Source organism: Anolis carolinensis, chromosome 5 (genome assembly GCF_035594765.1).
Source record: "Anolis carolinensis isolate JA03-04 chromosome 5, rAnoCar3.1.pri, whole genome shotgun sequence".
Classification (NCBI taxonomy): Eukaryota; Metazoa; Chordata; class Lepidosauria; order Squamata; family Dactyloidae; genus Anolis; species Anolis carolinensis.
The window spans coordinates 31,663,920-31,736,008 of NC_085845.1; the positions used below are offsets into that span (position 1 = coordinate 31,663,920).

General features: G+C 38.4%; 1 protein-coding gene across 4 annotated transcripts; it reads left to right on the plus strand.

Moving 5' to 3' along the window:
• Window positions 1-1,633: 1,633 nt before the first annotated feature.
• On the plus strand, window positions 1,634-52,803 carry ugt8 (UDP glycosyltransferase 8). Of its 4 annotated transcripts, XM_062983497.1 has the most exons (7): window positions 20,185-20,203; window positions 20,647-20,737; window positions 29,538-30,361; window positions 47,726-47,868; window positions 49,446-49,522; window positions 50,204-50,423; window positions 50,615-52,803. In XM_062983497.1, the coding sequence occupies exons 3-7, from the start codon at window positions 29,540-29,542 to the stop codon at window positions 50,976-50,978; spliced, it is 1,626 nt and encodes a 541-aa protein (XP_062839567.1). In that variant the 5' UTR covers window positions 20,185-20,203; window positions 20,647-20,737; window positions 29,538-29,539; the 3' UTR covers window positions 50,979-52,803. The 4 variants fall into 4 exon arrangements, with proteins under 4 accessions (XP_016849607.1, XP_062839565.1, XP_062839566.1 ...); XM_016994118.2 differs by lacking the exons at window positions 20,185-20,203; window positions 20,647-20,737 and adding an exon at window positions 1,634-2,209; XM_062983495.1 differs by lacking the exons at window positions 20,185-20,203; window positions 20,647-20,737 and adding an exon at window positions 15,001-15,229.
• Window positions 52,804-72,089: the final 19,286 nt, after the last annotated feature.

Here is a 72,089-nt window from a genome sequence, read left to right on the forward strand (position 1 = left end):
GGGCAGATACAATCACAGGCTGAACAGGCCCAACTCAAGGCTCACCTGACAGCTCAGGTGCAGGCTGGGCTATAACACATACACATTTTCACTGTTATTATGTGTATAGATTATTATTGTTTAAACAGGCTTTTGAGGTTGACATTGCAGCACTTTAGTTATGAATTGATGGCAGCTAGTTGTTATCCTTAGATGTTCTGTATTTTTAAATTGTGCCATTTTCATGTTATATGTGTTGATTGTGGTGGTTATTATAATTCTTAAATAATTTCTATAATTTTATATGATACTGTTTAATATTCACATACTCCCATTGTTAGCCTCAGCGTCTGTCAACCTAGCAGTTCAAAAACATGCAAATGTGGGTAGAGCAATAGGTACTACTCCGGCAGGAAGGTGTTTATTTATTTATCGTGTCAGAAGTGAACTGAGGGTACAAGTTGTAATATATTTTAAAACAAAGTATTTTAAAAAAAACACAACAACTTGGCATTTTACTAAATGTCCTTTGACCAGTAACTGGCCACTTGGAGTGCCTCTGGTGTTGCTGTTAAGAAGGTCCTCCGTTGTGCATGTGGCAGGGCTCAGACTGCATTGTAATAGGTGGTCTGTGGTTTGCTCTTCTCCACACTTGCATGTCGTGGACTCCACTTTGTAGCCCCATTTCTTAAGATTGGCTCTGCATCTTGTGGTGCCACACCAAAGTGTTGAGGGCCTTCCATGTCACCTAGTCTTCTGTGTGCCCAGGTGGGAAGGTAATGGCGCTCCATGCAGTCATAACGGCCACATGACCTTCCAGGTGTCTAGGGACAACGCCGGCTCTTCGTCTTAGAAATGGAGATGAGAACCAATCCCCAGAGTTGGACACGACTAGACTTAACATCAGGGGGAAAAACCTTTACCTTTTTATATTGTATGCTGCACCTTGTGCTGCTTTTGCAAGCTGCCCCGAGTCCCTTCAGGGAGATGGTGGTGGGATATAAATAAAGTTAATGATTACTACTATTATTATTGCCTCCGGCTGAGGAGACCCAGAAAATTTTTTCGGGCGGAGGGGATTTTGAAACTTTTTTCGAGGGAATCATGAAGAGTAGTTCCATAACGCAAAATAATTTAGAAATCAGGCTCCATCGATAAACTTCAGTGGTCTCTCAAGACAGATAAACTCATGGGGATTTGATTAGTCAGTTAAAATTAATGAGTAAACCAGTTTTTTTAAAAAAAAAACCTGAAAAAATCGAGGTGGGGGGGGGGGGTTTGAACCCCTACCCCTCCCCCCCCTTTGCCTGGCGGCGAGATTTTGCTGCGCCCAGAAGGATGCAGGAGCCAGGATGGCATCTCTCTGCCTGCTGCTGCTGCGGCACCAAAGATGCTGAGGCGTTCGCCGTCGGGGGCCACGTGTCCTGGGAGCCGACCCCAAGTTGAAGTCGTGCCCCATGAAGCCCCCTTGCTGCCTCTGGTCTGTGCCTCCCCAGCGAGGCCGGGGCATGTGGTGAAGGTCCCGGAGCGCCTTGCCTGCCTGCTCTCCCCTCCTCCTCCTCCTCCTGCTGGTCTTTGCGGCGGAGGGGGGGGGGGGAAGAGAGAGCTGGGTCCCGCCTGCTGAGAGGTGGGGAGAGGGCTCTCCGGGAGGCGGCGAGTGGCAGGGGCCTGGCGGCGAGGGACAGCTCTGCAGGGGGCGAGCAGCGCGGCTGGAACCAGGGCGCGTCTCCAAGCAGCAGCAGGACTCGCACGCTGCAGCCACCGACCTTCCCGCGTCTCTCTCTTCCTCTCCATCTCTCCAACCCAGGGACCTTCGGGTGGCTTTGGCGAGCCTCGGGGACCTCAATGTCAGCAGCGGCCCATGTGCTTGGCTGATGTCGAGAGAGAAGAGGAAGAGGAGGGGGAGGCAGGCGCGGAAAGTGATGCGAAGTTGAGCCAGCTTCGAGTTTTGCTGTCTCGGCCACCGCTCATCACCAAACAAAAGAGAGGGCGGGGATAAGGAGCCTCAACGCCCCAAAGCGACCCTCCAGGGGCTTGGCTGCCTTCCTCGGGACGCGTCCGCCTCTGCAGCGAATTTTGAAGGGGAAAGGAACGCGCCGCTTTCATTCCGAGAGAAGGAGGGGCGAGGGCAGGGAAGGAGGAAGGAACTACCGTCGCGGGAAAGAGCGAGAGGGACAACAAGTCCCATTCCAGCCAGCCAGCCAACTAGAGGAACCTTTCCTGAGCCGAGGTAAGGGAGGGAGAAAGGAAGGAAGGAAGGAAGGAAGGAAGGAAGGAAGGAAGGCAGGCAGGCAGGCAGGCAGGCAGGCAGGCAGGCGGCGGGGAGCACACGGCGTGCTGAAGGTGAAACGCGGAGGAGGCGCAGGTGGGAAAGTTCGCGCTTGGGTGCGCGCAGGCGCCGGAGGGAGAAGCGGAGGGCGCGCGGAGAAGAGAGAGTGGGAGAGAAACTCCCGGGGGAGGGAAAAGCACAAGGGCCCCTCCACACAGTCCTATATCCCAGAATATCCGACCAGAAATTCCCCCAATATCTGCTTTGAACTGGGTTATCTGATAATGTGGGGTTTTCTGCCTTGATATTCCGGGATATAGGGCTGTATGGAAAAGGCCCCCAAAGGGAGCAGGACGTTTCTCTCTCCAGAAGAGAACAAGTGCGTTCACATTGAAACAGGGCGGGGGAAGCGGTGTGTGGCGTTTCAAGGGGGGAAGGAAGGTGAGGCTGCTAAGGCCAGCCATGGACTGCTTTCGCGGCCGTGGGCAGGCCTTTTCCCTTGGCTCCCATGAGGGGGAAAGTTTCCCCCTCCTTTGCCCCCCTCTTGGGGTAAAGTTGGAGCAAGAGGCAGGGGCTGTCGAGGGAGAGGCTGAGGGCACCTCTGAGGCTGCTTCCCTCACTATTTCCCAAACTCTGCGCTTCCAGGTGGGTTGGTTAGACTTCAGCTTCCAGAATCCCTGGTCATAGGCCAAGGCCACCGAGGCTCCTGGGAGCTGAAGTCCCAAACACCTGGAGGACTGGCATTTGGGAATCACTGCCTTCAACAGCATCCTCTCCTCCAACCCGGACTTCCCTGGTTTGGTGGCTGGTGTGAGGCCTGTAGGGGGCGGCCGAGGAGCCAAATTGGCAGAACTTCAGCAATGGCAGGTGAGGATCGTTGGGGAGGATTCCTAGCCTTGGAGAAGTAGGGTCTCACCCAGGCATGGGGAAAATTTGGCCTTCCAGGTGTTTTGGACTTCAGCTCCCCCAATTCCTAACAGCCAGTAAGCTAATTGGGATTTCCTGGAGTTGAAGTCCAAAACGCCTGGAAAGTCTTGTCAGGAGCAACTTGAGAAACTGCAAGTTGCTTCTGGTGTGAGATAATTGGCCATTTTCTAGGACCTTGCCCAGGGGATGCCCAGATGTTTGATGTTTTATCATCCTTTTAGGGAGGCTTCTCTTGTGTCCCTGTATGGGAAGCTGCAGTAGACAGAGGGAGCTCACCGATTCTCCCCAGATTCAAACTGCTGATCTGTCAGTTAGCAATCCTGCCAGCACAAGGGTTAACCATTGTGCCACCGGGGGCTGCCTGGGCTAACCTTTTATCAGCAAGGGATGCTGGGCCTGGAAGTCTGGGAAAGCAGGGCCCAGAAAAGGAAAAAGTGGCAACTCAGCAAGGGCACAAGGGTATGCTTGTTGTGCTGTTTTCTGTATCTTGGTGGAGGCTGCATTATCCTTATAAGCAGTGCCCCTTACTTATCCAGAGGTCATAAGGCTTGTTTTTTTAACAGGGTTGTTGGATGCCTCTTATGATACAGAATGAAAAACATTTATTTTTATATAGATGAAACAAACATCCAACCCCCATATTTTGTGATATGTTATTGTTGTATGTCTTCAAGTTATTTCTGACCTAAGATTACTCTTATCACTGGGGTTTCTGGGCAGAATTTGCTCAGGGAGGGTTTGCATGTGCCTTTTCCTGAGGCTGAGGGGGTGTGACTTTTCTTGGTCAATGAATGGATTTCCACAGCTGAAACGGGATTCAAACCCTCATCTCCCAAAATCCTAGGGCCCTTCCACACAGCTATATAACCCAGAATATCAAGGCAGAAAATCCCACAATATCTGCTTTGGACTGGGTTATCTGAGTCCACACTGCCATATATTCCAGTTCAAAGCAGATAATGTGGGATTTTATTCAGCTGTGTGGAAGGGGCCCTAGTCCAACACTCAGATCATTATTTCATACTGCTTCTTGGGTTTACGCTACTTAGGATAGCAATAGGATTCAGACCTTAGGTTTCAATGAGTTGTGCTGTCACTGCAATGCTAGCAGCAATAATGCCCCAGCTATTATAAATATGACAATGACGTGTCCCCTCAACCCTTGAACCACTTCACCACACTGGCTTTGGGGTGTGAGTCGACCATGAAGATAAAGGTGTGTGCATAATACAATTTATAACTGTGGACAAGATTTTACAGAAAAACACATGGTGTGGTCTGTACATTTCGTATCGAGTTAGAGCTTGGATTTGTTAATTACTACTTGGTGATTGTCAAGTATGAATTTGGTTGTCTTTATTGCTATTTTTAACACTAAAAGCATCTAATATTGGGTGTGTTTGAGGAAGATGTAGAGAAGGGATGCTAAAATGCTATTTAAGAAAATTAGTAATTAGTTTCTAAAACTGGTTAAGAAACTTGTCTGGGTTGTAGATGAAACTGTTTTTATCTTGCCCAGGTGTGGGGAAGAGTCTGAGGTGGGGCCTTACTCTGATAGGCCTATGACTGAAAAAGAAGAGTTTATGTTGAATGCTACTTCTAATAGTACATGTAGCAACAGTGTGTAGAACTACTAGAGTAAGAGCAAAAATGGGAGGAGGTCTGTAGTAGTTAAACAAGGAGTATTGAGATATTTTTGACACAAGAAGTGATTGGGTAAGAGTTTTATCTGAATTGTGAAAAGAGAGGCAGTATTGCAGACAGATTCTTGGTTTTATTATAGGCCAGTGTCATTGGAGGGGACATTTATCCAAAAAGGCATCAAAATCTAACTGATGATGAGTTAAATTCCTATTTTCCTGAAGAGATTGAATGATATAGGATGATTCAGAAATATGCTACAAATCCAAATATATGTTGGTAGGCAATAGACAATAAGTTTGGAGAACAGAGTATTCATGAAACTGTATACTGTATTAACAAAATGGTCAGACTGAAGCAATATTAATGCCACCTAATCTATTCTGAAGAAGAAAGTACCATGATCATTTGGCTTTTGGGACAATAAACTCTAGGTACAATTTGACTTTGCTGTTCCTCTTCTCTGCACCACTGCAGTAAGAGCCTCCTCTCCATCTGTTTCCTTCTACAGTTATTGTTTCTTTGCATTCTTTGTCCTTTCCAGAATTGTAGTGCCATAGTCCTTGACTAGTATTGTAAGACATTCATTATTATTGTATAGGAAATGCGACAGTGAAGTATCTTTACAACAAATGTCTTCACTATGTCTCTTGCTTTTCATCACACTTTAATACTAATCTATGTTGCCAGAAAGATTAATTCTGCTTGTGACACTGAAAGTGAAATACTGAACAAGGTTGAATATAAATGGTAAAAAGTTATATAATGTGAAAATGAATAAAGAAATAGCCAAACAGATAATTAAATTGTGTGCAAACATTCAGTGTTTAATAACCTGTGCAATCAATCCTTTAGCCTTCCAGAACCATTTTTCTGCCTCAAAGGGCAAGGCGAAGTGTCCTGCTTTTTCTGGCTTCACCGAGAAAAGAGAGAAACCGTGGGGCAAATCTGTGAGACTGCACCCAGCTCCCTCTCGTCAATGCTTTTCCCATCACATGGGGAAAGTGTTGCCCTCCCGGTGAGGTCCCATGCTGGCTCCATAGGAGCCTTGCCAGGATGGTGACATTTTCCCCATGTGGGGAAAGTGTCCTGCGACGCTTCCACTCTGGTTGGGGGCAGTGCCTCTGTCGGAAGTCACATGACGTTGTGTGATGTCCGGCGTGGGGCTCTGTCCATTAGATATGGTGAAAGCATCCTAGGATGCTAAATTCCCCTCATCTGATGAGGTCCTAAATATCAAATCGAATTCAGCCAAAAGTCACACAAATAAAGAGGATTATGTAAATGTCTTCACACATCTATCTCACTAATTATATTGCTAAATGTTCTTGGGCTGTAATTTAAAAGGTGATTTGGTGAATTTTATTTTTTTAAATAAATCTTATTTTTCCACACCCTATTTCTACATACCTTTTAAGACCAAGAATGTGGCTTTCTACATTTCCATCTTGTCTTTCTAACAGCCCTATGCAATAGGCTAGGCCAAAGGAAGAGTGAATGACCTGTGAGTGTGTGGCTCAATACAGACTTGCAACTGGGTCCTTCCAGTCCTAGTCCAACACTGTTTCTACTAGACCAGGCACAGGCAAACTAAGGCCCGAGGGCCAAATGCGGCCCCCTGGGGCTTACCTTAAGCACTCTTCATTTTCCTTGTCCTTTCGGCATAAGGACCCAGTGGCCCGCCACATTCTTATGTAGAAAGGATGGGGGAGGAAGGCATGCAGTAGATGAGAGCCCTCTGGAGCATTCTCAGCCACTGTGCGTCTTGCCCTCCTTCCAGCATAAGTATGATATGAGCAGTCCTGTCCTTACGTCGGGAGGACAACACAAGGAAAATATGCAGCGGTTGGTTGAGAGCCCATCAGAGCACTCTCAGACATTGTCTGTCTTGCCCTCCTCCTGGGATAATGCCAAGAGGGGACAGCCTGAAGATTGAGGGAAGAGGATTGGGGAGGAGAATTGGGGCAGTCACCATATGTCTCATTTTCCTCCCAGCATAAGGATGGAATGAGCAGCCCTGTCCTTATGCTAGGAGGACAACCTGAGGATAACTCAAGCCCTCCCCCACCCTCTCCTGGCCCTGTCTTCTCTCAGGCCCTCTCTCTCCTGGGCCCGTCCCATCCAGTGTGTGCCTGGCTGCACACCCTCCTGACCCAGCCCTCTCTGCTGAACCCACAATGCAGCCCCAAGGCAAAAAAGTTTGCCCATGCCTGTACTAGACCATGCTACCGTAATTATATTGTATTGTTTATTTTCATTCACAGTCATGATTGTGTAACCACTTTGGCCAAATCTCAAATATCAAAGGATATTGGGTTACTTTGTACCAGTTTGAAAGCATGTTGGGATGGCCCAATTTAGTTCTAAATTAGGAAGGCACATTCTGACATTTTTCAGACTTACCTGAAGAACTGGATATCAGAAGTGAGTGGAGAAAAAACTACAGTTGCTCTCCAACATAAACATATAAAGACGTTTTTGAGGTAGCATGATGTGAGGAGGGGAGAAATTCTGTGATGTGCTTATTGACGATTCTAATTGCACCAACTCTGTTGAGTCACAGTGCTAATAGATTATGTGAGACCAGTGAAATTCAACTACCCATGGCATATTTTTTTCTGTTTTAGGAACAGATTATGAAGAACTATAGAGGGGATCGGTGGTTGTTGGTTGTTTTTCTATTGATAAATGATCTAGATTGCTTTTTTGTCTTGGCTGTTTCTTTACCTGTTTAAACTATTTAAACTAACCCAGTGTGTTTTAGGTAGAAAAACTTACATTACTTAGCATTCACTCATAATCCATTCATTCCACATCCATACTCACTATCCCACTCTATTAAGTTGATCAGGCTGTTAGGAGGAAGGAGGCAGATGGATAGACAATGCATTCCTCACAGATCTGCCACACTTTTCGAAAAGAAAAGGGTCTCCTTATGTAGAACTTTTTGGTTATCCATTGATTATTTAGACAACTTGTCATTCAGCTAAGATTTGCTGAAGCTCCATCAATTCCAGAACAGATGTTGTTTAACTTCCTTAACATAAGGAGTCATTGTTTCTGATTTTCTTAACTTAAAAAGGTATTGTCTCTGACTATGTACATATATGTTGTTTACACCACAAGTTATCAGGTCAGTTATCATCAGCAGTTTCCTTTATCAGTACTTTTCATGCCAATGTGAATAAAATCTTTACCTCCTTTGTTTCTCCATAATGCCATCTTCAGGTTTCAATTATAGGATGGAGTTTTCAGTCTTGCCAAGCCTTAATAGGCCCTTAGCCAGACGCCAATCATACAGTTTCATTCAATCCACTCACCACACAGTTAACCCCGTAGTCTACTGAGTTTTCAGTAGACTACTGAAAGAAGTTGCGGCTTTTTGATTCCTAATGAAAATTGATGAGCGGTGGTGGAGGACCAGTGATTTGGATTTCTGAGTGTTGCAGTGGATGGGCTCCAGATCAGTCTGATCCAAATCAAGCCCAGGTTCTAATTGCCATGCTAAGGAGGATGTGTACACACCTCTATTCATACTTCTCATCATCTAAAGATCTATGTATAAGAAACAGGCCTTAATGCTTGTATTGTGTGTGCTGGATTGGAAACTGTGGATGTGCATCAAATGCACGGTTAAATGCATGCCAGAGCATACAGAGCCCACCCCTCCCCCAATTCCTAGATTTTCTCCTCCCAGAAGTAGGACTTCTTGGTGGCTGCTCCCAAACTTTGAAAATCCCTTCCTAAAAAGATTACAGTGGCACATCCTTCCTCTACTTCCATTGGCAGGTCATTATGTCACAGAGTTGGTGCCAATATACATTTAAGTATAGGTGAGATGATATAACAGGGCTGCACAACCTTTCACCCTCCAGGTGTATATATTAATGTGTTCTTGGATTTTGAATCCAAGGAACAGACCTTTCAGTCTCAATATCTTCCCATCCACTGTACCCACCTTCCAATTAAAGCAATCAGAAAAATTAAAGAAAAATGGATTGGCTTATGTAATAAAATGGAGCAAGAGGACATGTGGGTTTGGGAAAATGGTTTGAAACAGGCTGCTTGCATGTTCAAAGTGGAGGAAAACTATGTCCAGTGTAGAGAATCCAGAAAGGATAGATGTCTCAGAGGCTTTTTAAAAACCCTGATTTATCCATCAACGTTATTAAGAATGTACTACTGTACAGGAGAAGAAAAAGTTATGGTGTTAGAGTTAAGGGCCTGAAACCTGTTTAAAATGTTTACTGAAGATAAGTGTTCAAGGCACTACTCAGCTAGAATTGATGCAGATAAAGGACAAAGGCAGTAAAAATCAGGTAATAAAATGTCTGTCTCCATTATGAGCATGAACTTCTTTAAAAATAAATGAGGAGTTTCAGTTTACTGTTAAGAGTGAAGAGCCAATCATCATATTACTTTGTTTCTTTTCTGAACTGTAGCACTGAAGAACATAGGTATAGGTGTAATTATCAAAGTTGTGTAATATCCTAAGACATGCCTCTAGATTTAAGGGGAAAACGCCAACCAAAAGCTACTTCATTAAAATTTAACTCAAGATCTTTATAGATTTATCCTCTTGTCTTTGTCTTACAAATGTTGCCTCAAATTTCACTTTCTGAAAAGATTTATGATTGATAACTAAAAATGCTGTGGTACCTTCATAAAATTCTTATAGGTTTCCTTGAAATCCCAAAATGTTATGGTTTATCGTCTCTTTGAAGAATCTTCATGAAATAACCATGTCACTTGACATGAGCAAGGCATATCAATTAACTTGAATTGTTATTTTGTGAAGCTTCTTTATAGAGATGGTAAATCTCTGAACATTTTTATTAGAAAATCCAATCTGTAATAGCCAATTGGTCATCATCCCCCAATAAAATGACAATTTTTTTGAATTTTGTTTCCAAATTATTAGAATTGTGTTAACTTGAATTTACTTTTAAAGAACATAGGCAAGTCAAAGGATAGCACGTCACTAATCAAGATTGTGTGCTGATAATTTTTTTAAAAGCATATGAAGATAGTTTCCTAATCCCGGGGTGGAAATGATATTGTCGTCTTGGTCTTCAAGTTCAGCTCCTAGCAGCCCTACTAGTACAGCCAGCCCAGAGGAACTATTTTTCAACATTTGGAAGGCTGTACTATTCTGACCTCAATTTTAATCAGTTATTTGCAAATTTAAGTGTACTTCTGTTAGGTGTGTTTTGATGTTTTTAAGCACTCTTATGAATATGGGATTGAGAGTGCTGTAAACTGATTTCCCTTCATCTGGGCCATGCCGAAGACATTGGGAATAAAATAGTCTATATTACATAACTGATGATGTTGATGCATTGGTGGTCTTAGAAGACTACTTCACAGGATTTATCTTTTCCCAGATCTATACTTATGATTCTATGTGAGAAAATAAATATATCTATTGCTACATATGCTACCTATTTTGTAAATCCATTTGTGAAACTTGTTAAGGAACATCTTTTTGAGAGGACTAATTTTTTGCTTCATTAAAGTACATTCTATCTTGAAATGTGGTGAACTGGCCTATCTAGGTCAATGATTTTTCACATCCTATGTGCTGAATGCCTAATTTAAATATCACACTGACCACTGCACACAATTTCCATGGTACATGCTTTAAAATGGAATTGAAAATATTGTACTGATTATGGAATTGCAGAGGATGTTGTACTCCAGTTCACAGCATTTATCTCTGTTATATTATTTATCTTCTGGGACTTGCAATCCCAAAAACACCTTGAGAGCCATATAATCCCAACTATGATTCCAACTGTGCGTACCCTCTTGCACACCCACGGAATTGACCTTTCTAAACTGAAAAATAATAGTACATTTTGGATTCGTCATTGGCTTACAGAAAATGCAAATAAAGAAATGTTGGGACAGAAGAGAAACTTTTATGAAAGCAAGCTTTTAGGGGAAAGCCAGCTTGGAAGAGATTCTGAAGGGGCAAAAGTATTGCACTGTGGAAATGACATGACACTTTTAAATGCCAGTTAACAATTTATTTGAATGTTAGATGGATGAGTTTTTTCCCTGATCATTTTCACATCTAATAAGGAATTCAGAGGAGAAATAGTATTATACTGTTCTACCTTTTTACTTATAATGTGTCTGTAGCACATTTTAATTGCCACATTCAAATCAAAATTGTTTATAGAGATTCCATTTAGCTTATGTTGAGCAAACCTAACATGGTACCAAATGTAATGTAGACTTTGGGTGTGACTGACATACTACATGCAGTCATTGCCTCTCTTTGGAGTTTGTTTACATTGGTGCCATTATCATTGGTTGGGATGGAATGTATCAGTTGCTAGTGTACCAACCTGATTTCCATGTAATGTTTGTTGCATGCCCAGCCTGGTATCTCTTGCTTTACTTAATCCTTTGACTTCACTTCTTGGATAAAAAGAGATAGCAGTCCTCTCTTCTCTTTGTATACATACCTACTCCCTAGGTTGCCTATTTAATGTGTATGAAGAAGTGAGTCCAGTCACAATATATGTACATGTTGGTCTGTAATGTATCCTAATAGTGGAAGAGTAAAATCACTAAGCTGGTATCTTTTTATGGATTTCCTGGTTCCCTGATATATATTTTTACAACTGCAAAGATGTAAAAATGAAACTTGTTTAGTGCATATTTTTCTACGTTTAGGATTCTATTCTCTTTAGATGTATAACTTTATTAAAATCCATTGGATCAGGAGATTTTTAGACACTTTCAGGACACTAATGCCAGTCGGCTGTGATGTGTTTATTTTAACATTTTCCTTTAGTATTTAAAAGCCATTTTAAATTTCTTTTAAGCAAGAATGAAAACAGGTGAAATTTTACATCTAAATCTACAATTGCATTTAAAACTCATTGGTTGACTTTGACACAAGTCATTTCTTTCATTGAAAACTACATTGTGGAACTTTTGTTTCAATAATATCAGATAATCCCCTCTATATATGTCATCCTGATGTTGGAAAAAAGATGTAGTGTACTTTGTGATGAAAGCTGAAATATTGATTCAAGCCATTTGTAGTAAATAAGGCTTGACCTTTAATATGAGGCCAGTATTATTAATCTGGATTTTTATGGCACTTTTATTAAGGAAATGCGACTTGGAACATGTGCAATTGCATATAAAGCAGAAGTGGTTTTAAGATTGTGATTTTTTCAGTTCAGATTTTGATTTTAAGATTGCAAACTACCTTGAATCTCATCTTGTAAGAAAGTCAGGACATAAATCCAATAAATAAATAATTACCAGGATGTATTGGTTGTAGCTGGATAACTATTGTTATTGTTTATGAAAAGAAAAAAAAAAGCAAAGATGCAGCTAAATTACCAAAAATATGGTTAAGGAAGGTGAAATTCATGGAATCGTAAAAGGTACATTTGTTTATGGCTGGTGTATAAGGAAGTATGATATGTAAGTCCCCACCTCCCAAACTAGGCCAAGCTTTCTAAAAATAAAAGCAGAAAAACAGAATAAGTTTGGCTTTTCCTTTCAAAGTTATATAGCAATTCCCTCTGAGAACTGTGCTTGACTATTTTAAAAATGGTTAACCATAGATCACCAGCACAGCAATTGGCATTGTAATACCTACTGTTGTATTTCCAACACAGAGATTTTTTTTTCTGTTTTACAGTGATATTGCTGGACTGTTAGAAACTTGTCCCCATCCACTTTGCAGTTCTGGTTAAATATGTAGATCAGCGATTTTGTAAGCTGCCCCGTTTCCCTATTGGAGATGGTGGCAGGGTATAAATAAACTATTATGGTGATGATGATTAATTATTATCTTCAGATCATGTCATAAGGAACAGTTGCAGAAGACCTTTTACTTGTTATGCTGAAGAATGTTGTTAATTCACAAAATGCACATGTTTAAACTGTCTCCTTATAAAATAGTTATATTGAGTGGGGAATCTGTCCATGTGGATATAGCTGAGTTGCAGCATCCCTTGTTTTGGACCGTTGGCTAAGCTGGTTAGAGTTCATGGAGTTGCAATCTGACATTTGGAGGGTTGCATATACTGCATTAAAGGGTGAATTTTTATCTTTGCATCCTGTCACCCTGAGCAATTTCGTAGAATGAAAAATATGTTATTGATTATCAATTTATGACATACTCTGAAATGAAGAAAGGCACATAACTGGCCTTGATGGATTTTATGCATTTAATTTACCTGTTGTTATAACCATAGTTGATAATGAGCCTTTTGAATATTGTGACCTTTTTTTAGAGTAAACATGCACAGCACTGCATAGTAATTTCAGTTTAGATGTAGAACAAATTTAATATTTGTAGATCAGAAGTGAGAATGATAGTACCATATAGATGAGTTTGTTTACTACAAATCCGAGTAGCCTCAATATAGTCAATGGGGAGAAATATTATATTGCAAATCACAATCCAGGATCAACCAGGGTTCTGCGTGATTCCTCTGATTAAGATGCTAGGCATTAATCTGCGAAAATACTGCTTAAAACCTAATAATAATTTTAAGGCGGAAATTCATGTATTCTTTTTCTTGGTGTCATATGGTTACTCTCCAGAAGCTGTGTTGAGCACACACAGCACATTTATTTGAGAACACAGAAATGCTGGACCAACCACTCCAACAACCACCATGTCGGACTACACACAAAAGCTATTGAAATCCACAGACATGTGGACAATTTTAACAGAAAGGAGAAAACCATGAAAATCAACAAATTCTGTCAACCAGTATTTCAAAAATTCTAAAATCAGGACAGTAAATAAAGAACAGCACTCAAAAACAGAAGTCCAGACAAGAAACAATTAGGGCCAGCTAACATCTCCCAACAAAGGATTCCCCCAGGCAAGAAGCAGCCAGGCTTCGAAGCTGAAAGGCAATTCAATGCTTATCAAGGTGGCCAGTTGCAACATTCACACTTGCTTCAAGCAGACAAGAGTTCTTTCTCCCATCCTAGACCTTCCACAGATAGATAGATAGATAGATAGACAGACAGACAGACAGACAGACAGACAGACACATATACATACATACAGTAGAGTCTCACTTATCCAACACTCGCTTATCCAACGTTCAGGATTATCCAACGCATTTTTGTAGTCAATGTTTTCAATACATCGTGATATTTTTGTGCCAAATTCGTAAATACAGTAATTATTACCATCACTGCGTATTGAACCACTTTTTCTATCAAATTTGTTGTATAACATGATGTTTTGGTGCTTAATTTGTAAAATCATAACCTAATTTTATGTTTAATAGGCTTTTCCTTAATCTCTCCTTATTATCCAACATATTCGCTTATCCAGCGTTCAACCGGCCTGTTTACTCTGTGAGACTCTACTGTATGTATGTATATTTTATATATATATATATACACACACACACACACACACACAGACACACACACACACACACACATATATATATACATACAGATATATACACACACATATACACACATACATACATACATATATATACATAAATACATACCCCACTTGCCTAGTTTCCAACAGAGCCCACAACCTCTGAGGATGCCTCCCATAGATGTGGGTGAAATGTCAGGAGAGAATGCTTCTGGAACGTGGCCATACAGCCCGGAAAACTCACAGCAACCCAATAATAATAATAATAATAATAATAATAATTTCCCTTTTATAAACTTGTAGTTTAAAAATATGAAAGTCATTAGTTCATCAATATTTCTGCTTGTATGTAATTGCATGGAAACAGTCTGAAGAGCTGCTTGCTTGTCTTACATTTTTAAAGACTGGAACAGAAATCGCCCATAAGGTTCTTATCCATCACCTGTCCTATGATTCATTGGAAATAACCCAGGAGAAATGGCTATTACGGTATAGCAATTGCATTAAATCAGGCATCATAAGCAAATTTGGGCCCTCCGGGTGTTTTGGACTTCAACTCCCACAATTCCTAACAGCCTACCGGCTGTTAGGAATTGTGGGAGTTGAAGTCCAAAACACCCGGAGGGCCCAAGTTTGCCCATGCCTGACTTAAATCATCAGTATAACATTGCAGAGTTATTAACTACTTGTTACCTTTTGTAATCCTCCGGGCCATGTCCCCTCCAGTCCTCTAGGGGGTGGCAAAGCAAGCCTGCCTTCATCGGCTTTGCTTCTTTTCATGGGAACTAGTCAGATTTCTCTAATGGGTAAGGCCTTAGATGGGCCTTGATCTGCCTATGGATGTCTCTGTTCCTGTGGAGACCTCAGCAAAAGCTATTTTTAATTACTGGTTGTGCATTTGGGGACAGGTTGGTTGTTAGATGGTTCCTTGGCCACCACCCAGTATTTTCTCAGAGGGATTTTGGGTTAAGTGTCGCTTCCTCAGGCCGTGATGTGTTCTAGCATACTGCAGGCCTCAGCAGGTAAAAGATGACTGTGCGCATATCTTTTGTCTCTTCCTCCTTAGAAAATGTGTGTCTTTCTCTTAATGAATATCTACTCTTAAACTGGCGTTTATTGTGAGTTTAATATATATATATATATATATATATATATATATATATATATATATATATACACACACACACACACACACACACACACCCCAGATAAAAATGGATAACCACATAAAGGATATATGACCATGTTATACCTTATGGGTCACATCAGGGTTATGGTTTCTATGAGGCCGTTGGCAATTTATATAGGGCCTTTTTAACAGTATCTCCCCAAAACCACATTTAAAATGGTTTGATTTCAGTGCCATCCTGTGTGAATATACATTGTCACGTTAATGCGGTTTGACACCACTTTAACTCCCATTCCTCAATGCTATAGGCTCCTGGCAATTGTAGTTTTACAAGGTTTTTAGCCTTCTCAAACTGTAACTCCCATGATTCCATAGAATTAAGACAAAGCACTTAAAATGTCTTAATTCTACAGTGTAGATGCACTCAGGTCCTTTTGACAGTTGGTTGCTGTGAGTTTTCCGGGCTGTATGGCCATGTTCCAGAAGCATTCTCTCCTGACATTTCACTCACATGTATGGCAGCCATCCTCAGAGGTTGTGATAACCTCTGAAGGTGCCTGCCATAGATGTGGTTGAATGTCAGGAGAGAATGCTTCTGGAATATGACCATACAGCCCCAAAAAACTCATAGAAACCCAGTGATTCTGGCCATGAAAGCCTTCAACAACTTTTTGACATTGTGTGTTAGAAGCTGTATGTAAGATTAAACTATTTGATTTTCGTGGCATGTCCTCTCTAGTACTGCTGATCTTGCAAGCTGTTATTATTTACCGTTATTTTAATCACATTTATCTTGTTCGTATTCAGACTTAATCTTATCAAGGCTTCCAGAGCAGTTTGCCCATGGCCAATGAGAAAGGCAATATATCATGGAAATTAAACTCACTTTAAATGACTACAATGATAACCATTTCTTTTTTCTTGCTCATTGAACAATTGGTTGCATTGACCTCTGTGAGGCACGACCAGACCAGTTGCAGTCTGGAGAAGCATAAGTTGCAGGCCTTTCTTGTTTCTATGATTTTTGCCTGTTTATTTTTTTTTGCTTTTCTCCACTATTTGGAAATAGAGCCCAAAACCAAAAGTATGTATGTAGCATATTTTATATGCCAACCATCAATCAGGCAAAATGTATTTGATTTTGTCCTTAATATCAAAAGGAATACCAGGAATGAAACCAAGAATTTGAGATACATAATAATATTTTACTTGTCCTTATTCTCTTAAGACATTTCTTTGTATTGCAGTTAGTTCAGGAGGCAGGTTGGTAGAAATGTTTGAAAGCAAGTTGTGTTGTATTCAAATAGAATTTAATAGCCCCAAGCTATTAAATATTTTGAGTTGCATTTCTTATTGGTTCTTTAGGTATTCTGGCTTTGATACTGGAAATGATATTATTTTTCATAGGAAGAGTGGCATAAATTAGTGTGGGAGGTTAATTTTATGTTACCTGCTCAAATTCACTAGCTTTCCATATTTTTGACACTTCATTAAGTAGAATATACAAGATTAAAACATTTATAAAATGCATGGCATGGGCATGATGTATTTTCTCTTTATCATAAAGGCTCTCCTGATTAACTATGTCATCCTAGTTGATAGCTGTAGTTTAATATGAATTTTATTGGATTTAAAACTTAAGCTGTGTGCATATACAGTTATTTATTCAGTCATTTATGGAACATGCATTTTTTCTTAATTGAAAATTTTGTTGTAATGTGTTACATAGCTTCACATGTAAATATTTGAAGATGGATGTTCTGTATAATTATCAAAAGGCTTGCTAACAGTTGAAATTGTGTTGTTTGGGATAATCGCAAAGAGTGACTTTCAGTGTCAGTAACTAATTTGCCATTGACTTTGTACTTGGATAAAACAGACTGGTTTACACTTCGCAGTAGTGTGTTTATTCTAGTCCTAGGATTGTGTTGCAGAAACAAGTTAACAGAAAGTGTAATGTTGTGGTTTGATTGTCGAAATGCCATGCAACTGCTAATGCTTTATCAATGTTTCTTAAATTTATAAATTGCTCTGGTCATCATGAAGTAATACGTATGACTTCCACAGTGATTTTTTTAACTGAATCAGAAAACTGTTTAGCCTATTGTTATCCACCTGGATACAGTTCAAGCTCACAGAATCGCCTTTGTGTCCTTTCTTTATCATTCTCTCTCTTTTTTAAAAATGGGACAGCTAATACAGGCAGTCTCCGAGTTACGAACAATTGACTCATAGTTAAGAATGGGAGTGAGACAACAGCAAGTGAGAGACATCTATTCCTCAGAAGGGAAATTCATTCCTGGAAGAGTTATCTTGGGGGAAAGGTGTTTCATTGTTATCATCAATCCTTGTTTCCACATTAGGCCAGACTTTTCAAAATCCAGTTATCACAGGGACAGAAAGTGAGGGGGCACGGGCAGCAAAACAAACACCATAGGGGGTGTTAACCCTTCCCTATGCTATCCAAAGCATGCATATATAATACATGAACACATATGGAGTTACACTTTAAAAAGTACCTGTTCCATCTTACAAACAAATTCAACTTAAGAACAAACCTAGAAAACATGGGGGCTGCTGTATATGTATATTTTTAATTTTTTATATTTAACTCCTTTTTTGATTAAACAGCTTGGAGTAAAAATTTGTTTCCTCTATCAGTGATGTGGGAAGTCTTTCTTAGATCTTTAAAAGGAGTGTTTTCTATCTGATGTTGGAGGAATTTGAAGCTGAGGCCCATTGTGTGCAAATTGTGTGTATTGTTGTAAATTGGAATTAAATTTTCTAGTGTAGCAAATACTGTGAGGAGCCCCAGTGGCGAAGTATGTTAAAGCACTGAGCTGCTGAACTTGCAGACCGAAAGGTCGCAGGTTCAAATCCCGGGAGCGGAGTGAGCGCCCGCTGTTGCTCCAGCTTCTGCCAACCTAGCAGTTCGAAAACATTCCAATGTGAGTAGATCAATAGGTACCGTTCCGGCGGGAAGGTATCTGCGCTCTATGCAGTCATGCTGGCCACATGACCTTGGAGGTGTCTACGGACAACGCCGGCTCTTTGGCTTAGAAATGGAGATGAGCACCAGCCCCCAGAGTCAGACATGACTGGACTTAACGTCAGGGGAAACCTTTACCTTTTTAAATACTGTGAATATTTATTTCACATGGAAATATTTTGTGTATATATATATGTGTGTGTGTGTGTGTATGAGAATGACCAGGAACTGCATGAAAACTTTTATTTGGGAAGTCCTGATTAAAATTCTGTCCAGGCGGTCTTCTCAATCACAGCCATATAGACCCTAGAGCATCCTACAAATATAAATATTTTTGTCTGTATCACAAATTCCCTATTCAAAATAACATTGAATGCATTGAATGGGGATTGGGATTATATCTGGTGTTCTCTACCTGTACAGTACATGTGTGGTAAAAGCTATGTATGTCTAGGTTATAGAGAGATGAATGTATGTGAGTGGAATGGATAGAGTCACCAGGTAGGATCTTACCTCTTCCATGTGCTATTTTGGATAATAATATATGCTATAGACATACATCTTCATTCCTTCTCTATCCTTTCTCTTTTAGTCAAAACAGAAGCCTACATAATATTTTTTGATGAACTGTCAAAGTTCACTTCTGCTGAAAACAAAGAACAGTCTCTTAATATTTACTGTTGAACTATTACATCTGGAGTCATAAATCTGCTAGTAGAAACTTGGTGTCCTGGGATATAAAGTGAGCAGTAATCTCCTGATGTGAATAACATGTTACGATGCCATCATAAAATGCCCTCTTTTTTCCATTTAAGACATTTATATTGGCCTTAGTGGTCAATGTATATGTGCCCTATGTTTCTGCTTCTTGTTACACTAAAGCCACAAAGGCTCATTCCCAAACTAGAACCCAGTATCTAATTATAATTTAGATGCATCTTTACTTATTTATGCTCTTGAACAATGACAATACCCATCCACATGCAACCACTATATCCTGATATTTCCTGTATTTCTTCAATTCAAATTCACATTTTCCCCATTATCAACCTTTTAAAAAATGTGATGTGTCTTAGAATAGAGGGTGCTTCTATATATAGTTTTTTTGTAGGTTGTACTGAAATCACTATTCATCTTATGATCTCTTAGAATTGATGAAATGCGGTATTTATTTATGGGATTTATATCTTCACTTTCTCCCAAGATGAGATTCAAGGTAGCTTACAATCTGAAAATCACTTCGTAAAATCACAGTCTGAAACCTAAAGAAAGGTATATTTAATTGATATAAATGTAAAAGTTAGTGTGAAATATATAATTAAAAACTAACTCTTTAAAATACTTCTAAAACTAAAGTCAATTAAAAAGCAGTTGCTTCATTGTACATTTATCTATAGATGTATTGGTCTATATAATATATAGTGCATCTTATAACTTCAATTCTGTTCAGCCAAGAATAAGTGGTTGGTTTTCATCACAACAATTTTTATGTATTTCAAAATAGTTTTAGTAACTTCAATTCTGTTCAGCCAGGAATAAGTGAACCTAGTGGTTTTCATCACAATTTCTATGTACGCATTTCAAAATAGTTTTAGTAATTTAAGTTGATGGTTTTATGCCTATTGACCTACCATTTTTAACCCTCTTGAAGGCAATCATGGAGGAGTGGTATGTTTTCCTGTGTAGGACCATATGAAGTTCTCCTTGAGATCATAAAGGTCTTCAAGCATCATAAGTGACATGTTTAGCTCATCACCTTCCTTTTTCTCTGACCTAATTGCATAACTGAAGCCTATTGGCTGGAACTATTCAGAAAAGGTTTTCCTGATTTCAAACCATCATGTTCTAACTGAAATTTCAACACATGCACATGCAGGGGTTAGTCAGCTGATGGAAAGAAATTCAGAGTTTAGCTAACTGCCAGGTCAAACAGGTGTCTTTCTGGACACCAGGTGTCTTTTATTTAGAAAGTCAGCCAAAAGTAATAGGAGTATAATTGAGGGGGAAATTACTGTTGGGGGAGGGTAAGGCCTGTAAGATAATGAGTCTACCTGCGTCTCAGTTTCAGTAGTACAGGATTTGTACATTTGACTATGATGCAGAGTCTATAGGCTGTAAGATGACTAATTAGGATGTGAATGTACATGTGAAAGTCATATTAATTAAACAGATACAGTGCGGAGATTTCTTCTCTGCTTTGCTGTCTCTTATGGTGTAACAACTTTGTAACTGAAAGCCTCCTGGTAACATGAGGAGAGACCTGAGGCAGTAAAAGTTTACTGAGATGATGGCACTAAAGTGCTGCTAATTTATTTTAAAAGTCTCTCTTTAGCCATGGCTTGTTTTCGTACTGAAGAGACTTGAATGGCTCAGGAAAGAGAGACGTGAATTAAAGAAATGAAAAGATATGAGGTAATTCCATTACGTTTTACAGTGTTTCCCTTATTTCTGTGTTTTGTTATGTTATGTTTGAGAAATTTGAATATCAGCCCTTATATGTTCTAATTTGATTAATATTTCTAGTGCCAATAAGAATTGTTTATTTATATATTTTATATTTATATAATTTTAAAATATGAATTTAAATTTGGTCCCCATGTGAACCACTCCGAGTCCCCTCAAGGAGATGGAAGTGGGTTATAAATAAAGTTTTTATTATTATTATTATTATTATTATTATTATTATTATTATTATTATTATTATTGGTATAAATGTTGATGTTAGGTTTTGATCTTTTAATATTTGTGTTTTAGTAGTCTTATTTTTGTCAATGTATTTTAATTATATTGTCCCCCGTCTTGAGGAAGGGTGGGTAACAGTTAATATTATATCATCCTGCTTTTCTCCCACTCTGGGATCCAGTGTGATATACAATTTAAAAGCAGTCTCAGAATATCTCAAAGAAAGATGGTAAATTATATACTTAGTTTCTCAACTTTGGTTCTCATGAGAATTATACTTAGGGATGTAAAATAACCCTGTGTTTATAAACAATGAATTACAGTAACCATTCCATTTTTACACAAATGCTTTTTTTAAAAATCATAATCCATATACAAAACAAGTTAATCTTTAAAGCAAAGAGCAGCATGGGAAAGGTATTCCTTTATGTCCATTGCATTTCCATTATTCTGAACAGTTTTTCTTACTAGAAGCATTTAGTCTTCTCAGCTAAACTTTGTTGCTGGAAATTGCACTACCAGGGATATATACTACCACAGTATAAGGGATTGTGCAGAAATTGAGGCATGTTTGCAATTCAGTATATATCTTGTTTCTTTTAAAATAGTGTTGTAGTAGAAATACCAACTGCAGTTATAATCAAGACACCTTTGGTTGATTATTGTGACCCATGGTATTATGAAGGATGTCTTCATAGAATCATAGAGTGGGAAGAGACCCCACGGGCCATCCAGTCCAACTCCCGGCATGTTGGAACATACATTCAAGGAATTCCCAACAGATGGCCATTCAGCCTCTTAAAATTTTTCACAGAACAAGACTCTACCACATTTCGAGACACTGTACAGTATTCCACTGTCGACAGCTCCTACCATCAGGAAGTACTTCCCAGTGTTTAGGTGAAATCTCTTTTCCTGCAATTTGAATCCACTGTTCTGTGTTCTAGTGTCTAGACCAGTAGAAAACAAGCTTGCCCTATCCTCTATGTGATATCCTTTCAAATATTTAAACATGGCTATCGTTTCACCTTTCACTTTTCTCTTGCTCAAGCTAAACATACCTAGCTGTCTTAGCCCCTCCTCATAGGGCTTGGCTTCCAGACTTTTGACCATTTGGTCACCCGTCTCTGAACACATCCCAGCTTGTCAACAACCTTCTTAATTATGGTACCCAAACCTGGACACAGAATTCCAGGTGGGGTCTGACCAATAGAGTGAGATTATGACTCCCCTTGATCTCTCGATGACACTATGCTCCTATTGATGCAGCCTAGAATTGCATTGGCTTTTTTAGCTGACACATCACACTCTGTTAATTTATGTTCAGCTTGCAGTCTACCAAGACTCCGAATTCATTTCCATACGTACTATTTTCAAGGCAGGTGTCGCCCATCCTTTAAATTTTTTATTATTATTATTTTAGGAAATATAACAGACAATCATGAAAGCGAAAAACAAGAAGTAAAATAAAATAGACACATGCAAAAAAAGAAAGAAAAAAGATACAGAAAGATATAAAGGTTTACGCTGTAGTGTACAGCCAGCGCTTGTTAAACTAATGGATATTCACAGAGTGGCTGTACCGTTATTGTACCTTAACTTATCCTTGTCCCCCTAACCCCTCACCCGTGAGCCCAACCCCCTAGACCTCCGATACCATCCTATATCTGTGCATTTCATTTATATTGCCAAAACATAGCATCATACATCTGGCTGAAATTTGTTTTGTTAATTTTAGCCCAGCTCTAATCTGTTCAATTAATTTTGGATTGTGGTCCTGCCCTCTGGGGTACTAGTTATCCCTCTCGTCTACTCATGTTGAAAGATAATGACAGGAAGAGAGTGGGATTTTTTTATTTTGTTTTTTTTTTAGGATTATAATTGTAGATATAATTTACAAATTCAGTGAGTTTTGATGCAGATATAGTTCCCATATCTATGGAAATGGCATGGTTGTGAATTATGTGTGGTAATATAAATTACACCCTAAAATACCTACATAACAGAGTACAACACTGCTGTCTTCATGTCTCGTTCACCACCTGCTATCAATAGTAGTCATAAAATCTAGAAATTTGGAGTGAAATGAAAGGTTTTCACTGGACTCTCAACTCTATGAGTTTACCATAGATGGGTGTTGAGCTGGTGGTGTTTTAATATTATATATTTATATACCACTCTTCTCCCCCAGGAAGAAGTTTGAGAACCCCTGATCTAAATGTTTAGTGGTTTCAGTGCCAGCTGCTTTTATTAATACTATCTTTTCTTTTTAATATAAGGTTATTTTAGGCAGCTAATCACTCTGCATATGCGTTTATGTTGAAGACTGGGCTACAGATACATGCAAGAAAAATAAACATTGTTTTAAAAAATGAAAAGTAAAGCAAATGGATAATGGAATTGTCCAAAAGCTAACCAAAACACTGCCATTCAAGAAAGCAGGGAAAGTCGAACTGAGGATGAAGTATGAGATCAGCTCAGATAACTAATGTAATAGTGTCAGTAAGAGGTAGAGTCTGGGCTGATTTGAACAAGAAAATACATGAATGCTTGTATTTGATATTTTTCCGTGAACTTTGTTCCTGTAAATACACTGTGCAAGGGCATCTCTACCAATGTACATGTATTTTCAATGTAAACTCTGTAGTTATGCTTTTACAACTACTAAGCCCTTTTTGAAGCAAAAGTTTCTAGTGGAGCCTCAATAAATGATTATATACTGTCCTGTCCTGTCCCATCTATCTGTTTGTCTATCTATCTATCTATCTATCTATCTATCTATCTATCTATCTATCTATCTATCTATCTATCTATAAAATGTATATATATCAGGCATGGGCAAACTTTTGAAGAACAATTTTAACCAACATTGCTTAACAGTATTTCACTGGAAGACTTCAGGGGCGATCCAGTCCAACCCCCTTCTGCCATGCAGTAAAAGCACAATCAAAGCAACCCCTGACCAGTGGGAGGGATATAGGGTTTTGGAAGGGGGAAAGGATCTGGGCAGCAAGGAAGGTGAGGGGGAAAGACTTGGCGATGAGGGAGGGGGGAGGTGGAGAAGCAGGAAAGAGGAGGGAAAGCTTGGAGGAGGAGGAGGAGGAACTGCTTCGCAGGATCCCAAGGGCCGAGGACCGCTGATTTAGATAAAATCCTTGTCTCTAAACCTTAACCAAGGTTGCAGTAGAACCTTGTAAATCTTAGAGTCTTTGCACATTTAGATTACTTGATGAGAAAGGAGGCATACATCTCAAAGTAATAAATATATTTTAAAATCTTTTCAACATGAGGAGACATACCTTCTTTTTCTTCTATATATTCATTTGGATTCTCTACAATTTCTGATTAGATGGGATTAAACGGCAAGATGCTGGATGTATGTGAATATTTCCCTGTCTTTTATTTTGCGAAATTACACAGTTTATCAAGGAATTCGATATTAATAACTAAAATCCTATATCTACAGGACAGGGCTGTATTTGCCACCAAGAAAACAAGGAAATAGCCATGTTGACACAGAGTAGATTAGAGCTTCTGTAATTTTGTCTTAGGTTATGTACAGTACTTACAAAAAGAGAATCTTGGTACCAAATAGTGCATATTGCATCTGTTTATGTTAGATTGTCATAGAATGTTGCCTTGCACTGTATTTCTGTATCTGGAAATGCCAAAAGTTAAAGCTATCTTTGTGATTAGAATAGCTACATCTTGACTGATTATATCAAATAATTATATTCCAGATATAAGATTTCTCTGTGTATGTTTTGAGATATTCCCCCTTTTTCAATGTTTCAGCAAAACCAGTTTTTAATCTCTAAACTTGTGACCTATTTGGTTTATTGAGTTTTAAAGTCTAACAATCATTCTCTGCTAATGATAGTTGTTTTCTTTTATCTGAGCTGTTCGGATGAAGTTAATGTTTAACAACTTTATATTTACATTATTTCATTTTTCTTTCATACCACCTTATGAAAACAGCCTTGAAATATTATCCATTGTGTGAGTTTAGGAGTATAAAGCCAAGGTTTCCTTTAGTTAGGTTGTTCTTTCTGTGTTTTTTTTAAAATTGACTTATATTTGTGTTTTTGTCACAGATCAGAATGTGTTAACTTATGAAGGTTTATTAATCTCCTTCCATATATGAAAGATAATGTATTTATTTTATTGTAGAAAGCACTGCAGAAGAATATTCTAACACTATCTAAAAAGCATAATTCATTTGGTATAAGGATTTGTAAACTGCAATTTACTTTATCAGATGCTTCTGTAATCCCAAAGTCTAAACTATATAAGACTTTCTAGACTTAATGGTGTTGCTTTTCCTGCAATAGATTAGGACATCTTTTCCCCATAATTCTTGTAATAGTTGCTAACAATAAAAATACTTGATATTTCACAGTAATAAAGCATTTCTTCTTTATATGATTTTGACTACTTTGCCAGCTCTGCTAATAAAAATGAGTAAGAAATCAATTCCATATATTTTTGGTTATGATCATATGTGTTCTGGATATCTACCATACTTACACTATGTAAAATAAAGGCATAGAGATTTGGCTCCATCTTTTCTTGAGGAACACAATAAATGGGCCCCTGTGTGTTACTACATGCAAAAGGGTGTACCAATGGTTCCTTTTCTCTAAATGGGTGTAGAAAACAGAGAGAATATAACCACCAGACAGAGAATGTAAAACCCTTAGACTAGATAACATAGATTTTTTATATTTTGTAGTTACTGTTTTTTCAGTGTTTAGGCTGTAGTACTATTTATCTTTTGTTGTTATCTGCAAACTAGAAGGCACAATCATCAAGTTTGCAGATGACACCAAACTGGGAGGGATAGCTAACACTCCACAAGACAGGAGCAGAATTCAAAACAATCTTAACAAACTAGAGAGATGGGCCGAAACTAACAAAATGAAGTTCAACAGGGACAAATGCAAGATACTTCACTTCGGCAGAAAAAACGGAATGCAAAGATACAGAATGGGGGACACCTGGCTCGACAGCAGTACGTGTGAAAAAAATCTTGGAGTCCTTGTGGACTACAAGTTAAACATGAGCCAACAATGTGATGCGGCTGCTAAAAAAAGCCAATGGGATTCTGGCCTGCATAAATAGGGGTATAGCATCTAGATCCAGGGAAGTCATGCTACCCCTCTATTCTGCCTTGGTCAGACCACACCTGGAATACTGTGTCCAATTCTGGGCACCGCAATTGAAGGGAGATGTTGACAAGCTGGAAAGCGTCCAGAGGAGGGCAACTAAAATGATTAAGGGTCTGGAGAACAAGCCCTATGAGGAGCGGCTTAAAGAACTGGGCATGTTTAGCTTGCAGAACAGAAGGCTGAGGGGAGACATGATAGCCATGGACAAATACGTGAAGGGAAGTCATAGGGAGGAGGGAGTAAGCTTGTTTTCTGCTGCCCTGCAGACTAGGACGCAGAACAACGGCTTCAAACTACAGGAAAGGAGATTTCACCTTAACATCAGGAAGAACTTCTTGACTGTGAGAGCTGTTCGGCAGTGGAACTCTCTCCCCCGGACTGTGGTGGAATAAGTTATGTTGATTGCCTCAGGCTAAAATAAGTCTCAAGGTCACATACTAACTTTAAAATTAGTAGACTAATTTCCTACTGTAAGTTCAGTAAAACAATATTAACAAGAAAACACTGCAAGGAAAATTAATTAATATATACTGAAATATGATATATTGAAGAATATGTTCCAGTAGGACAATTCTAACTATGACTGTCTGAATTATTAACTGCATCTAAGTTCTTGATTTTCCCATCCAATAATGATCATAGAGCTTGAACCAATTATATGTACATTGTTTTGCTAATTTAAGTCACCATACTGCTGTGAAATAAATTGCTTCAAACATAACAAAAACACTACTGCTTTGAACTGGGATATATGGCAGTGTGGACTCAGATATTCCAGTACAAAGCAGATATTGTGGGTTATTCTTCCTTGATAGTCTGGGTTATATGGCTGTGCAGAAGGACCCTAAGAAGCTTTGATCCAGATTAGATCTTTAACATTGCTACTAATGTATGGAACTTATAGTGTAATGTAGGAGGTCCCAGCTGCTTTATCACTCAACTCCCAAAGATTTGCTTGATAATGGCTAAAATGTTTCAGCCTTTTTATATGAAATAAAGAAAACAAATCATTTGACACAGGGTAACTGATATGGTTCTATATCTTACAACTGTTTTATAGATGTGTATCAGTTATGGATTAATAGCAGTAATGATGTTGAGTTTGCTTATCAAGTTCCCAACCCACTTTTATGGATGGCATAGTCCACTTGCAGCTTGTGATGCACAGACAAGGAGGTAGATGAGATCAAAGAAAAGGTATTATTATAGTGCTCTTTCTTAGGGCCTTTCCACACAGCCATATAACCCAGAATATCAAGGCAGAAAATCCCACAATATCTGCTTTGAACTGAGTCCATACTGCCATATATTCCAGTTCAAAGCAGAAAATGTGGGATTTTATTCAGCTGTGTGGAAGGGGACAAAGTTTCATTTTAGCTCCAAAGTTGCCTGAAGTTCAGGATTTGGGGATCTGAAGTACAACATTATTGCACATTCCATTTAATGAATTAACTCCTTAATAGTTCAGTTAAAATGTATATTTTTCTCCTCTTTTCTTGAAGTGTGGGGACATAAAGTGATTATTGTCATTTCCATTCCTTGGAAATTAATCAAGAGAAGTTGCTATCGTGTAGCATAACAGTAGACATTCCTCTGAATAGGAAATGTAAAAAATACATTGTGATCCTTGGAGATTTTTTCACATATATAATGCCTTTCAATGTAGAATAATAGTATTGATATATCTTTAATAGTATTGATATATTGAATGTGTAAGCTTTGTAAACAGTAGAACATTGAAATTGCAATCAGATATTGAATATCTAAATTGAAAATTAATGTGTAATCTTTGAACGGCACTATTATGGACTTCACTAGCTTGAAGCAAAAAAGGGTAGTTTGGCATCCTTTTTTATATGTTTTGATCATGGTCAGAATTAGCAGTGCATGATATGTTCTTTTAGCTGAATACAGTTGCATAATTTTATATAATGTCTATGCAGAGTCTTTCATTTTTTTATTTCAGGGCTGAGACAATCTGATCACCTTTTATTAAATCATATCCATGTATGCACATGGCATGATGTGTGATACAATAATTGCTCTATTAGAAGTGCAGTGCATTGTGGTTTTAAGTGTAAAAGAATATCTAAAAGATCTAATGTGGTGTGGAATGAATCAATTATGTTCAACCAAAACTCCAGAGAAAAAGGCATTCAGGATTTATTCATGCTCCAGTTTTGGCAGTGGTAATAGACCACCTTTGAACAGACTTTGGACCAGAAAAAAGCCGCGCTGTGATGTGGAAATTGATTTATTTATCTATTGTGTCGGAAGCAAATTAAGGATACAGTTATAATGTACAGGGTGTTTGAAAAAGAACTTCCTAGTTTTAAGTTAAAACACATTAAAACTAGGGAATTCTTTTTTAAACACCTGTATAAGAAACCACAAACATAGTTTTAAAAACCCACAGAATTTTAAAAGAAAAAAAATGCTTGGCATGATGCTAAATTTCCTTTGACTAGAAGCTGGCCACTTGGAGTACCTCTGGTTTAGCTGTAAGAAGGTCCTCCATTGTTCATGTGGCGGGTCTCAGGCTGCATTGTAGAAAGTGTAGAAACTGATGGACATGATATAATAGAAAGAAAGCCCAGGAATCAAAGGCAGTTTGAGAAAGTGTCAGGAAGGTCATTGTCTCACCTTATCATCCCTTCTTAGCTTTTACCAATTAAAACAAGCAGCCAGTGAGGTTTTTGCCATGGAAGACGGATGGAAGGCAAATAGATTTTTTTTTAAATAATGCCTCTGCAACCTACCAGAAGACAGCAACTTTTAGACTTCTTAGAGTGGATTTTCTCCAATTCACCAGAGCCTATTGATCCCAGAATTCTGTACCATCTTGTTATCTGCAGACAGAAAATAATTTCTGTTTTGATAAAGAGGTGGTACTTGACTGCAGAGAAGGGCATCTGAAGAAATGAGTAATACGCTAAAGTTGGATGTATAATTACCTAAGCATATTCTTTTTTCTAATATTGCTACTAAAACACTTCAGATACTGTCTTTATAGAGTTTAATATGTTAGATTCTTTACGTTGTTATTGGGAAGCATTTTTAAGAGAGGCAGTGTGGGGCAGTGGTTTGACTGTTAGACTCCAGTTTTGGAGATAAGAGTTCAAAACACAATGGATGATCTTGGACAGGTCACATAATCTCACAGGAAAAGCCCCTCTGAACAAATATTGTGAAAAAAACTCCATGATAGGTTCACTTTAAGTTTACTCTAACCTGGGCATAACTTGAAGGCATGCAACAAGAACAAAGTTTTTTTTTTAAAAAAACCCCCAAAAAAACCCACCCTGCTCTCTGAAAAACATTTTGGTTGTGTTGAAATAATTGTTGTTTGTTTGTCATTTCAGCTATGAAGTCTTTCATTCCATTTTTCATTCTTCTGTGGAGTGCTTTTGGAATTTCAAGGGCTGCCAAAATTGTTATTGTGCCGCCAATTATGTTTGAAAGCCATCTGTATATTTTCAAGACCTTGGCCTCAGCCTTGCACGAACAAGGCCACCAGACAGTTTTTCTCCTGTCTGAGGGTAGAGAGATCCCTCCATCTAATCAATACAGACTACAGCGTTATCCAGGGATCTTTAATACTACCACATCAGATGAGTTTCTTCAGTCCAAAATGAGGAGTATCTTTTCTGGGAGGCTAACAGCTCTGGAACTGTTTGACATTCTGGATCACTATTCCAAAAACTGTGACATGATTGTGGGCAATAAGAAGCTGCTGCAGGCCCTGAAGCAAGAAAAGTTTGACCTGCTGCTAGTGGATCCTAATGAGATGTGTGGATTTGTGATTGCTCATCTTTTAGGGATTAAGTATGCTGTGTTTTCCACTGGTCTTTGGTATCCAGCAGAAGTAGGAGCTCCAGCACCTTTAGCGTATGTTCCAGAATTTAATTCACTTCTCACAGATCACATGAACTTGCTAGAGAGGCTTAAAAACACTATTGTTTATCTGGTTTCAAGATTTGGAGTCAGCTTTTTGGTTCTGCCAAAATATGAAAGGATAATGCAGAAATACAATGTACAACCAGCAAAATCCATGTATGAATTGGTTCATGATTCCAGCCTCTGGATGCTGTGTACTGATGTAGCATTAGAGTTTCCAAGACCTACGTTACCAAATGTTGTTTATGTGGGAGGAATTCTTACCAAACCAGCCAGTCCTCTACCAGAAGTAAGGTTTGCTGAATTTTACTTTTATGTTTGGTTTTTCTATTCTTTATATTCAAGTGTTTTTAAATATTAGTGATCTTACTGATGCACTTTTGTGATTTTGCTAATACACTTGCCATTGTTCATTGGACTAGAGACATGTTTCAGTTGTTACAAAGGAATGAATTTGAATCTATCCAAAATGCTTATAATCAAATAAAAGTATTAATTAGGGGGCTGAAATATGATGCATTGTACTTTATATCCTGAGCCCTTAAACATAGCTTTTTATCCCCCAAATAATTACGGTTTCTTTAATTTATTTATTAGTGTAGTCTATGAAGAATGGCAGTTTCTTTTTTCAATATTCCAAAATGTAGTTCCAGTAATATCATGGGGCAGTTTCACATTCTCCAATGTGGATTTTTAGTGAATACAGCTACATTAGACAGTTATGAGGAATATTGTATCATTTGACATTTTTTACTTTAACTTGAGTTTTGTGGATTACAATCTACTTGAATATTGTTCTCCATTCTTCTGACAAACTGGATTGTAATCCACAAATGTGCATGCTAAAATAGCTCACTTAAAGTGCCATATGCTTCTTTTTTGTTGTGGAAACAGATTAGGGTATTGACTTCTGAAAATAATATATTCATAGTTCTTATGTTTTCAATGTAAAGTTAGATTAAATCACTGTTAACTGATTTTTGTGCAGAGATTTCCATTATCCCTTCTGCAAAGCTGTTGGTAAAGTCAGAGGATCTTTTGGAACAACGTGATACATGGGACAAATGAAAGGAGAAATCACTGAAAATGGTTTCAGCACCTTTTGTTGGAACTTCCCATAAAACCTCACTTCCAACATGTTTATTGTTTTATGACATACTGTATATTTAAAGAGTAAAACATTCATCCCATTCTGATATTTCCTCACCATTGTTTTGGGTAAAGATCTGTGCTGAAATGATACAAAGTTGTATTAATTCTATAGTTATTTTAGTTAGATGGTTATTTATTTTAAACTTCTAATAATTATGTTTATTACTCACCTATTTAGAGCATTAAGTATGGCTTGCTTTGTTTTCTGGAAGCAGTTTTACTTGGCAACCAGTGTAATACTGAAGCCGTTTAATGAATTTCAGTCCTTTTTATTCAGTATAGCTATTCTGAGCTTTCAGACTTCCTTGTAATGTTACAGATACAGTGCTTTACAATTATAGCTTTAAAAGGAAGGAAAAGAGGCATCAGGAAAAGAGGCATCAGGAAAAGTGTATGTAAGTGTATCTATTGTGTAATCATACATGCAGTGATATATGACCATAATAGTGAAAATGTAACACGGCTGTAGTTGTAAGTGCAGGGAGCTGGTGGTTTGAGAGTTTCTGGAGATAACTAAAAAGCAAATGGGGTTTCTTTGAATTGCTTTGCAATCCTCTGCAAAATGAATAGCCACAAACTGCATTCATCTTCTAGACTTGCTTTTTAAGTTGGTTCCTACAGAGAAACAGATCGACTACAGGAGAGAACTAGGCAGAAGTAGAAACTTGAATTCTTTTGGATGATGGAAGGAAAATTTCTGTTTTCTTTAGGTCTTGTTCCTCTGGTGGCTTTCACATATAGAGGAACATGGGGCTGAATTCTACAAGTTCCTATGCTATCTTCCATTTGATACAATTGTTTGTGTACCCCCCCCCCAGCCCCGTTTCCTACAGCTTACTTACAGGGTAGTAAGAGCTTTATATTTAAGCATCCTGGCATTTTTTCGTCTTACCCCTTTTCTACCACTTTATTGTGATCTCAATGAGTTTTCAATAATTGAATTTGGCACTTGGACTGGGAAAGGTTTGTCATGGGGTAATATCCTGTTGCTTTTCTTCTTTAAAGTGAATTCATTAAATTGTCTATAGGGGACATTGCCATGGAATGTTATGATTGAATAAGAGATTTATTTTGTATGTGCACAAGATACTTTTTTGTTGCTTTTTTAGTATGTAAAACATTTTCAGCTACACAGTAACAACATTAACAGACCTTTGCACATAGTAATTAAAATCATTGTTTTGATTTACTTCTTCCGAGAGACCTATTTTCATTATTAATCACTTTAATTAAATCTATGAAGTGTTTAGGAGGTTGGCTATTTTATATCTCTTCAGTACAATTGTACTTAAGTAATATGGAAATAGTGAGGAGACATCTCTTCATATATTTTTAAATTGTGTAATATAGATTTCAGTTTGAAATACAGTAGAGTCTCACTAATCCAAGCCTCGCTTATCCAAGCCTCTGGATAATCCAAGCAATTTTTGTAGTCAATGTTTTCAATATATCGTGATATTTTGGTGCAAAATTCGTAAATACAGTAATTACAACATAACATTACTGCATTTTAACAACTTTTTCTGTCAAATTTGTTGTATAACATGAAGTTTTGGTGCTTAATTTGTAAAATCATAACCTAATTTGATGTTTAATAGGCTTTTCCTTAATTCCTCCTTATTATCCAAGATATTCACTTATACAAGCTTCTGCCGGCCCGTTTAGCTTGGATAAGTGAGACTCTACTGTAATTGTGTTCTTTCTGCATGCAGGGAGTCCAGTGTAATATCCCATGTCCTTTCTTACCATTTTGGTGTCAGTGGCTCTACCATGATGCTATATGTGTTGTAGTATGATTTAGTCATTACTGTAATATATGGACTTAAATTTTTGTTAGTGAAATCTGTTGCATGTGTTTGCATTATAGGAGGCTACAATCATTTGGAGGAAACTCTTGATTTCTTAAAAAGAAGTTTGATCTTATGAATATGAATACATTTTAGATTATATAGTGAACTCTTCATATTTACTGGAGGTTTGGTTTTGGTGTCTTGTGTAGATACGAAAAAGTGTGAGTGATCATATCACATATTATTAAAAGTTGATGACATGAACATGCACTCTTCAGCATATCCATGCTCATATCACCACCATTTAATAATAGGGGGCATAATTATCCACAGTCAGTTGATTATGTGGATCCAAAACTGGGCCCACTGTATATGCCATTGAGTATACCATGGGTCGGCCACATGCACTTCTCAGCGCTGTTTTGTGCCTGTTGGTTATATCTTCTTGAATCAAAAGCCTTTCCTGTAATCAGCTCAGACAGAGATGAAAATACGGCAAAATTTCCTCATTGTCCTATAAGGTCTATATGAGAAAATTTGGCTGAAAAAAAGGTTCAGACGTGAGAAGATTGACCAGCTAGAATGTGATCACAAATTTGGAAACCAAGTATTTAAAAGAATCTCACATTGAGGAGAGGGCAAGTTTATTTTCAGCTGCCCTTGAGATTAGAACACAGAGCAATGGATTCAAATTGAGGAGAAAAAGATTTCACCTAAACATTAGGAAGAATGTTTTCATGGTAAGATCTGTTTGGCAGTGGAATATGATTTCTCATGCTTTCTCAGAGCATGGTGGAGTTTCCACTGGAGGTTTTTAAGCAGAGGCTGGATGGCCACCTGTTGGGGGCATTTAGACTGTATTTTCCTGCATGGCAGGCGATTGGACTGGTGGCCCGTAGTTGAAACAAAGAACACTTTTAGTTCAAGTGTAAGAACCGTTCAAATTTCATTTCAAAAGAAAGCAAATGTTTCCAATTTCGTTTTCGTGGACACAATGAAAGAAAACAGGAGCAGAAGTGCATTAAACCAAAGCTTGTTCATTTAGAATTGGACCATAATTTACTCTTTTGTCCAAACATTATTGAATATGCATTCTAGCTTAAGAAAGTAAAAACTTACTTTAAAAAGTAAGTAAAAACTTTCTTTAAAACTTACTGGAGTACACAAAGTAGCACTTATCCAATGTTCTTTGGAGAAAAAAAGCTGAGCAATTCATAAAAAGATGGGGCTATCCACTGGAAATGGTCCATTTGCCCATAGGTGGCTCATAACCAGAGCTGCTTTGGAGTCAGGGCCCTTCCACACAGCCATATAACCCAGAATATCAAGGCAGAATAGCACACAATATCTGCTTTGAACTGGAATATCTGAGTCCATACTGCCATATTACTTACTTACTTACTTACTTAGGCGATCCCTCGTAGGCCGAGGATGATGGTCCTCTAGTTGTGGGGTCTTGGGGGTGAGTCTAAGTGGCTGAAGAGACCTATTCTTGATCCGCATGTTCTTCTGCAATGAGGACATCGGTTTCCAGGTGGAAGGCGGTCCCGGTCAGGGTTGGCTTGATGCTCCTTCCTCTTGGCACATTTCTCCCTTAAGCCCTCCATTCGTGCCTCTTTGAACTCCGCAGTACTGCTGTTCATAGCTGACCTCCAATTAGAGTGCTCAAGGGCCAGGGCTTCCCAGTTCTCAGTGTCTATGCCACAGTTTTTAAAGTTGGCTTTAAGCCCATCTTTAAATCTCTTTTCCTGCCCACCAACATTCCATTTTCCATTCTTGAGTTGGGAGTAGACTAACTCCTTTGGGAGACGGTGATCGGGCATTCGGACAACATGGCCAGTCCAGCAGAGTTGATGGCGTAGGAGCATTGCTTCAATGCTAGTGGTCTTTGCTTCTTCAGGCACGCTGGCATTTGTCTGCCTGTCTTCCCAAGAGATTTGCAGGAGTTTTCTGAGGCAACGCTGATGGAAATGCTCCAGGAGTTAAGTGTGATGTCTGTAGACCGTCCACGTTTCGCAGGTGTAGAGCAGGGTTGGGAGGACAATGGCTTTATAAATAAGCACCTTGGTATCTCTACGGATGTCCCGATCATCAAACACTCTCTATTTCATTTGGAAAAATGCTGCACTCGCAGAACTCAAGCGGTGTTGTATTTCAGTGTCGATGTTGACTTTTGTGGAGAGGTGGCTGCCAAGGTAGTGGAAATGGTCAACGTTATCTAATGTTACACCATTAAGCTGTATTCCTGGCATTGCAGAGGGATTAGCTGGTGCCTGTTGGAAGAACACTTTGGTTTTCTTGGTGTTCAATGAGAGCTTCTCGTATGCTTCTGCGAAGGTGTTTAGAGTGGCTTGTAGGTCTTCTTCTGAATGCGTGCAGACTATGTTGTCATCGGCATATTGGAGTTCTATAATAGATGTTGTGGTGACCTTGGTTTTGGCTTTCAGTCTGCTGAGGTTAAATACCTTGCCATCTGCCCGATACATGATTTCCATTCTGGTGGGAAGCTTCCCATCAACAAGGTGAAGTATCATAGTGTTGAAGATGGAAAATAAGTTAGGGGCAATAACACATCCCTGCTTGACACCTGATTCCACCTTAAATGGGTCACTTTGGGAGCCGTTGCTGTCCAAGACTGTTGCCGTCATGTCATCATGGAGGAGCCAAAAAATGTTCACAAATTTGTCAGGGCACCTGATTTTTTGGAGGATGGTCCAGAGAGCACTGTGATTCACTGTGTCAAATGCCTTTGCAAGGTCAATGAATGCCATGTTGAGAGGTTGATTTTGTTCCCTGCATTTTTCTTGGAGCTGTCGTGCAGTGAAGATCATGTCCACTGTTCCTCTGGAGGGGCAGAAGCCATTCTGAGAGGGTGTCTTCTGAAACAGGGAGAAGGTGGTTTGCAAGGATTCTTGTGAGGATTTTCCCAGCGGAGGTTAGAAGTGAGATACTGCAGTCTGTTCTATCCCCTTTCTTGAAAAGGGTGATGATGGTGGCATCCTTGAAGTCTGCTGGGATTTTCTCAATGAGCTGGTGGAGTTGTTGTATCAGCTCAGGTCCACCCTCTTTGAAGATTTCAGCAGGGATCCCATCAGGTCCGCTGGCTTTGTTATTTTTTTGTTGGCTTATGGCATTGCTGACTGCTTCTAAATTAGGCAATGCTGCAAGCTCATCCCTGGTTTGTTGTTGTGGGATTTGTGAGAGGGCGTCTTCAGCCACATTGGAGCTGCGATTCAGAAGGTTCTGGTAGTGCTCTTTCCAATGTAGTGCAATTGATGTTTTGTTCTTCAGAAGTTTGGTTCCATCTGATGAGCGTAGGGGCTGTATGCCATGGTTTCTTGGTCCGTAGATTATCTTTGTGGCTTTGAAAAATCCCTGAGCATCATGGGTGTCTGCAAAGTGTTGGATTTCTTCAGCCTTCTTTGTCCACCAGATGTTCTTGAGTTCTCTGGTCCTTCTTTGGACCTCAGCTTTTGTACTAACATAGGTCTTTTTTCTTAGCAGCACAGCTGGTGTCTCTGCCATGTTTGGAAGGCTTTCCTTTTGTTATCAATTAACTGTTGGATCTCTTTGTCATTATCATAAAACCAGTCTTGATGTCTCTTAGTTTGATATCCAATGGTGTCTTCACAGGCTGTGATGATGGAGGTCTTAAGTTTGTTCCAGTGTTCCTCAATGTTTTTGGGGTGTTCTATGATCCTTGAGTGTTGTTTGGAGAAGGGCTCGTTTGGAGGGCTCCTGAAGGGCTTGGGTGTTCATTTTATGCCTTATTTTTCTTCCTTGGAGTCTGCGTTTGGTGGCGATCTTGATAGCCATCGTGGATCGGATTAACCTGTCCAGCAGTCATCAGCACCTGTCATGGCTGTTGTGAGAAGCACATCGCAGCAGTCTCTGGCATGTGTAATTACATAGTCCAAGAGGTGCCAATGCTTTGACCGGGGGTGCTTCCATGATGTCTTGAGCTTGTTTTTCTGGCGGAAGAGCATGTTGGTGATGACAAGGTTGTGCTCTCCGCATTTGGTGAGAAGCAAGATGCTATTTGAGTTGCTGTTTCCGACCCCATCTTTTCCTATGATCCCTGGCCACAGGTCGAGTCTTGCATTAAAATCTCCCAGGAGGATGATTTTGTCCTCCTTAGGTAGCTCTGATAGAAAGGTGTCCAGCTGACAATAAAAATTTTCCTTGATGTCTTCGTCAGCATCTAGTGTTGGTGCATAGGCACCTATGATGGTTGCCTGTTGGGTTTTGGCCAGGTTAGGAGGGTTGAGAGTCATTCATTAGTGCCAATGAGTGCCTCAGTCAGGTGCTTCACCAGTTCATTTCTGATAGCAAAGCCAACTCCATGTATTCTTCGCTCTTCTTCAGGCAGTCCCTTCCAGAAGAAGGTATAGCCTCCTTTTTCTTCCTTCAGCTGTCCCTCTCCTGCTCTCCGGATCTCCTGAAGGGCTGCTATGTCGATGTTAAAGTGTCCCAGCTCCCTTGCAATGATAGCAGTCCTGCGTTTGGGGCGTTCACTGTCAGTGTTATCCAACAGTGTCCATACGTTCCATGTTCCAAAGTTCATTTTAATTTTTTGGCCGCAGAGTGGTGACCCCTCTGGATGCAGCAGTCCAGTCAGGGATAAAAGAGGCAGACTATATTTAGGGTACCTTTTCTAGCCCCTTTCCCGTGTGGGGTGAGCAGAGCGGATCCTAAAAAGGGCTGCTCAGACATGGATACAGCGGCCGGACTACTCAACTGCCTCGGACCTTGAGGTAGAGCGACTGAGTCCGTATCCACCACCCATGTGCCAGTCTGTGACTAGGGACTTCCAGATTTCACAGTCCTGCCCCCGTCACCACTTGCTGATCGCCATTGGACTTTTGTTGGTTAGTTTTTATTGCTCTTGGAAGACACCTGTACGTGATTATTTTTAATGTGTTGAAGACAGTGCACGGCCGGTTAACACACAGTCTTCACAGAATGAAGTCATGATTAACACAACAACGATGGCTTCTCAGTCTGTTGCAGCCTTCTTCCGTCTTCACAGCCGTTGTAACATGTCCCATGTTATCCTCCGCCTGCTCCGCTGTTGAGTTCTTAGGGTCTTCGGATTGTTCTTGGTCTGAATCCTCCCCTGTGGTTCCTCTTGGGAGTGCATGACTCCAGTGGTTGTGCCCGCAGGTTCATTGGAACATGCAAGCCCCCTCACCACGGCAAGGTGACAATCCATCGATTCCAGTTCAAAGCAGATAATGCAAGATTTTATTCAGCTGTGTGGAAAGGGCCTAAGGTCACTAGTCTAGCATAGGTTTATATACTGTATGCTGATTGCCAGTGCCTCTTCGGTCTTCTCAAATGGTCATTTGCTGTCTTATGTGGAAGAGCCAGGCCTGCCAAGCGTGTTCAGCCAATGAGCTAAAGTTATCCTACTAAACCTTACACAAAACATTTCGTTAGACACACTGCACATTAAAGCTGAGTAATATTGTTGTGAAGTTCAACTTCATTTTATTTATATTTTGACAATGCAATTATAATGGCTTATTGACTGTATCATGAACCATAGTTTAGCAACATACAATTCATTGTTCCTTTGTCCTGAATAACCTCTGTCAATTTTGTGAAAGCATATAATAGAATCATAGAATCATAGAATAGTAGAGTTGGAAGAGACCACATGGGCCATCCAGTCCAACCCCCTGCCAAGAAGCAGGAAATCGCATTCAAAGCACCCCCGACAGATGGCCATCCAGCCTCTGCTTAAAAGCCTCCAAAGAAGGAGCCTCCACCATGGCCCCGGGGAGAGAGTTCCACTGTCGAACAGCTCTCACAGTAAGGAAGTTCTTCCTGATGTTCAGGTGGAATCTCCTTTCCTGTAGTTTGACGCCATTGTTCCGTGTCCTAGTCTGCAGGGCAGCAGAAAACAAGCTTGCTCCCTCCTCCCTATGACTTCCCTTCACGTATTTGTACATGGCTATCATGTCTCCTCTCAGCCTTCTCTTCTGCAGGCTAACCATGCCCAGCTCTTTAAGCCGCTCCTCATAGGGCTTGTTCATTAATCATTTTATCATTTTAGTCGCCCTCCTCTGGACACATTCCAGCTTGTCAACATCTCCCTTCAACTGTGGTGCCCAAAATTGGACACAGTATTCCAGGTGTGGTCTGACCAAGGCAGAATAGAGGGGGAGGATAACTTCCCTGGATCTAGACGCTATTCCCCTATTGATGCAGGCCAGAATCCCATTGGCTTTTTTAGCAGCCGCATCACATTGTTGGCTCATGTTTAACTTGTTGTCCACAAGGACTCCAAGGTCTTTTTCGCACACACTGCTGTCAAGCCAGGCGTCCCCCATTCTGTGTCTTTGATTTCCATTTTTTCTGCCGAAGTGAAGCATCTTGCATTTGTCCCTGTTGAACTTCATTTTGTTAGTTTCGGCCCATCTCTCTAGTCTGTCAAGATCGTTTTGAATTCTGCTCCTGTCTTCTGGAGTGTTAGCTATCCCTCCGAGTTTGGTGTCATCTGCAAACTTGATGATCGTGCCTTCTAACCCTTCGTCATGTAGAATATGAAATTCTACTAAACAAGATATTACTTAAGAGATGAAATTATCAAGTATACATAGGGGAAATTGAAATGAAACTCCCCATGAAAGGAAACTAGAGATTAGGGAGAGTTTAGTACTCGATGTGCTATTATTCTACAGAGAATTATTTTAAAAACCTCACAACGGACCAGGATTTGGTACTAATTGATACAAATTCCTCATTTTGTCATTTGTGGCTATGAAAAGAAATGTTGAAATATATTTAATGTCTGCTTTGTGAACTCTCTGGGTAATACCAGATGTTTGTGAATAATTAGTTGATTTCAATTAAGTTAAATACTGGTTTCTAGGATTTGGGTGTTCAGGCACTACTTTCTGGTAGTTTGTTTTTGTATTGGCTACAGTGAGTGGAGCTTTGGAACACTGTGCTGACAGAATAGTAAGAGGAAAGCCCAATATGTATCTCCTTATTTCCTCCAGCAAGTGTAGTTGTGACCATAATGGCTACTCTGATATATGAGCCACTGCCACCGAGTGGTAGCAATGAGAGACAATAGTTCGCTCATTTTATTCTAATGATGCTTCTGGCAAATATAATTCATACATTGCATGGGATTGGATCTGGTTATACTCACTGTGGGCCTTTGTTGGTTTGCCATAGAATTTTTTGCTGTATTATTGAAACTTCCACCTGTTGCTCTCTTTATTCCTTATGAACTAGGCTTTGAGCAGGTTAATGGATAAAGGAAAGCTCTAATGGGATATTTGAAATGAATTCTGTGGTACGTACCAGAGTAATGAGATTTTTTGCTCGCCTTCTCAAGTGTAATGGCTTAAAGGAGGCATATCCTTATAGTTTTGTCTATGGGACCAACATCTGAATACCATGCTGGAATATTAAGCAAATTATATATTTGCATTGGTCATGATATGGATACATTGATATGGACAGAAATTAGATTTGATGTTTGTCTTCATCAAATTTGGCAGTTCACTTTGATTAATTTTTAAACACAAATCAGAAATAGCTGCAAAGAAAAAAACATATGTTAAATATATTATAATCTTGTGATCTCAATTACTGTAATTTTTTACTCAATCTAGATTGCTGTATACTAACAAGATATTTAAATATCTGTTGATACCTTTTTAAATATTTTCCAATAAAACGATCAGTATCCTTTTCTATGAATGATGGCCCAAAAATATTGGGAAATGGTAATTGATGCTTCGACATATTTAATTCAAATAGCTGAACAAGGGGAGCTTGAAACATTGAAACCCAGTTGTGTTTGTATTTGTGAGCTTTGTTTATCTGAAACAAAGCCTAGTATTAGGCACCACTGGTTACTGCCAGCTGGGTCTTTGCACTATATAGTCACAGCTGTGCATTTAACATTTCAGCCTGTGAAGAATAGCTAATTAGAAAAACCAGGGAGAACAAAGATAACATAGTAATATAAGTACAATGCCATATCTGTCTGGCAATCATGTTTTTAAAAAATAAATATCAGAATGGCTAAAGCAGTAATTTTGACTTACAGACAACTTCAGTAAAACCCATTCACCCACTTGGTATTTTCTCTTCTGCTTTGTCACACAGTATAATTTTAATTCTAATGTTTTCATTTTAGATCTCTTTTAGAAACTGTCAGAACACTTGTAGTAGTGTTGCTGTTATGCTTACTTTTACAAAACGTAGCAGACATTGAGATTTAAAATATTGTTAATTTGATTGTCGCTCTAACATTAAAACATATTCTGATGGAAGAAGATGTTTATACACATCCTTGTAGCCTTAGTTTCTTTTTTAATGAGCACGGTGTTCTGGTGAATTTTGTAAGTTTTAATGAAGGTAAAATTGTATTTCTGTCAATCTTTTATTCAGCTTTCTTACTGACGAAAGCATCTCAGTTAGTTTGGTATGAGTCATTTCAAAATGATGATATGGACTTTAATTCAAATATCTTTGGTGGAAATGTTCCCTATAACAACAAATGTATATCCATATTTGCTTTGGAGTGTTGTGTGGTTTCCGGACTGTATGGCCATGTTCTAGCAGCATTTTCTCCTGACATTTGCCTACATCTATGGCCGGCATCTTCAGAGGATCTGAGGATCTTATTTGCTTTGATTTCTTTTTAAAGCCGGTTTTGGGTTCCTAAGGGGGCCAATTATGATGGATTGTAAAAAAAAGAAAGAAAAAAGATTTATATCAGTGTCATCCTTCCGGCCCACTAAAGGAGGATAGTAACAAGAACAATGAAAAGTGTAAACGTAAGAATTGTTATTATTAGTTAAAATCATAATTGCAGATTAGCGGTATATAAAAATTGAAAGCCCAGTTAAACCACTGCAAACATTGAAAATATGCAGCGGTACAACTGCTGCACACAAGGCTTGTTTCTCCTGAAAAATATGTGCTCAAAGCCCTAGCAAAACAATTGTTAACCAGCTCTGGCAGAAAGAGCGCAAGGAGAGTGAGTGCCAGTTTCTTTGGGAAGAGAGTCCCAGTGCCTTGAAATAGCCTTTAAGGGTCACAGAACAGAGAACAATGCTTTGCTGAACCCATACAAGAGACCTGCTACAGCATTCTGTTTCTGATTGTGGTGTTTAGTTGTTTTTGAAAGTACGTAGTAGTCGTAGTACCGCATTTCCCTGAAAATAAGACAGTGTCTTATATTAATTTTTGCTCCCAAAGATCCTCTAGGTCTTATTTTCAGGGGATGTCTTATTTTCCCATGAAGAAGAATTCACATTTATTGTTGAACCAAAAAAATGAGCATTTATTATATACTGTACAGTAGTTGTCATCACAAACCAGCATAACCAGACAAACTGTGAATCCTATCAAGAATTTCTTGTTACTACCATTATTTCCATGTACAACACTCTATGGTACGTACATTTACCGATCCTGCATTCTCTGGTGTTCTGTTTGGTGGGCCTGCTTCCAAACAAAACCTTTGCTAGGTCTTACTTTCGGGGGAGGCCTTATATTTAGTAATTCAGCAAAACTTTTACTAGGTCTTATTTTCTGGGGATGTCTTATTTTAGGGGAAACAGGGTAGTAGTAGTAGTGCTTTATTTATAGCCAGCCCTATTTCCCTGAAGGGACTCAGGGTGGCTTTCAGCAATATAAAACACAGTGACAAACATTCAATGCCAAAAATAACATATAACAAGTAAAAACAAACTCAGTAAAAATTACAAAAATAACAGCTTAAATAAATATGACATAATACATTCCACACATTTACAACATATTAGATTCTTTAAACCTCTTTAAAATTCAACTAAAATTATTAGAGCTAAGATGGTATACAGCTAACTGGTTGCCATCCTTCATTATTTATCTCTGCCAGAAGTATCTGATAGTGAGAATAGTACAGTCAGCCTTCCACATTCTCTGGAATGAGGGACATAGAACCCCTGTGAGATTGAAAGAAACACAAATAAAGAAATTGCTTAAAAATTGAGAGCACATCTTTTTAAGAATTTCTAGGTCTTCCAGCATGACACTGTGGTCAATGTCTTCTGGAACCTGACCACAGAATTTCACTGGAGGCCTATGACTCTTAACACCATCACATTTCTTTTCCTATATGCTTTTAACCCCATTGCCTGATGAAGAAGTCAGTGAAACTTTAAGATAGCATGCATGATGTATTTTCAGCACATTGGTTCCATCCAGGGAGAGAGGGCTGGTTAAAAATAAAGTTTATTATTGTTATTATTGGTTGACCAATATAAGTATCACTGTTATGGATTTTTATCTTCCTCTTCCCATTTGTTGTGTCTTTGTAGTTTTAGAAGGATGATTAATAAAACAGTATTACTTTATACAGATGGAGTCTAATGATATATTTATTTAAGAAGGGGACAAAGTGGCTTAACATAAACACATCAGCATAACCATTTAAAATATACAAATATACAAATATTAAAACAGGATTATATATAAACAGTATTTAAAAATTCCCAGTTAAAAACCATTAAAGCAAATTCAAAGTTAAAAACCACAGCACCCCCTGAATTGATCTTAAATACCTTCATCTTTAAAAACCTGCCTGAATAAAAAGGTTTTTGCCTGCCACCATAAGGACAGCATGGAGGGGGCTATTCTGGCTTCCCTGGGCAGGGAGTTCCAGAGTTGAGGGGCAGCCACTGAGAAGGCCCTCTCTCTCATTCCCACCAACCGAGCTTGAGACGGAGGTGAATATGAACCAAGAGAAGAGCCTCTTCTAACGATCTCAGGGCCTGGGCAGGTTATGTTTCTGTGGCTACATTTTTTTCATAGTCATACATCTTTTATGTTTGATTGTGGATAGATTGCTGGTTTTGTGAGTTGCCTTGACTAAAGCATTCTTTCTCTGCCTACTTTCTCTGCAGAATTACTGTCAAGGCAAAGTGAGAATTTAAATTTGTACTGTCTAGCTTCAACTTGGAAGCTACATTTTTGGTTCAAAGCCTCTGATCTTTTGTTGATAAAACCCACACTACATTTTAACTATGTTTGAAAGAGGACCACTTTCAGGTACATCATCTATGTCATAGGACTAAAATCTAAATGTAACTATTCTCAAATTTCCTTCATATGTTTATTCCAGTACAAAATTTCTCTTATCCCATGCAATATGATTTTTTTTCATTCTATCCTGTTACTCCTGTGTTGGCAGATAATCAGATTGGAAGCATTGTTTCATAGCTAAAATATTCTCTGCTTGTATTCAGAACTCTAGGGTAGGTACAGACATACTTTAAGAAATATAATTTTATTATATGATGTAAATATATACAACAGTCAACTCCAAAATTAATTTCTATAGCTGAAAAGTATTCAGGAACTTCGTTGTTTATGAATTGCTGCTCATCACTTTTCAGTGACCTTTTATTTTGCATAGAAATGCTAGAAGCATTTCCAATGTCTTCTGTTCTTTTGCTTTGGCCATCTCTTCTTGTCAGTCTCTTCACTTCTTTGCTCAAATGACTATGATTCATTGGCAATACATTGGCATTTAGAATCATAGAATCGTAGAGTTGGAAGAGACCTCATGGGCCATCCAGTCCAACCCTCTGCCAAGAAGCAGGAAATCACATTCAAAGCACCCCTGACAGATGGCTATCCAGCCTCTGCTTAAAAGCCTCCAAAGAAGGAGCCTCCACCACATTCCGGGGCAGAGAGTACCACTGCCGAACAGCTCTCACAGTTAGGAAGTTCTTCCTGATGTTCAGGTGGAATCTCCTTTCCTGTAGTTTAAAGCCATTGTTCTGCGTCATAGTCTCCAGGGCAGCAGAAAACAAGTTTGCTCCCTCCTCCCTATGACTTCCCCTCACATATTTATACATGGCTATCATGTCTCCTCTCAGCCTTCTGTTCTGCAGGCTAAACATGTCCAGGTCTTTCAGCCGCTCCTCTTAGGGCTTGTTCTCCAGACCCTTGATCATTTTAGTCGCTCTCCTCTGGACACCTTCCAGCTTCTCAACATCTCCTTTCAATTGCAGTGCCCAGAACTGGACACAGTATTCCAGGTGTGGTCTGACCAAGGCAGAATAGAGTGGTAGCATGACTTTCCTGGATCTAGACACTATACTCCTATTTATGCAGGCCAACATCCCATTGGCTTTCTTAGCTGCTCATATTTAACTTGTTGTCCATGAGGACTCCAAGATCTTTTTCACATGTACTGCTGTCGAGCCAGGCATCCCCCATTCTGTATCTTTGATTTCATTTTTTCTGCCTAAGTGGAGTATCTTGCATTTGTCCCTGTTGAACTTTATTTTGTTAGTTTCGGCCCATCTCTCTAATCTGTTAAGATAGTTTTGAATTCTGCCCCTGTCCTTTGTTTATTCCAGAACATTCCCTATTAGCTAGTGGTGTGATGATTGACCCCAGGTTTATTCGTTTGAACCTAGTATAAAATCAGATGGAACAAGAACAAAATCTGGAACTTTTCAGTCAGTTGGGGTGCATCCTATACTGAATTGAACTCAATTGCATCTGTAGGACATTGTACTTGTGCAGCTGAAATTTTATAACCCAAAAATATGTATGGCTATGGTTGTTGCTGTTTAAGATGTGCATGTCTTTCAAGTGTGCAGTTTGCTCCAAGAAGCATGGAATTGAAATGAGTCCTTCAATTCAATCTAGTGCTTCAGAGCCTTTTCCTCTGGCCAAAACAGTTTCAATCATGTAATGGTCCATCCTCTAATTTAGCGAAGCAAAGAGATAGCGGTAAGGTCTACTCTAAAACATAAATATATTGATGGGCAAGATGTGGATAGCAGTGCACAAAGTGAAATGTATAGCAGTGAAATTTTTCAAAGATTTCTATTACATGTGTTTATATTTTTGTAATAATCTTACCTTGTGCCCCCTCCCCCAACAAATCCTGCTAGCATTGTTCTGAGTATTTAAAAAAAGGTTAATATGTTCTAGAACAGTTTCCTAAAATCAGTTGGTATTAATCCTGTATTACAGACTGCAGATGAATGAGAGAAAGTGCCTTGCTGAAAGCTACCCAGTGAATTCATACAGTGCTAACAAACATTAAACCAAGGCTTTCCAGGTCATAGTTGGTTGATGAGTCTAATTAGTGTGCTATATCAGCTTACAAGGAAAGCTAACATTACAAAACTGAAGAGGTGCACATCATCATGCATATAGTAAAGAAGGGTGATTTCCACTATAGCTGCATCTTCTTTCAGACTTCTTTAGCATCCGCTTTATTTCCAAATTCTGGTTGCAGTTTCTGAAGCAAAATTGTTGGTTCTTTCATTAATGGAAAAGATGGTGTAAGTGAAAGGAAATATTATCTATTCTGAACTGTTAGAACCTTCTTGGTCTCTGTTTCGCTTCTCCCACAAAGCTGACAGATTTTTATTTTATGTTAGGTTTTCTTTATAAAAACTAATAATAACTACAGATTTGAAAAAAATAAACTTTTTTTTATTTGCTGTTGATTTTGTTTGTATTTTAAGTAAATACAATAATTAAAAGATACTAAATACCAAATGTTAAATATGAATCTTATCAACCTAATTTACATGCTCTTTCAAAATGCAGCTGTGACCACCTGAAACGGTACATGATCATTTTTAATTCTAGCACTTGAAAGCAGATTGTGAACACCTGTGTTTAGGAATTGAGATTACCAGCTAAACAAGTCTGTTCCTTGTGCTATTCGTTTTGCTTCCAGTGATTTTTAAAGATTAAACAATCTCAAGCAGTCATTTCTTGGCAGTTGTTCAATAGTAAGCAAGCTTCAGATTAGTTTGATATATTAAAACTCTGAAGGTAGATTAAAACTCTTGCTGAGAAGTATTAATATAGAGGAAACAAATAAATCAACCTATATGTAATTCATTAAGTTCAGTCTGCTCTGGGATGGGAATCATGTGGCTTTCCAGTTATTGGACTACAAATCCTAGGAATCCTAGCTAGCCTACCTAAGAAAGAGGTATGCTGGGTCCCATGATTCTTACCCAAGATATGTATATGTATTCCATAAAAGGTAGATAGGTATGGAGTTGTTAGTGTACCAATTCAGGTATCCATTCAGGATTCCTAGAGACCAGATATATTCAGTGTATCAGTGTCCAGATAGAACAGCTCACGTACATACAGAAAAGATGTGCTGCTTTTGGCATCAGTGCACTAAACCATATTGAGGAATACATTCTCAACAGGATTTATAATTTCCTAGTATGATTGCCAAGGCAACCTACTTTTGGGACTGGCAAGGAAGAGGAAAATAAACTTTGTTCATTACTCCTTTATCTCTCTTTCAACACCTTAAGTATAGGATGCCCTGTAGTGGCTTGTGAACAGCTATTAATTAAAAGTCCTCAGATTATATATAGACTTGCTGGGATAAAGACTGATACTGCATTTTTAATTCAACCTATACTAGATAGATGTGGAAATTATTGATCTCTCCAGATGTTGATGAACTGTAATTCCCAGTATTACTCAACATTCCCTATGCTGAATGCAGGTTGTTGGAAGCTACAGTTCAACAAAACATGGAGATGCTTCATTGTAATGTGTATAAGCATTTAACTGCCCTTTGATCACCAAATGGTTTATGACTACATAGTTTTTTTCCCCAGTTTGCTAATAGAACAGTCCCTGGAAAGATGCTATGTTTCCTGGCTTTGACAGCAAGCTTTTTGTTTCCTTAGGATCTTCAAAAATGGGTGGATGGTGCTAATGAAAATGGCTTTGTACTTGTTTCCTTTGGAGCAGGTGTGAAATACTTGTCAGATGATATAGCCAAAACATTGGCACATGCTCTGGCAAGGCTTCCTCAGAGAGTTATTTGGAGGTAAGTCTAATAGCAAAAGAGTAAATTGCAATACAATGAAGGCAGAATAGGGGACTTTTATTTTCTATGCAGCCCACTAAGCTAAGGGAAAATATCAGTTTTAGTCTGGAAAAAAGTTAGATGTAGCCAAATGCAAATGTGGGCTGAGGGAGCCTTCCTTATTTCTCTGCCATCTGTTTTACTTATTTCTGTCATTAGTTTCTGATATTGTACTGAATCTTTTAAATGCAGCATAAAATTGTAGGCAAAAGGGAGCATTTCAAGCTTTCTCCACTAGCTGAGATATACTGCCCCTCCCCTCATTTTGACCTTTTGCCTGGAGGAGAATGGCGAAGGCTCAGGATGCCTAAATCTTCAACTCCTCTGCAGTTATGTGTGAAGGAAAGATATGTGAATTAGCAGTGGCATCCAGTGTTGTTTATACACTTTTTTTTTTGACAGAGCACACACTTTGATTGTCACTGACCAAAACTGGTAAGCTGCCAATTCAGCTTACTTGTCCGAACGTGTCTCCCACTATTACCCACCACATAATTTAAGATCCTCAGGGGTGCCCTGCTTTTGGTCCCGCCATCCTCACAGGTGCGGCTGGCAGGGACGAAAGACAGGGCCTTTTCAGTGGTGGCCCCCCGCCTATGGAATGCCCTCCCAAGTGAAATCAGGCAGGCCCCCCCTCTCTTTTCCTTCTGTAAAAGAGTTAAGACTTGGCTGTGGGACTAGGCTTTCGGAACAATAGAGGCAGCATCAACTACAACATATGTTCTAGTATATAAGTGGCAGACCCGGTTTAAACTTGAAATGCGCCTAAATGTATATTTATATGTGTATTTATTAATGTTTTAATATAATCTAATTTTTAAATTGAATTGTAATGTTCTTGTAGTTGTTTATATATGCGTTTTATATTGTAAGCTGCCCTGAGTCCCCTTATTGGGTGAGAAGGGCGGGTTAGAAATACTGTAATAAATAAATAAATATTAATTCATATCAATGCCAAAGGTAAGTTAAAATATAGCCCTGGGTTGAATAAAGGCCAAAAGATACCTACTCCTGATTTAAAGCGTGTAACACCTTCTGAATCTTGGCCTGAATTGTGATAAGAGAGACACCATAGTCAGAAAAAAATGCAATTAGCTTTCTGGGAGTACTTTGACCCAGCTTGGCTATCACCTGCCTTAGTCAAGATAACTTTAATTTCTGTTCAAAATATGTCAATGAGGAGTATATCAAAATAGGATTTTTAAGTAAAAGTTATAGAATCCTTTCACTTGAATCCCAACATTTTGTGTCAGTATTAGAGAAGACATGTCAGTTTTCTTCTTAAGAAATTATTTAATGTATTCTACATTATGTATTGGCTGTGTAGAATTTAACTGCTTTATTTCCATAATTATTTTTCATACCTTTTCCTAACACATGTATGTATTTGATATATTTATATTTTCATTGATTATTTTTGCATTGCATTTTTTATTCTGCATTTCATTGGACAGTAGAAAAGCAACTCGCAAATTATTAGATAAAGAAATTTCCCAATCATCATATATTTTGAAATTGTTTTATCTTGTGTATTTTAGGTTTTCAGGAAACAAGCCTAGGAATTTAGGTAACAATACAAAACTCATAGAATGGTTACCACAAAATGACTTATTAGGTGAGTAGTATTGGAGATAGTTTTTAATTTTATATGGTATTAAATATGACAATTACCCATCCTGTTACCACCAGATTTTTGCAACTAGATTGGTAACTAGGAACTTCTGCCAATCTTGGGCAAACATGAATTAATTGCAAGAACATCAGTAGTGTTGCTTTGTTAAGGAAGTGTATCTCCTTTTTTGCTATAAAATGTAATGCTGAATAAATGACTTCATTACCAATATTATTTTCTATTCATACCAATCATAATCTATTAATATATAGGTTATATGATTGCTCATTAGGTAGCTGTTAAGCAGATTATATGTGGTACATTTATCCAACCTCTTTTTGGCATCAACAGAGAAACTGAAGTAGTTGATGTTTGGCTTGTTATATCCAACATTTAGTACCAAAGAGCCAGGTCTTTAATCTTATCTGTAGTTTGATTGCAATAGGATAAAGAGTTTGGCAAGCAATTGCTTGCATTCCCTGTTGCCTATCAACAGTGATAGGTTTTGTGGATCATCTGCAAGAGGAAGGCAGAAAAAGGCCAATGGGAGATGGAAAAATCACTGTTCTAATGCTAAATTTTATGGATGTGTCTGTTTCTGATAACCAATACTTCTTTCTATTTTATGATAGTTAAGTTACATTAAAACCTTTGTTTTATGTACTTCACTTCTTGCCTTCTCAGGTCATTCCAATATAAAGGCATTCCTTAGCCACGGTGGCCTAAACAGCATTTTTGAAACTATGTACCATGGTGTACCTGTGGTGGGAATTCCTCTTTTTGGAGACCATTATGACACTATGACACGAGTTCAGGCCAAAGGCATGGGCATATTACTAAACTGGAAGACACTTACTGAGGATGAATTATATAAGGCACTGGTGAAAGTTATTAATGATCCCAGGTAAGATATCTTTTCTTTTCCAGACTTCCACTGAGATAGAAACAAAATTTTATACGCTCTTTGCAAGTAACTCAATGTATTTTATTACTTAACCTACATAAAGTAATATTTATTAAGGATGATAAATTATTTGTTGGAATGGAGTGTTATAATAGGCATATTATTTTTTATCTTGTTCTACTCTTCCACAGCTATAGACGGCAGGCCCAGAAGTTGTCTGAAATTCATAAAGACCAACCAGGTCATCCTGTTAATCGAACAGTCTACTGGATTAATTACATCCTTCGTCATAATGGAGCACAGCATCTACGTGCTGCTGTTTACACAGTCTCTTCTTATCAGTATTTCTTATTGGATGTTGCTATTGTTGTACTGCTTGGTACTGCCTTATTCTGCTACATTTTGGCCAGGATAGCAAAATTTGTCTGCAAGCAAAGCAAACATCTTTGGTCCACTAATGAACATACTACCATTAATGGACATTACCAAAATGGGATTCCAAACGGCAAGTATAGAAGAAATGGCCACATTAAACATGAAAAAAAAGTGAAATGAGCCAACTACCCAATGTACATTAGCAATGAATCAATTCTATAATTGAATTTTATAGCTGTAACGTAGTCTAACACCTACTTAAAGTAAAACAATAAACAGTTCTAATGCTCCCCTACAGTATGTAATCTTATGCAATTAAATTCTGCAGAACTAAGGAAAATCTTTAGAAAAATGAAGCACAACCTAAAATGCAAAATGTATTGTATTCTTAATACTGATGCAGAAAGGTTATACTGGCACTGAAGTTTTTTTTAAGAAGCCTTAATTTTCTGAAGTAATTCAATAAGTATATTTATGACTTTTTCATTTCTGAATCTAAATGTGTGGGTCCCAGATAAAGGCAAAGTTCCTTTTATTTGCAAAAGCTCTTTTTTCATATTCCTTTTTCATTGGTACTTCAGCAAAGAGATTTTTGTTTTATTTGCCCAAGGTTCAATGTTATTTGACAATGATGTTAATTGAAGTCAGTTTTGTGAAATTGGGTATGGAGCAGTAAACAAGTTATAAATGCAGCCATAAAGATCATATTCTTACGAGACACTGAAGAATATGATTTTGATATTCTACTTAATTCTGCCTTTCTTTTCCATTTCTTTAGAGAAAAGGAAATTGCACAAGAGTACCGTAAGCTGTAATTTTATATTTATGTATGTTTTAGTTTCATTCTTTATCTTTCCCCACATCCATAATTTATGCCATTTGTAAGGATGTTTTATTCCAAAAATTAAAAGGGCTGTGTGGATAGAATAGATAGGTGTATTTAAAAATTAAGCAGAAGGAAAGGGATCTGCCCTGGGCTCTTCGGAAAAGGTTTGCTTTGTCCCTTGAGCAATGCAGAATCAAACCACTTTGGAGGTTTGTTATAAAGTTGAATGTCGTTAATATTATATTATTATAATTAAGTCCTCCCCCCCCCCCCCCAAAACCAGAGTGGTTCAAAGAGTCAGTTCTGTCTGTGTTCCCTATGGAAGTCTGGGCCACACAATCCATGTTACATAGTTGCCAACATCAATCCTTTGAATCAAATGGAGGCTATCCTTTTGGTCAGTTACTGCTGTCTTTGTAGAGGTTTGATATCATGCATGACATGAAACCTAGAAAACTAGTCAGAAAGTTTGCCTCTGCCCACACTCCCTTTATGCACAACACTCTTTCAATCACTGTGACCAATACAGGACTTTTCTGGTTTTAAACAGAAATGGGATTACAGGGCATTGAAAAAAGATCGGGACTGTCCTGATAAACCAGTGTTGGCAACTATGTGTTCATTATTTTCTGTGTCATTCTGTTTACTTGGAATTTGCACTGCACATGTTGTAAGTGTAGACTTTTATTTATTTGCAGTTTGAAATCCCATGTCTGACAGCAGTAAGGGGAAAAAATATAGCAAGTCTTGTTCACTAACATGGGAAAAGTTCTGAAAAACAACAGAATACTAAAATCATCTTCGTACACAGTGACATGATATTTCATAATTATCCCATCAGGAGCCTCTGTCTTATAGCAATAAAGTAGCATTGCAAATATGTTTCTAATATTCGGTACAGGCAATTGTACTGCTTTCCAGATACTTGAAAAAAACTTGTATTATCAATAAGCCTGTTAGCTTTATCTTTTTACAATCTATCAGTATGTAGTAACTATAAAGGAACACAAAGAGGCAATGAGTGGTGGGAGAGTGACAGGACCTAGAGTGTATGAATGCATTGGTTTTAATGTTTTTCGTATTGAAGAAGGTACACAAGCACTGACCGGATGATTAAGTAAAATTTAATCTCCACTGTGATACATTTTAAGCAATAAACATGGATTTAATATAGAAACATGTCCTTGGAATCACATCTTTATTTGAACACATATGTGTGTTTATGCATATGCCTACATCCTATTTATGCAAAAATATATCTCTTTAATGTTTTGTCTTTCTATTTTTGTGTATGATCTCTACTATGATGCTTTCCTACTTACTTCTCTTTGGGGAGGGGTATTTATTGTGTTATTGAACAGACTTTGGCCTATATCACATTCATAAAAGTGAGAAACGATGGCTTTATACTAAGTTGTACCATTGTAATTCACATAACAGGGTGCTAGTCAAAATTAAAGTATTTTTCTATTTCTGTACAACGTATTCTAAAACAATCACCAATAACTAGGTATGTCATTAACCATAGTTAAGATCCAGATTTACTTATATTGAGAGTAGATCCATCGAAATTAGTAGTATTGATCATCAGTAGGAATCTTGTTGATTGCAGTGGTTATTTTTTACTATAACGAAACACGAAACCTTCCTCCTTCCCTTATAGGTTTGTAAGATCACTAAGAAAATACCAAATGCACTTTTTATTTGATATGGTAGACCAATATTTAAATTGTACTGACATTAGCAAATATAAGACTGATTTGTGTAACATTTTTTAAAAAATGGTTTGTGTGAGGAGGGGTTTTTTATCAAGACTCCAGAGTAAGAAGGGTTTGAGTTTTTACACACTCAGACTGCTGCAGTTCCCATCTTGAACACTTCATTGAAAAGGTTGGTATTTTAAAGTTATTTTTTTATTACTATTTTAATAATACTTGAAATGACATATTTATTAGTGCAGGCTTACTGACCCATCACTATTACTACTGAATGTCTTAAAATGTATGGGGAATTGTCCAGTGGTACAATGCTGTTATTATATTCGCATATTTGTGCATTGTTGGTGCCTTTTTATTTCAAAATGAACATCTTTAGTGCTGGAAGGATTATAGTAAGGAGAGTTCTCTCTCATTTTTTTCAGATGTTAAATGCTGGTTTTAACCATATACCATCTGGTCATTTGGAAGCCTTTGTGCAAAAAATAACAACTTATATCCTTCTTTCCCCCCAAGATTGGGACTCAAAACAATTCACAATTTAAAACCAATACAATTAAAAACAAGCAAAGTATCATTCTAAGAGCAGAATACAACAAGTTAAAATACTGAAACAATTGAGCTAAAATGCAATTGAAAAGATAAGAAACCCACTAAAAACTAAAATATTACAGCACCTCATAATCTGTTACCTAAAAGCTTTCTGCTATAAAAACCTTTGTGAATAAATGAAAAGGAGGGGCCATCCAGGCATCCCAAGAACAGGAATTTCAGAATCAAGGGACAGTCACCAAGAAGGCCCACTCTCATGTCCTCAGCAATCATGCGTGTGATGTTGAGACTGGGAAAAAGGCCTCTCCTGGTGATCTCAGAAACAAGATTGATTCATACAGGGAGGTATGATCTGCCAAATAGATTGGATCCGAGCCATATAAAACAAAATAGATCACAACGAGCACTTGGCATTGTGCTAGGAAACAAATTAACAGCAGAGTGTTGCAACAAAGGTATTATGTGAACAACCTCTGAGGATGCCTGCCATAGATGTGGGCGAAACATCAGGAGAGACTGCTTCTGGAATGTGGCCATACTCACAGCAACCATGTGTGAACCCTGTAGCCAGCCCCAGTTAAGAACCTGGCTACAGTTCTTTGGATCAGCTGAAGTTTCCAAACACTCTTCAAAGGCAGCCCCAAGTAGAGCATGTTGCAGTAATCCAAATGAGATGTAGCTTGGGAATGTACAATAATTGGAGAGAATGGATTTTGATGTCATAGCTCAAGAGGGCTGTAATCTTAAATTATTTCACCTTTGCTGAGCTAAATTAAGCTATTTTTAAACTTCAGTGCTATCAATGGCTTAAGACAGTTTGAAGAAAACAGTCTCTTCCTTCCAGATTCATAAAACGTACTTTTACATTAAAAAAAACTAGAATGCTTATATTCTAGTGGTGCTTAACTTAGTTGCCTCAAAAATTTGAGTACACGTAAGTTTTGGTTTATTTCTGGTGTCTGACAGTGGCCTTCTAAGGTATACCAAACTGCCAGATTTTACTTTTTGATCTAAATGTTTAGCGTGACCAAAAGGATTAGGTCACATACCAAGTATATTCAATTTGACACTGAGATACATTTATTGTTTATGGTTCCCTGGTAATCTAACAATCTAGCTGTGTCTAGATGCTATCAATATTGGGTGCAATAAATCCGGAAGGGGAGTGTACTAACCTCACCCTGGATTATACATTATATTATCCTTTATACAAGGAGGAGCAAACTGTGAAGAGTAGCCTCCTTTATGAAGCAAAATGAACAACAATTAATCTTTGAAGCTCTAAAACTATTCAGTGCTAATCAAGCTGGCCAATTGTAAAATTCACACTTGCCTCAAATAGTCAAGAGTTCTTTTTCCCACCCTGAACATTCCACAGACAATCAGATATTTAAATCTCACTTGCCTACAGGATGCCTGCTATAGATGTGGGTGAAATGTCAGGAGAAAATGCTTCTGGAACATCGCCATATGGGCTGGAAAACTCACAGCAACCCAATCTTTTATCAGTTTGGGGTTATTAAGAATTAATCTATTAATGGAGATTGCTTTCCTTTTCAGATTATCACCCCTTATATGTAAAAAGAATGGAAATACACAAAGAAGAAACCGGGATCTGCAAAATTTTACTGACAGCCTATCAGTGCTTATATGGTGTAAACATTTTTGTGTACAAGTCCAATTCATTTCAGCTGAGTTGTGTGAATAAAGGAATGGTCTTGGTTTATTTACACTATTTGTACTCGCCCTTCTTACCCCTTTGGAGTAAGAAGGGCGAGTACAAATACTGTAAATAAATAATAACTTTTCCACACTTAACTTTTATAAATCTAGCTCAGTTGTAAACGTGCCAAATTTTCTTTAGCAGTGTATTTATGAGAAAGGATTGTTTTCTCTCTTGCAGAGCTACACCTGAATCATGTACTGATATCCATGTTATGCATTAATTAAAATATTTATATCCTGTCTCATATCATGGAGATCCCAGGGCAGCATACAAGTAAAATCAATTCACACAGTTTAAAACAATTCAGAATTTAAACAGCAAAATAATTTGCAAGATTAAAATGTGTTAAACGATTTAGCATGTTTAAAAAGTGTCCATGTATATTGGGGGGAGGAAGGAGAGGAAACGGTAGGCAGCAGTAAGACCCCCAAAGAGAAGGGCATTCCATTAATAAGGTTCCTCCCACACCATCCTGCCAGTCATTGCTCTCAGAGGTAGAAAACAGGAGAACCTCTCCAGCAGGTCTTAGTCAAGTATTTATAGGGAGAAAGGCTTCTTCTGGTCCCAATGCCCCTATCTGAATTGAAGTGTTTTGGCAACGAATGCAATTCCTTTAAAAGCAGTGTCACATGGCTTCTGTACAGCATTTCAGTTAACAGTTTCATAAGTATATTTTGTCCTAGCTGAAGTTTCCAAGTCACTTTCAAGGACAGATCCTTATAGAGGGCATTATATTAGTCTCATTAGGAAGTGAGCAGTGCATGAAAGACTGAACAGTGATCATGGACAAGTAACAGCAGGCCTCAAGAGCCTCCAGTGACAAAATCAGATTCAATAATATTCTTTAATGTAACTTCTTCTTTAGAAGAAGTAGAAGGTATTTGAGATTTACCCAGTTCTTGGACAAAACAACAAATCTTTAATCCTATTGGAATTAAATCTCAGGTTTCTTTTACTCATCCAGTCCAATATAGCATTCATGCACCTATCTGACCACTTATACAGTCACTGCTGACAAGGAGAAAGGAAGTTGAGTATCACCAGCATGCTCTTAATGACATCACCCAGTTGTTTCATACAGATTTTAGATTGCATTTGAGGAGAGCAGGGTAAGCTGAAACCCTTGGGTGCCCTATAACTAATAGCCATGGAGCTAAATAGGTATTTCCCAGTACTGTTCTTTGAAACTGGCTCAGCAGATAGAAGCAGAAAACCTGTAACACAGTTCCTCTTGGTCCCATCCAACAGAACCTCTCCGTTAAAGTTCAAGTATTGAATGAAAAGTTCCAGAGAAGCAACTAGGGGGCATTCCTCCTGTCTTTTCCTTAGAGTAGCTGTTTCAGTACTGTAACCTTGACTAGAACAAGTGAAATGGCTTAAGATAACATGATTAAGATAATGTGAAGCAGATGAAAGGCCTATATCCATCCTAACGGCTACTACCCAGATCTTGGCAGGAAAGAAGAGACTGACACAGTTCCATTGTGTTTAGGTTTAGGCCACAGGCAGATTAAAATCCATCCCAACTGCCCTGGCATCAGCCAAATGTAATCCTACCCCCTTCAGTATATTATGTATTACAATACCACATCCTTTATCAGCTTCTTCATCATCGTCGTCGTCGTCATCATCACAACAACTAAAGAAAGGTCTCGGAGGGCTTGCCTTTTTTGCTTGTTCTAGGACAGTGGGGCTGTATTTCCTAGATTGCATAGTTCCTGGGAGACCAGCTTCTCAAAAACTTCATTAGAAAGAGTATGCCACATTTGCATGTTTGGGAAGAACTGTAATCTGGCTTGCAAAGGATTGTATCAAGGAGTACAAACAAAATATAAGCCTTTACTTACAGGTTTATAACTATCTCCTTTCTGGGGAGTATCTGTATGGTTATGAATCTTTTGTAATCTACTTCTTGTGGCTGAATGTTGTAAATCAATTCCTGGAATAATCTGGTCATCCCTCCCTTGCAAAAATATTGATTAGCACATCCCTCCTTACAAACACGACTTCATAATAGTAATTTATATAACTATATGTCTGTTTTTCATCACACCCTTAATTACTGTATCAGGAATTGTTACAGGTAGATCAAATGTTACTCCTTGAAATAACATCCCTGAAGGATACCTTTTCAGATATGTAAACTGGCAAGGATTAACCTCAACATTAATCAGTATAATAAACTATTCTTTTAATATGATTTCTTCAGAATATTGGTGTGGCAATTAGAAATAGCTTTACTTCTTCTTTGAAGTTATTTACTTTTCTTCTTCCAGTACTGGTTCCATTGTGTGTACTGACATACTAATTTACTAACTTGACATCTTTTTTGGTGCCATGCCATACTATTAGTTTATGTGTAACTTGAGGTCTATCAAGACCTTTATATTATTTTTGTATGTCCTGCATTTAAACCAGGTGCTCCAATCAAATCACTCCATTCCACGTTGTGTTCTGCTTTTCTTCAAGTTTCCCTGTGAGAAAATCTATTGTTGTGATTCAGCTTTTCTAAATAAGACTGCAACAGGCTTGGATGTCTTGACAAAATTTTGTGGGAGGAGAAATGTGAAGTAGTGGTGCCCTCATTGGGTTGTCATGGGGTTTGAATTAGCATATTTCTAAAGTGTGGGAACAGAGAAAAAGAATGATATGTAACATGAATTGTTATAGCAGTTTAAAACAAATAACTATTAAAAGAATGTATAATTTAAAACATGAGTAGTATATTTCTATGTGAATTATCACATGAAATCTGCACTTAACGGAAGCTGTCTTTATATTTACAACATTTCGTAGCTTCTACTGACACCTAGTGGTCAAAACAATTGTTTTGTTTTCGCTTTTTGCCTCACCAAGAAGTACATATTAAAACAAATGAACGTAAGGCCCATCCACTGCTTGATTTTTAAACATTCCCAAATCAAACCTTGAATATGCAATTTTATATAAGGGACACCATTTCACAACACTATTTCTGTATGATAGGTTTTCATAGCTATGGGAGGGGGGAGGGTCCTGGAATCAAATTTCAATGGTTGCTAAGGATACACTGTACATATCAATTTAGTCATGCTTTTACAAAAATATGCCAGCTTTACTGGAATAAAAATTGTCTTAGAGTCTTTATCCATATTGGTCCCTTGTGATTTTTGACCAAAGGTCACCATCTTCTACATTTATCTATTTATTTATTTATGACAGTTCTACTCCGCCTTTCTCTACCCTGAAAGGGACTCAAGTCATCTTTACATATAGGTAGCTATTTGATGTCTTAAAAACAATATACAATTAAAATGAACATTTAAATAGAATAATAAAATATATTAAAACAATTAGAAACATTTAAAACAATACAATCATAATCACGTAATCCACAAACATACAAACAACTATAGTGATGTGGAGAGTTGCACACAAGCCAGGAACTAGGCAATTTCAGGAGTCTAGCTATTTTCTTCACAAAATAGAAGCAGCTACTTCAAACGTATACAGTAGAGTCTCACTTATCCAACGTAAACGGGCTGGCAGAACGTTGGATAAGCGAATATGTTGGATAATAAGGAGAGTTTAAGGAAAAGCCTATTAAACATCAAATTAGGTTATGATTTTACAAATTAAGCACCAAAACATCATGTTAGACAACAAATTTGACAGAAAAAGTAGTTCAATATGCAGTAATGCTATGTAGTAATTACCGTATTTACGAATTTAGCATCAAAATATCATGATGTATTGAAAACATTGACTACAAAAATGCGTTGGATAATCCAGAACGTTGGATAAGCGAGTGTTGGATAAGTGAGACTCTATATGGTATATGTCTATTTTTGTTGAAAAGGTGTGAATGACACGGCCTGCAGTTTGTCTAATAGCATTTTTTCCCGCACAAATAGCATTTATGCACAAATTAACTAAATTTTTAGAGGGCTGTGTGTGAGAAAGGTGCTTTCCAGATGGCAACTCCCATAATTCTTTACCTTAGGTCATGATAATTAGCATTGATATGGAGCAGAATGAAATAACTCCTGCTTTAATGCTTCTCAAATAATACTTAGCTTCCCCAATGAAATATTGGAACTCATTGCAGCAGCCATCCCAGTATAGCATTTTACTGAAAACTTCAATTCCCCTCCATCTTTTGCAAAAGGGAATTCTGTACACCAGGTTAGAATTTTTTTCTCTAATGTGCTTATGTGGGACAAGCATCATGAGAGTCCATTGGAACATTGTCGTGAAAGAATGTCATTAAAATACAGTCTTGTAGAATTTTGATTTTGTTCTCTAATGTTCTTGATCTCTCTCTTAAATGTCTTATTTTTTATCTGTAATTATTTTTATTTGAATTTTGTATCACTTCAAATCTACTTCATATGAGAGGGTGGTTTCCAAACCTAAATGCAATGTGAATTTAGGACCGTCAAATTCAAGATGGGATCAGATCATGTTCCTTTAATTAACTATACTGAATGTAACTTCTTCTTTTATGGAAGAAGATACAGCAGTCAAAATTGGAGCTGTGAATGTAACAAAGTTTGGAATTATGTAGCCCACCAGTTCATGCTTGGCTGTAAGTTGCACTGGACCTTGCTGAGCTCACCAGTGGTGTTGAATGATGGGAGTTGCAGTGCATCAAGAGCACTTGCAGGTGTGTTTGAGTCCCACAACTGGAATGCAGTATTTAATTATGGTTAATTATGATGTCATGCATTAGACTTACCATTATGTAACTATTTCCTATTCACATTTACAATTGTGAAACCATTGCCATGTGATGCAGTGGATGTGGCTCTTAATGAGACATTCTGCATCATCACAGGATGTCTACGCCCTACACCAACACCTTAAATCAAGAAATAGCTTCCTAAGATCTACAGGAGCACCTTAAAAAGCAAGAGTCCAAAAGTGGCAGGTTAAAATCAGTGGCTGATACCTGATGAGAGACTTCCCCCGGGCACATAGAAGACTGAGCAACTTGGAAGATGCTAAACAAACTGCACTCTGGCATCATGAGATGCGGAGCTGCCCTTAAGAAATGAGGCTACAAAGTGGAGTCTACAACATGTGAGTGTTGAGAAGAGCAAACCACTTACTACAATGCAGTCTGAGCCCTGCCACATGCACAAAGGTGGACCTTCTTACAGCAACACCAGAGGCACTCAAAGTGGCCAGCTTCTGGACAAAGGAAATTTAGTATAATGCCAAGTTTTTAACTTTGTTTTTTTATACATTATAACTGTATTATCAATTTGCTTCTGACATGATAAAAAATAAATACAATTGCTGCCATGAGAACCAGTGTGGTATACAGTGTTCCCTTACTACTTCGCGGTTCACTTTTCGCGGATTTGCTGTTTCGCAGTTTTTCAATAAACTCTTAAAGACTACTATAAATCCTAAAAAATTACAATTTACAGCCTAAGGAAGGGAGGAAGGAGAAGCCGAAGGGAGAGAAAAGGAGCCCAAGCGGCAACAGGAGGACAAGGAGGCGATTTATCAACACACGATTGGTTGATAAAGACTTAATGTATAAATATTAAAATAAATAGTGTCCCTACTTTGCGGATTTTCACTTATTGCGGGTGGTCCTGGAACCTAGCCCCCGCGATACATGAGGGAACACTGTAGTGATTTTCCAATGGTTGATCTTGGAAAGGTCATGTGATCTCAGCCTCAAAAGAAGATGAAGACAACTGCCTGAAGAAAAGTATGATAAGTTTTCCTTAGGGTCACCATAAGTCAAAGATGACTGGAAAGTAGACAATTCACAACAAACAATTGTCCTAATTGTAAATGCTCTTAAACCCACCTCGAGAGCCAGCCCACTATCCCAAATGACTGTATTCTGCAGCACCTGTGACCAGCCCCCCCCCCCCCCCCAAAGCAAGCAACGGTGACAAGCAGAAGCAATGACTGTATGGTTGCAGCCATGTTGTGACACTATTGTTCACTGATGGGAGGGGCTAATCACATCCTGTTGCAACCTGATCACCACAGAAACTAATTGCTTGGGACAGCTTTTAAGGCATTTTTTTCAGAGGTCAGATCTGGAGATGGTGCAGGATCTTGGCTATATCCTGTGGATGACCATTGCAGAACATTATAAATAATATCCATTTGTTTGTGGATAACTTTACTATGTATCAAACCATTAGACCTCACCTTACCCTCAGGGGCAGCAGACAGCAGGACTGCCCCCTTCTCTGTAACCATCCTTGAAGAGTTTAAAGCGGGCAAGCATGTCACCCATCAGTCTTCTCCTCATTTAGCTGCATATGCCCAACTCCTTCAACTTTTCCTCAAATTATAATTTCCATACCTCTTATCATTGCCATTGTTCTTCTCTGAACTTATCTAACCTGTCTATATCCTTCTTAAAACAAGATGACCAGAACTGAACATGGTACCAAGATTAGATCTGACCAGCACAGAATACAGTGAAACTTGGGATCTTCTCTTCCATTAATGCAGACTTAAATAGCATTTGCCGCCTTTGTTGAAGCATCACATGCTGGTTTATGTTCAGTTTAGGATCAACAAGAATCCAAAGGTCTTTTTCACATGTAATCCTATTGATCCATGTATTTTCGATCCTTTAGCTCTGCATTTTGATTTATCTGTGCTCTAAATGTAAAATTTTGCATTTATTTCTGTTGATCTTCCTTTTGTTAATGCTAGCCCAATTTTCTAGTTTATCTAAGTTCTTTTTAATTATATCCCTATCTTCCAATGCCCATCATACTACTGCCTGAAAAATTAAGTGTCTGTCTCAAATGTCTTAATGTTCACGAAGTGAAGATGAAGCTGATGTATCAAACTCTTCTGCAATCTCTGCTGTTGCATAAATAAGGACATTGATATTGCATTTCAGCCCTAATGGTTTTAGAACAAGGACGAGATCATGTTAAGGTGAATGATGGTTTGTCTATTTTTCACCAAGGTATTAGATGAACTTGCTAGTATCATTGTCACTTAATAATTGTTCTTCTAAGTGTATATCTTTCATGGTCTAAAGAAACAACAAAGTACATACAATTCTCTAAGTTTATCCAAATTTAAATATATTTTGCTGCCAATGTGGGAAGAAGGGGAGGATTGTGGTTCACCCAATCCTTGCGCCCCCCCCCCCCCGATCCCATGGACCATAGCCATTCTTTTCCCATAACTTTTAATGAAAATTTGATCACTTCTAAATTTTTAATTTTGTAGGTTTGGGTTTGGGCCATCTTAAAATATAAGAGGCAGTGTTTAATCAGAGTTTTGCTTCTGAGATGCTACTGGAGGCATTTCCAATTTCTGGAAATATTGTTTCTGGGGTGTCTGAGGACCAAAATATATGTCACATAGGAAACCAATAGTTCATCTACCTTAATATGTTCACTTCTGAATAGTGTGTTTCTTTTCTTTTAAATGAGTATATGTGTTTTAATAGTAACTATGTTTGTTTATGTTTTATTATTATTTATTTATTTTATTTATTAATTACAGTATTTATATTCTGCCCTTCTCACCCCAAAGGGGACTCAAGCCGGATCACAATGTACATATACATGGCAAACATTCATTGCCATTAGACATACAACATACAGACAGAGACACAGAGGCTATTTAACATTTCCCTGCATAAGTGGTCCCTAAATTTTCTTACTTGACAGATGCAACTGTTTTTCGGGTTGCTTAGGTAAACAATGAGCTAGGCTGTTTAATGGTTGGGCACTCAATCCGACCCAGGCTGGTTTCAAACTCATGACGTCTCATGAGTAAATCAGTAGTGATTTATTGCATCTGGCTACTAACCAGCTGCGCCACAGCCCGGTTATGTTGTGATGTATGTTCTTGTGTGTTAGTATTGATTGCTTTACCTATATTAGAAACTGTCCTGAGTCCCTTCCAGGGAGATAGCGTGGTATACAAATAACCTTTTGTTGTTGTTGTTGTTGTTGTTGTTGTTGTTGTTGTTGTTGTTGTTGTTGTTGTTGTTGTTGTTCCTGTATCAAAATTATACTGGGTTAGTCCTATACGCTTCCTCCATGCCTAAATTGAATGAGTGGGTAGGGTGGAGGGGTGAGAATTACACTTAGCAATTCTCCACTCCAACTTCCACATATTTAGTGTTAAAGCACTTTAAATTCCTGTTCCTAGTCTTCACTGTTGTATGGGAACACAGCTGTGGACATGTGAAAGATTCCCAAATGTTATCAGATGCTGCCTGTTATGGGAAGTTAAGCAGGATCAACCCTGATTAATAGTTGGATGGATGAGCACCAATGAATGCCAGGCGCTGCAGGCTATATTTCAGGGGAAGGATTTTATAAAACCACCTCTGAGTATTCCCTGCCTGAGAAAACCCTATGAAATGTAAGTCAACAGGTGATTTGAAGGCACATAAAAATATGTGGCTTCATGTGCATAGAGCCAGTTTCCCTATTTTGCATACCATATGCATGGATAATGTACAATGGACACAATCCGATTTCTCCCAAGCATTTGGTGTAGAGAAGCTCTTTTACTTGTGTGGATAAGTATTGACCTTTTCTGTGATTATGTTGTGCAACAGTTTCTAAGAGCAGTAGAGAAAAAAAAACCCCAATATTGAATGTGGTTGTAAATTCTTTTATTTTTGCCACTGGCAAAGATGTGGATCAATTTGGTCTTCACATTGATTTTAGGGAAATATACTGAATAACAACCCAATGTAATGCACAGCAATAAAGAAAAACCACAGCAAGTGTGAATGATATGTGAATTTCATTATATGTTCCTGGAACTTGAACAACACATATCATTTGCATTTTCATTCCAAACAAGGCACATTAGCTTTTGGTTATATCTGTTGCTTTATTTTTTGTGGCCAAAAGCTTGTGCTACTCTTTAATAATCAAATGACAATCCATTTTACCATTTATTTAAATCTTCTTAGCAATTTCCATTGGTGTTCCATTTTAAGACACCCTCGGAAAAGGAATCACGATGAGCTCAAGAAAGCCATATATCTTACCAATTAAGGAAGCAGATCTATTGGCTGCTGTAAAGAGGAAAACAGGAGAAGGGGATACTAAACAGTTCCAAACAATCAGATGTTTTCAGTAATGTCACCATTTACAAGGTGTACTTTCACATCCTGGAGATAAACCAAAGAAGCTGCCAAGCTAGGGCCATTTACCTTGGATTAATGGCATCTCCTAAAACAAAAAGTCATCAGATAGATTTCATCTTGCACAGAAGATGCCTTCTTGGGGAAACAAGATATCCGAGGCTGTAACGTTATCTGTTCTTCAATGGCAGTATAGCACCTTAGTAAATTCAGACTAAGGGCAAGTTAGGGTCTATATACTTCATACTCATATGAAATACTATACAGTTAGGAAAGGTATAATCAAGTCAAAGTACAAGCTTAAGGTAAGAAATGTCACACATTGAAATGGGAGCAAATATTTTAGTGTTAATCCTCATATTCCCAGTTTTTCCTGAAAACCCACTTCCCAACAAACTTATATTAATTCTGTTTATGATTATTGCATTTCTGGTACCCAGGGGCTCGGACTGATATAATATAAGCAGCACATTTACCTGGGAGTAAGTGCAATTGAACATAGTGGGAATCACATCCACTATGTGGGAATCACATCCAAACATGTCTGAAGATTATTCCTGAGCAGGTATAAATAGAACTGAGATGTACTTTGTATTCTTAAGATAGAAAAATGTGCAAACTGGTAAGATTTGCATCCATACCCACCTAGTTAGGTTGCTGTGAGTTTTCCGGGCTGTATGGCCATGTTCCAGAAGCATTCTTTCCTGAAGTTTGGAAATAGTGTCTATCTACACCATCCATTTCAGGAAAATGGCCTCTTGGCCTGAAATTAAAATTGATATACCAAGCTGAAAAAGGTTTCCTGAACCCCAGTGAACAGAACCATATTCTTGGATAAACCTTTCGTCATGAATATCAGCTCAAAATCCCTGTTTCTAAATGCAGCTGGCAAAAAATCCACAGAATTTTCCTATGTAAACGATCCAACTTTATAGTTGTCTCTGGACCCCAAGATACGGCGCTTTAGCAACATAAATCACGAAACACAGCTTCCATGATACAAACAGAAGGGGTGGATAAATTTTGCTTTTGTAACAAAATGAACAAAAGGCAAGTTCATGCCGCCCAACTTCATCTTTTATTCCATGCATTGCCCAAATTTGCATTTTGTAAATTTGGTATGTAATGGTATGTAATTAGTAAAGGTAACTGTTCATTTTACAATTGTAAGAAGGATTCTACCACCAGACCGAAACACAAAGCAATACATTTTTTGTCCCTCAGGTAATTACTATACTCAGGTGATATAGGTCACCATGGCAATCCTTGTAGGTCTACTGCTTGTTCTCTTCCGCTTGGTGTTTGCTGGCTGCAACTCCCATTAGCCCCAGGTTTCCCCAGGTTTCAACTCCTATATGCCTCAGATCTAGCTGGGTTGGAACTTGCAGCCATTCCCTTAACCAATCAGATGCCCCAACCTTCTTCTTGGGTGCAACTCCCATAATCCCCAGCCTGCCTAGGAAAGGGATAAGGATGTTGGGAGATGTATTTTGGGACATAGGCTGAGTCATCTGATTGGTATGGAGGAGAGCTGCGCCCTCAGTCATGGGTGGGAATCGTGGCTCTAAATGTGGGCAGACTATATTTCCCATCATCCTCTACCATGGCTCCGAAATCCACCAGGACTTCAAGGTGTGTCATGAAGGGCATGTGTACTAAGTTTGATCCAGATCCATTGCCAGTGGGATTCACACAGTTCTCTGGATGTGGGTGGACTACAATTCCCATTATCCTCTTTCACTTCCTCCAAACTCCACTAACTAAATCCCCAGCCAGATGCTCAAGAGTGAGAGCAGCACCCAAACCTGGGAGAGAGTCTCTTGCTGCTGCCGCCTTTGCTTTTGCTCCTGTGGTGGTGCCCAGTTCCTCCCACTTTCCTCCTTTGACTCCCTTGTGCCCTGTCTGCGTGTCTCCCTCTTTCCCCAGCTGAGGTCTGCGGGGTTCTAACGCCCGCCCTCTCCTCCTCTTATTCCCAGTTTTTTAAAAAACTAGCTTGGGTACCTGGTGATTCCGGGATTATTTGAAAGGGGCATTGTTTGTTTTTTAGAAGTTACGGTAGGTGATACAATATGTTACACGCACTATGTCTTAGGAAAAAAAACACTCAGTTTTTTCTTTTTGGTTTTTATGAATGCTCCCATGATAAAATGTCTAAGAATGTAGGTGAACTGCAATTTCCCAAAGTCTTGGGTCGACCCTCCCAAAACTTCCCCAGGATTCACAGTTGGCCATGTTGGGTCTGTGTGCCAAATTTGATCTGGATCCGTCATCTGCTGGGTTCAGGGTTCTCTGAATACAGGTGAACTATAACTCCCAGATTTCAAAGTCAATCACCCCCAAAGTCCACCAGTATTCACAGTTGGCTATGTTGGGTCTGTGCCAAGTGTAGTCCAGATCCAACATCTGCTGGCTTCAGTGTTCTCTGAATACAGGTGAACTATAACTCCCTGATGCCAATGTCAATCACTTCCAAACACTGCCAGTATACAAAGCTGGACATGTTAGGTCTGTGTGCCAAGTTTGGCCCAGATACGTTGTCATCTGGATTTAGTGTTCTCTGGATAAGAGTGAACTACAACTCCCAGATTCCCAGGGCAATCACCCCCAGATGCCATCTGTATACACAGTTGGCCATGTTGTGTCTGTGTGCCAAGTGTGGTTCAGATCCAGGGGCGTCTGAAGCTATAAGTTAGGTAAGCCTGAAAGGGAAGCGGGCAGAGCTACCTGAATGACGCACAGCCAGGGGCATCATCATTATTATTTCTTGATCGTCTGGAAAAAAAATCAACTGTGTTGTCAAAGACTTTCATGGCTGGTGTCACTGGATTGCTGTAGGTTTTTCAGGCTGTATGATCCGGCGGGTCTAGTCTGGTAGAGACTAATAATGAAAAGGCATCTAATCAGTTTGTAAGTCACATATGAAAGTTAGATTAATTTATCACCCAATTTTAATCTTTCAGGGCATACGTAAGTTTTCCAATATGAGTATTTGCAAGACAGGCTCTAAATAGGTTTAATAACTTCAGATGGTTATATGCAGATTTTTGGCTGCCTGGACTCCTAACCTATGCGCCAGGAGCGTTTGTTCTAAAGCAAGAAAGATATGCAAAAGGACAATTGGAGAATACAGTACATAGTTAACTAAGCACAACTATGATTTCAGTAGTAGAGGAATCACTTGGAAGATTCAAATAACTTAAGAAGGTACTTATAGTGTTGATTCTAAACATCTTGTGAATCCTGGGATCCCATGGCTTGTGGGAGTTCTTGTCCAAAGAAATAGCTTTTATGAGATCTGTTGCATAGAAAGACCAGCTGTGATTTCTGCGAAATCAAGATATATTACACTATTTCTGCCTGAAAAGTTAGGGATTTCCATGATTCTGCTTCCAATGAAACAGGAAAAGACATCATCAGCAAAGGGATGTGTGGGGAAAACTGACCCATCCCCTTATCTTCTGACTTTTCAGACTTCACTCTACAAGGCCATCATCTCCTTGAATAATTTGCCACATTAGTTTATTTATACAGCATATCAGACAATATGCAACTGTGCTAATTTTCTGTTATAATGTGAACAGAGATATTTAGAAAGATGAAAAGAATGAAACCGGTATTTTCTGGGTTCCCCAGTGGTGGTAGAGGTAGATGTGATTTCCCTCACAATTCTCTCCTTTATTGGCTTTGTGAGGACCATTGCCATAGAGGGAACAAATAGGAAAAGTCATGAAAGTCATGATTCAAAGAGGCAAGAAAATAGAGTGGCAAGGGAGAGAGGAGGGAACAGTAGCAGCATGGCATTATTACAGGCCGTGATGTCTCAAATTGCACCCATTGTATGGCTAGCGGGGGCCTTTCCTTTTATCTCGCGAGCTATCAGAATCAAAACATTAATAAAACTCTTTTGATACATGCCACAAAGCCAGGCTTTGTTCACAGAATCCCTCTTGAATTTCTGCTTGGTCATTATTGGAAAGCAAATAAGGAGAACAGGAGTTTCACAGCAGCTCGTTTTTGTCAAGGACAACAGCTATAGTACCTGTGTCTTTTTTTAGAAGATATTTTCTGGTGTTCAAGCTGCATTTGAATTGCAATAACATTTGGGAAATACACTTTTTGGATAAAAAGAAGGAAGATACAAGGGGGGGGGGAGAAGAAATGTTAACAGCCCATATAAGAATAATGTTTTTTATTTAAGCATAAGTTTATATGGACATAAATTTGTTCCCTCTGTTGGAGTGCAGAGTAATATCCGGGTATCAGGTATAAAGCATTTTTACACAGTTGTGGGAGTAGGATGGAATATAATATAATAGGTCCAGAAAGATGCAAATCATGAGCCTTACTCTACATTTTCAAAATGGCACATAAGGTGAATTAATATCTGCAGTGTACAGTGAAGCCATTGTCTTTGTTCATAGCTCTGCTAACAGATTGATCATATAATATAACTCAGCTATTTTTCTTTCTCTGCACATCCTCCCTTTTACTCCCTAACCTGTTGTGGAGAGTGTTGACTACAAGAGTTTAGATCAGTGGTTCCCAACTTTTGGTCCTCCAGTTGTTTTGGACTTCAACTCCCAGAAATTCCAGCCAGCTTACCAGCTCTTAGGAGCTGAAGTCCCAAATACCTGGAGCACCAAAGGTTGGGGACCACTGGCTTAGATGCATTGATTTTGGAGTACAGTTTCCAGAATGCCCCAAGGTTTGGTGGGATATACAGACAGTCCCCAAGTTATGAGCAAGATAGGTTTGTTGTTTTTAAGTTGATTTTGTTTGTAAGTCAGAACAGGCACATTTTTAAAGTCAGCTCTAACCAAAAATATTTTAACGCTTTGGATAGTATAGAGAAGGGTTAACACCCTTGTGATGTTTGTTTTGTTGCCTGTACTCCTGCTCAGAAGATTTCCCCTCTCTTTCTGTCCCTATGATTATTGGATTTTGAAAAATGTGGCTTGTTGTGGAAACAAGGATTGGTAATAAAGCTTCAATGGAGACACATTTTTTTCCATGAATCCTCTTTCAGGGTGAAATTCCCTTCCGAGTGGTAGATTTCTCTCACTTCCTGTTGTATCACCCCGTTCTTAACGATGATCCATTTGTAAGTTGGATGTTTGTAACTCTGGGCTGCCTGTAATCTAAAAAAAATCACTTTGACTAGGTCTGCTAAGAGACATTTTCTGATGCCCTGGTAAAAGTGATTTTTTTATGCCCTGGTAAGAAGTGAATTAGGCTGTGGGAACAGACTTCTGGGACTGTAGAAGTTTTAATATTCCATTAGAACTGGGACTTTCAGGAAAGCTTGGATCTAATGAAGTATCAAATTAATTTGGGTCAAAGCAGGGTTTTCCTGCTTTGTCCCGAATTAATTCGCTTTTACCTGAGGGGTTGTTTGGACACTTCAGGTAAAAGCCCAACAGGGCCTGCATTTTGGGCCCTGTCTGGAAGTGCCCTCTGAATTTCTGCAATATTAGTGAAGTCCCCATCAGCTCACTTCATCTGATTTACCATTAAAATAAGATCTCTTGTGATTGCTTCTTAAAGAAGAAAAATCATGAACAAAATAACAGTCCTGTAATGTGTCAGTTTCACCACCAGATGGCAGACTCAAGACGAAGAATCAAGGTACAACAGAAAAGGATACTATATTATTTTTATCCTGTACTGTTTATACGAAGAGGGAAAATAGGGAATAATAGTACTTCATGGTTGAGTTTTCTTTTTCTTTTTCTTGAATTGACACCTTTTGGGGTTGCTTCTTCCCTTGCTTAAGTCATTCACATCCTAATTGGTCCCCATACTTGTAATACAAAGTGTTATACAAACTATACAATACAAACAAAAAGACACACAAACATGTACATAAAACAAGTTTTTTTTTAAAATGCAGTGAAAATGGAAAATTAAACCTATTTAAAACAAATCCCACCAAAGTGTTTGCTTTTTATATTTATTTCTATTTGTTTTATGGAAACGAGGTGTAATTTGAGACTGAAGCCATGTTTGAGTCTTTTCTCACTTTGGGTAGTATTTGTTTATTATTCATTTAAAGGGTTTGTCTTGCATTTATTGACCAGTATGGATATGTAAAGCATATTAGGTGATCATTATCGGTTAAGAGCAGGACGAACATGCAATAGATAAGTAAATAAATATGACTGTTATTGTGATCATGAATATTATACATGCCTGAACACACAGTATGTGGAGCCTTCCACATGAAATCAACTATGGACAAGAGGAAGGTTACAGCTTTAACCACAGAAACTCCGAAGTTTGAAAAATTAGAAAAAGATAGTGTTTGAGTAAACAGCAAATGATCCCATGAGGATTAAACAGAATGAAACAAAGTATCCTTGAGTATATTATCCATTTGAAAGAGGAGCCCTCCATACCAGACTGAAATATTATACTACAGGTTTTGCTTCTTTTAAATAATCTATAGGCTTGTGGAACTTATCACAGTAGAGTATCTCCAGTTTAAATCACGTGCCTGCTTCCTACAGAATTAAGGAGTTTATAGTTTAGTGAGGCTCAGGACCACCCTGGCTGAGCAGCTTAAATGACCCTCCATAAACTACAAAGCCCAGATTTCTGCAGGAGGCAGCAACAGAATTTTAAGCGGATAAAAGAGAAGAAAGTCTGGATGTTTCCAGTTTTTATTTTACCTCTATTTTTCCAGATTCATATCTAAACTCTTGAAATGTCCCAGTTTTCGCACAAAAGCTTTCTCTTTTGTCCCACCCCTTCCAATTGTGCACATGTCACATCTAGACTCGTACAACTTTTCAGATATTGACTTCCTCCAATTTCCACTGCTCCATTATTATTCATATTATAGAGTGTTAAAGTACTTTAGGAATTATGCATTACTTAAAAATTAGGATACTTTAGTTTTGGTGAAAGTATTCCTTTCCCCCTTCCTGGATCTCTGTTTAACCTGTTTCCTGGAAACAATAGCTGTGTTTCTTGGCAGCAGCCATCATAGGTAGTTTTGAGATAATGCGAACACATAAAGCAAGTAGGGATGCATTTCATTTTGGAAAATACAGGGTTATTTTAAACTGACTTGAGAAGTAAGAATAAAAAGTCCATGTTTCAAAAACGAAGATCCCAAATTGACATAGAAAATATTGCAATTTATCAAATGGCTCCACATCCAGAAGAATTTTTTTTCCACGTTGGAACTGTGACCGTGGTTATAATCCCATTATAGTGATATATTTTGTCAGTAATGCATATAATCCAATTGTTGTGATGCAGATTTAATGCTCTTTTGCAATCTCACCTGTTCACACAATTACACTGAAGCAAAGTGGAGACATTAAGAACAAGCAGGGATACAAGTATGTTATGGTGTTGGAAGCAAAATAAGGACATT

Bases quoted from the DNA above. Each gene is read 5' to 3' on its own strand.
- ugt8 (XM_062983495.1), top strand. From the start codon at position 15,199: ATGTGTTCTAGCATACTGCAGGCCTCAGCAG. The intron at 30,362-47,725 runs GTAAGGTTTGCT...TTGTTTCCTTAG, and splicing joins CAGCCAGTCCTCTACCAGAA to GATCTTCAAAAATGGGTGGA. The intron at 50,424-50,614 runs GTAAGATATCTT...ACTCTTCCACAG, and splicing joins AAAGTTATTAATGATCCCAG to CTATAGACGGCAGGCCCAGA.